Consider the following 72089-nt stretch of genomic DNA (forward strand, 5'->3'; position numbering starts at 1 on the left):
TGTGTGCTGTTAGTATTTTTTAGTAGAAAGCTCAATTACTGCATTTCATTGAACTTAAGTCCCATGAATTGTAAGATATGCCATTATTTTGTTTAGCATAATGAAAGAAAAATAACCTGCCAGTTAAGCAATGAATATGTATTATCAATTGTAAGAAGTATCCGAATCACAGAGGTGTTATAATGTAAAAAAATGTTCATTTTAGAACCAATGAAACAGGGTTAGAGGAGACTTACTTTGGATTTAAAATTTTTTTTTTCTTTTTTCTTTTGTCTTTTGTTGTTTTGTTTGTTTTTATTTTATTTTATTTTATCATTTGAAATGGAGTCTTGCTCTGTTGCCCAGGCTAGAATGCAGTGGTGCCATCTTGGCTCACTGCAACCTCCGCCTCCCAGATTCAAGCAATTTTCTCTGCCTCAGCCTCCTGAGTAGCTGGGATTACAGGTGCTCACCACCACGCCTGACTAATTTTTGTAGTTTTTTAGTAGAGACGGGGTTCTGCCATGTTGGCCAGGTTGGTCTTGAACTCCTGACCTCAGGTGATCTGCCAGCCTTGGCCTCCCAAAGTGCTGGGATTACAGGCATAAGCCACCATGCCCAGCCTCTCTTATTTCTAATTAGAACTAGTTCAGTCTTGTAACAAAGGCCAATAATAATTTATGAATAGTAGCTAATATCAGATGCTCAGTATGGACATGACCTTGGGCTAACTGCTTTTTACCCATTACTTAATTTAATTATTTCTTAATCCATTGAGTAAAGGTGTTAGTATCTCCGTTTTACTGATGGGTAAACAGATTTAAAGAGGGTAAGCAATTTGCCTGAGGTCACACAGTGGCTGAGTGTTCCAGCAGAGATTGAAATGCAGGTCTGTCTATCTCCCAGGTTTATGCTTTTAACCACTGGGCCAGTAGGTGATCTGATAAAGACCTGATTTCCTGCAAAGGGAAAAAAAATTAAGATATTTCATTTCAGTCAGCATTTACCTGTACCATTTTTTTCTGAGGGAGCTTTTAGATAGCAAAACATTGTTTTGCCAACTAGTAAGAAGACTATCTTGAGACTAATGCATGACCTATCTTAAACTATGACTATATTTCTGATGTTACTATTGCATAACTAGACTTTATACAGCCTTTTCGAATTATACTGCTGGATAATGGATTTTAAATTGCATGTTTAAGTAGAATAAGAACTCTGTAGTTAGTGGGTTATACTTAAGTGACCACAGAATAGATAAGGTACCCAATTAAAGAGTACATTTCTTCCAAACCCATAATTTGTGTTAGGATATTTAATTACCATCCTCTATGTGCAGGCATGAATTTTGATGCAGTAGCAATGAAGTCTGGCCCAGAAGTTTGCAGACTCAGAATTATTTATCAGCAAGTATCACTTAACTCGCATTCAACAACAACTGTTTACATTCACAGACAATTTTGGGTTGTCTGAATTTAGGAGTGGTTGGCTAATCCTTGATTAACTTGAGGTAATGGATAGAATTCTAAGATAAAAATATCAGTTTGCTAGCATCTTAATAGGCTTAGTCTGATCACCCTATAAACTGAACCAGGAGTTTTTAAACTTTTTGGTTTCAGAATCCCTATACACACAGAGGACCTTAAAGAGATTTTCCTTATGTGGGCTGTAACTATTGTTATTTACCATATTAGAAATGTAAATGGATACAGCCATAAAAAAGAACGAGATCATGTCTTTTGCAGGAACATGGATGGAGCTGGAGGCTATTATCCTTAGCAAACTAACGCAGGAACAGACAACCAACTACCGCATGTTCTCACTTACAAGGAGCTAAATTATAAGAACTTATGAATACAAAGAAGGAAAACACAGTGGGGTCTTCTTGAGAAGGGTGGATGGGAAGAGGGAAAAGAGCAGAAAAGGTAAGTATTGGGTACTGGGCTTGATACCTGGGTGAGGAAATAATATGTACAACAAACCCCATGACACGTGTTTACCTATTTAACAAAACTTCACATGTACCACCAACCTAAAGTGAAAGTTTTTAAAAAAGTATAATAGCGTTAGCAGTGGAAGTTATTCAACTCACACAGCACCAAAATATGTTATCAGTGGCGAATCCCTATGGGTCTGCAGCAACTTTAATTCCTGCCTCCTCAGAAAAAGAATTAGACTGAGGGGCATAAGGCAGAAGAAGAGACTGAGGCAAGTTTTAGAGCAGGAGTGAAAAAGTTTATTATAAAGCTTTAGAGGCCGGGTGCGGTGGCTCACACCTGTAATCCCAGCACTTTGGGACGCCAAGGCGAGCAGATCACCTGAGGTCAGCAGTTTGAGACTAGCCTGGGCAACATGGTGAAACCCTGTCTCTACTAAAAATACAAAATTATCCAGGTGTGGTAGCTGGTGCCTGTAATCCCAGATACTCAGGAGGCTAAGGCAGGACAATCACTTGAACCCGGGGGGCCGAGGTTGCAGTGAGCTGAGACCGCGCCATTGCTCTCCAGCCTAGGCAAAAAGAATCGGGGAAAAAAAAAAAAGCTTTAGAGCAGGAATGAAAAGAAAGTAAAGTACACTTGGAAGAGGGCCAAGCGGGCAACTTGAAAGACAAGTGCGCAGTTTGACCTTTTGACTTAGGGCTTTATATGTTGGCATACTTCTGGGGTCTTGCGTCCTTTTGAGAGGTGACAGCATGCTGGCAGCCCTCACAGCCATCGCTCGCTCTAGGCGCCTCCTCTGCCTGGGCTCCCACTTTGGTGGCACTTGAGGAGCCCTTCAGCTTGTGGCTGCACTGTGGGAGCCCCTTCCTGGGCTGGCCGAGGCCGGAGCCGGCTCCCTCAGCTTGCGGGGAGGTGTGGAGGGAGAGGTGCTGGTGGGAACCGGGGCTGCACGTGGTGCTTGTGGGCCAGCACGAGTTCCCGGTGGGTGTGGGCTCGGCGGGCCCTGCACTCGGAGCGACCGGCCGGCCCTGCCATCCCTGAGCAATGAGGGGCTTAGCACCCGGGCCAGCAGCTGCAGAGGGTGTGCTGGGTCCCCCAGCAGTGCGGGCCCACCGGCGCTGCACTGGATTTCTCACTGGGCCTTAGCTGCCTCCCCGTGGGGCCTGGCTCAGAACCTGCAGCCCGCCATGCCTGAGCCTCCCCCACCCTCCGTGGGCTCCTGTGCCGCCGGAGCCTCCCCGACGAGGGCTGCCCCCTGCTCCACGGCACCCAGTCCCATCGACCACCCAAGGGCTGAGGAGTGCAGGCACACCGCGTGGGACTGGCAGGTAGCTCCACCTGTAGCCCCGGTGCCGGATCCACAGGGTGAAGCCTGCTGGGCTCCTGACTGGTGGGGACTTGGAGAACATTTATGCCTAGCCAAGGGATTGTAAATACACCAATCAGCACTCTGTATCTAGCTCAAGGTTTGTAAACACACCAATCAGCACCCTGTGTCTAGCCCAGGGTTTGTGAATGCACCAATCCACACTCTGTATCTAGCTACTCTGGTGGGGACTCTGAGAACCTTTGTGTCAACACTCCCTATCTAGCTAATCTAGAGGGGAGGTGGAGAACCTTTGTGTCTAGCTCAGGGATTGTAAACGCACCAATCAGCACCTTGTCAAAACAGACCACTCTGCTCTCTGTAAAATGGACCAATCAGCAGGATGTGGGTGGGGCCAGATAAGAGAATAAAAACAGGCTGCCTGAACCAGCAGTGGCAACCTGTTTGGGTCCCCTTCCACACTGTGGAAGCTTTGTTCTTTGGCTCTTTGCAATAAACCTTGCTGCTGCTCACTGTTTGGGTCCACACTGCTTTATGAGCTGTAACACTCACCGCGAATGTCTGCAGCTTCACTCCTGAGCCAGGGAGACCACGAACCCACTGGGAGGAAGGAACAAACTCCGGATAGGCTGCCTTTAAGAACTGTTAACACTCACAGCAAGGGTCCGTGGCTTCATTCTTGAAGTCAGTGAGACCAAGAACCCACCAATTCCAGACACACTTTCTCCCCTTCTTCCCTTGGGGTTGGCTGTCTGCATGCGCAGTGGTTTGCTAGCACTTGGGAGGTGAGCATGTGCAGCGTGTTTACTGGAATTGTACGCACGCTCACTTGAGGTGTTCTTCCCTTAGGAGCCGCATGTCCCTAGGAGGTCATATACCAGTTAAACTCTGCCATTTTGCTTCTTAGTGCGCATGTCTGAGCCCACTCCACCAACTCTTGAGAAGCTACTGATCACCAGTTTCAGGTTTTTCCTATCTGGAGGGATACTGCCTTTCCCTGGCCCTGGCCGCAACCAATGATTTTAGATAGACAGTTAACCGCCTGACCATTACCTGATGGTTCCCTGACATTCCTGGTTGGGGGTATGGTGCCGGGAGCCCGCTCCTGCCCTGTTCATGTCTGTCTACCTACCTACGGTAACAATAGTAGGAGCGGTAATAGCAAATTACATTGTTCATTTCTTTTCTTTTGGAATCTTTTAACTCAATCATGTTGAAAGAGCCTCAAATCAGCCTTATGTTGATGAGGTACTTTTGCTATAGTACCTCATCAACACAATAATGTGAGCCAGCAAAATTTAAATCAATATTCTTTTTATACCCATCTAAGCAATGCTTGGCTACATAAACCACATTTTCCCTATGCTATTGTATTAAAGAATCCAGAAAATTGTATAAGGCAGTGCTCTAAGTATGTTACCCAGCCTGCTCTTTGGAACTTCTAAATCCTATAAAAAGAGAAAAGTTAAAAAAAAATTTAAATCGAGAAACTTAAAAACTATGTATTAATTCATTTAAAATAATAATATCTCATTACATGTTAATACAAATAACATGTTTTATGAAAAATAACTACATTTCCCCAAACAAAAAGATTTCATGAGAAGAGTGGCATTGTTTCACATTTTTGCAAATCTCTTTCATGCTTGGCTTAATAGAAGACAGCTGAATTCTCTTAGCTGTATTCGCATTCTGTCTTTTGTGATGTCACATGTCACGTGACCTCAGCAAAACTCTAATGTTCATTTGAGAGAATCAAGGTTTAAAAAAAGGGAAATAACATAGTATTATATTATAGTATTATGTTATAATGAAGTTAGTTTTACTTTAAAGGCTTCCTGAAAAGGTATTGGAGACTTTTGGGAGTTGAGATGGGGGGCGGTCCCTGGACCACCCATTGAGAACCACTGAACACAAGCAAATGGATTATTCATAGTTCAAAGATACAAATGAAGAGGTAAAATAATATTAGATAAAATACTTTCTACTGGCCAATATTCTTTAAAGGTTTATTTCTTTCTTAAAAGAAATTGTGGTAAAATATATATAGCATAAAAGTTTACTATTTTATTCTAAGTGTATAATTCAGTGATATTAAGTACATTCACATTGTCATGTAACAATTACCACCATCCATCTCCAGAAAATTTTCATCTTCCAAAACTGAAACTTCACACTCATTAAATGATAACTCCCCATTCTCCCTATCCCCCAACCTCTGGCAAACACCATTCTGCTTTTTTATTTTTTTATTTTCAGAGACAGGGTCCCTCTCTGTTGCTCAGGCTGGGGCTGGAGTGAAGTGGTGGGAATTATAGCTCACTGCAGCCTCAAGATCATGGGCTCAAGGGATCCTCCTGCCTCAGCCTCCTGAGTAGCTGGGGCTATAGGTGTGCGCCATCACACCTGGCTATTTTCTTATTTTATTTTTTTAGTGAAGGTTCTTGCTATGTTGTCCAGGCTGGTCTCAAACTTCTGGGCTCCAGAGATCCTACCCCCTCCACCTCCCAAAGTGTTGGGATTACAGGTGAAGCCACAGTGCCCAGCTGTACTTTTTGTCTATGAATTTGACTACTTTAGGTACCTCACATGAGTGGAATCATATAATATTTTTCCTTTTGTCTGGCTTATTTCACTTAACAAAATGTCTTCAAGGTTCATCCATATTGTTGCATATGTTAGAATTTCATGTCTTTTTAAAGCTTAATAATATTCCATTGTATGTATATATCACATTATTTATCCATTCATCTGTTGATGGTGACTTGGTTTGCTTCCACCTTTTGGCTATTGTGAATAATGCTGCTATAAACATTGATGTGCAAATATGTTTGTGTCCCTGCTTTTAATTCTTTTTTAATTTTTCAGTCAATAACCATTTTGCCAAACTTGCCAACAGTTCTTTTGGGTAAATACTCAGAAGTGGAATTACTAGGTTATATGGTAATTCTATGTTTAATTTTTTTAGTAACCACCATATGGTTTTCCTGTGTCCACATTTTAAACACTTTGTTTCTTGTCAAAACTTTAAAAATACATCATTCAGAATACTAAAATTATTTTTATTTTTATTTTTTGGATTTTGTCCAATAACTAACAAATGTCCACTGAGTAGCTCATGGATTTGGTATATAATATAAAATATTATGAATTCTCTGGAAGATAGCTTTCTCATAGCCTGGCCTTTAAGGAGCCCTCAAACTAGACTAGAACATGAAAGTAAATTCCTCTAATAAAGGAATAAAGATAAGAGAGTAGTTCTGAAATGGTGACCCTCAGATCATGAGTAATCAAATACAGCTTCAGGTGGTCTGGGAGCTGTCAGAAAAATCCACAGTTCACAGCCGAGCACAGTGGGCTCACGCCTGTAATCCCAGCACTTTGAGAGGCCGAGGCTGGTGGATCACTTGAGGTCAGGAGTTTGAGACCAGCCTGGCCAACATGGTGAAACACCATCTTTACTAAAAATACAAAAATTAGCTAGGCGTGGTTGTGCACGCCTGTAATCCCAGCTACTTGGGAGGCTGAGACAGGAGAATCACTCGAACCTGGGAGGCGGAGCTTGCAGTGAGCCGGGATCATGCCACTGCACTCCAGCCAGGGCAAGAGTGAGACTCTGTCTCAAAAACAAACAAACAAACAAACAAACAAAAAAACAAAACAAAAATCAGCAGTTCATCATTATGCCAGTGTCTATCCTTTGTCGATGGTACAACTTTGAGAGACAGTCCCAGTAGCATGAATCCCTGCCCACTTGCGAATTTAGAGAGAAGGACCCATAAAATGCTGCATACTTATGCTTGCCAACACCCATAACTCTAAGGGCCAGAGACGTTTCTAGAAGTTCTTTCTAGAAAGAACAGAGGAACAGGAAAGGACAAGGAAGAGAAAGCTTGCCAGAAGAAAGGAGTGGGCAGTGGTTTTAGGTGTGTTTGTGTTCTCTTTACCCTGAGGCTGTAAGGTTGGTGGTGCTTAGGTAATCTGGGTTGTAACTCTACCCTCCAAGGCCTTGGGGCAAAGAGGGCAGGCTCACTTGGCTGCCTGCCTATGCTTCAAGGAGCTCTGCAGCTAGGTAGTAAAGCAGTTCACAGCAGAACTGGTGTCTTTATCTGGTAATACTGGTGGGAGAAGTTGTTTAAACTATTTATGTATTTCTTTCTCTTTTCTTCCCTAACCCTCATTTTCTTCTCTTACTAGCTTTACTTTTCGCTTCAAATTTTCACTTGCTAATATGCAACTGCATGTTTGAGTGTGATGACTTTTTGGTGCAAATATTCTGCTGTCAAGATATCCAGTTTAAAACAGCTTTGCCATAGAAGAACTTTAAGGTAAAAAAAATTAATAAAATTGATTTACATCTGTTTCTTTCAAGTACGATGCCTATAGGATCTGTATGAATTCCAAGAATTACTTAGATTTCACTGGTAAAAGAACAATCAAATATGAAAATTATGATTTCCGTTTTGGTATTCTTCTGAACTGTTGAGAAAGCAGATCCCAACACTCAATAGATTCCGTACTAGGAAAAGTTTTTAGCATGAAACAATAAAGCTTTCCCTTAACTCTAATGGTTTATATACTCCAATGAAGTTAAGTTTTGAGCCTGAACACAAGGAATGATGTCAAAAACTCCCAAGGCTTAAAAATACCCCCTCCGCCCCCCACACACACTCCTAAAAGAAACCGTTGCCTGCTTACTGATTGGGAAGACACATACGTTACACAGAATAAGAAGGAGATGTCATTTAGATAGTAATAAATGGTGCAAATCACATTGTAGGAAAAAAAGAGAATAGTTTTGTATTAGAATAATGGCAAAAAACACAGAACAATTTTTTTTTAGACAGGGTCTTGCTCTGTCTCCCAGGCTGGAGTGCAATGGCGCAATTTCAGCTCACTGCAACCTCCGCCTCCTGAGTTCAAGCGACTCTCCTGCCTCAGCCTCCTGAGTAGCTGGGATTACAGGCACCTGCCACCATGCCCAGCTAATTTTGTATTTTTAGTAGAGATGGGATTTTGCGATGTTGGCCAGGCTGGTCTTGAACTGTTGACCTCAGGTGATCCACCCGCCTCAGCCTCCAAAGTGCTGGGACTACAGGTGTGAGCCACCATGCCAGGCCAGAACAATTTTTGAAATATATTCCAAGGTATCAATAAGATTAATCACTGACAATGTAGAATGTTACATTTGCTGAGCACTTCATAGTTTATTTTCAGAGACCACATATTTTACTTTTTTCTGTATCTCCATTGATAACAGAGATTGATTCTAAGTTTCTGATATCCTATATGGCCTATTTTGGCTATTCAGGGCCAGGTCATAACTATGGCTATTCTGCTAGCTATTGTGTCCACCAGCATGACAGGAGAGGCCACTGTCAAAGAAAACAGTGAAAAGAAGTTCAAACAATTTAGTGTTAGAATCAAGTGTGCCTTAACAAAAGCTGTGTGAGTTGGATCACTTGTAGCAGTGATCTTCCTTCCTTCTTTCCTTTCTTTCTTCCTCTCTTGTCGTTAGATCTGTTTTTTTTTTGTGTGTGTTGCTTTTTTTGTTTTGATTTTTGCTGTTCCAGATTTGTTTATTAATTCTGTAATAGCATTGTTTTGGTCCTTTGACCAGTTATTAAATATAATCTCTCAGTGCCACATCCACCCTTTCCTAATGTTGTTTTATGATGCTGGAGCTGGGACTATGCAAACCGCATTTCTGCTTTGCCAGTTGCTCTCTGAGGTGTTTCCAATAGGGAATATCAGAGAGAGAGAGTGAAAGGCTGGAGGAGGGAGGATGGACTTCCTTCTTTCCTGTTGGATTCCTCCTCTTTATAGCAGTACCTCAGCCTCATTTTAACTCTGGCTGAGTAAGTTTGATCCAGTAACAGCACAGCAGCTATACAGTCCAGGTTACAGTCACAGTTTGCTTAACACTTGCAGAACTAACCTCACCACACCCCCTCAAATACCTAATATCAGCTAGTCAGCACCACTTCCTTAGAGATTTCAGTCCTAATTCCATGGAGGCCCTTCTCTGAGCAAAAAGACCACAGCACCAGCTAAGCAAGGCATTCTTTTCAGAGATCTGGTACTCAGTTTTTTGGGGCTTCTCTTCCAAGCTTCTAAGTTTTAATTATTCTAGCCTTTTCCCTTTATTCCTCAAGCCCCAGGGATAGAAGCTCCTTTTTACAATCTGTCTATAATCTGTATATCTATCTATAATCTTAGTGTTTTATTTTTCCCTTGTCAGTTCTTGATTACCTAGTTAGCAGTTCTTGAACTCTTTCTGTTAAAGTAAGTAGTATGGTTTCTGGCTCCTAATTAATACAGTTTTGTTTCCTAGAGTCTGCAGTCTCTTATTTTATTATTTTTATTTTTAATTTTTTTGAGACAGAGTTTCGCTCTTGTTGCCCAGGCTGGAGTGCAATGGCGCAATCTCGGCTCACCGCAACCTCCGCCTCCCGGGTTCAAGTGATTCTCCTGCCTCAGCCTCCCCAGTAGCTGGGATTACAGGCATGTGCCACCACGCCTGACTAATCTTGTGTTTTTAGTAGAGACAGGGTTTCTCCATGTTGGTCAGGCTGGTCTCAAACTCCCGACCTCAGGTGATCCGCCCGCCTTGGCCTCCCAAAGTGCTGGGATTACAGGCATGAGCCACCATGCCCGGCCATGCAATCTCTCTTTTACACCTTTTATTATGTTATTTTATCATTTTGTAATAAGTTCTTATTTTATTACAAACATGCTAACACAAACAGCTCTTATATTTTTCTATTCTCTGCGTTATGTTTAGATAATATTTGGTGTGCCATCCTCCTTTCCTTACTGCTGCTTTCTTTGCTTAGTTTATTTGCATAGTTGCTGTGTTTTCTTTTATCTTGTTAATGCTTATGTTTTTCATAAAGTTTCATTTTACATTGTTCATACATAACATGGGCAAGTCTTTTCTAGACATGTTTTTTCTGATAAAAACATGTATGAGTAAATCTCTTGGCACTTTCTCTGCCTATTTGATAAGTATTTATGTTTTTCTACAGCTACAGTTTTAGGAAAAAATAACAGGAACAGATTTATTAAGGTGCAGGAAATGAGAAATGAATGCACTATATTTTCTTATCATAGGATCTCAGAAATGGTTACATAATGAAGTATCTCTTTGCTGGGCAATGACCTTTCCTAATTTTAGAAATCTGTCTGCAAATATGAATCATACTGAACAGAGTATGGTCATGTTTTTATCAAAAGAATGGACAATTAAGGACAACTTGTATTAAGTGTGTAACTAAGTAATATTCATTTTAAAAACCTTTTATTTTATCTTTCAGATTGCAAAAATCAGGTAATCTGAAGACTGAAAAAAATGTGCTGTGTCACCTTACTATCCTTGGTACTGCTAATTGGATCAGGGCTGTGGACATTGGACCGTGGTCAGAGATCTATAATAGTCTCGTGGGCAAGCTCTGCCCAGCAAAGACCCCTCAATATTGCATAGTAAATGCCCCAAATAATCAGATACTCTTTTTGAAGACATTTCAACTTGAGACATAAGGGAAATAGTTTGGTAGTAGTAGGAATAGTGGAAGCAGAGTTAAAGAATATCCAAGTCTCTTTAAAAGCAGAGTACCTGAAGAGGGATTGAGAAGTTAATATTACTTTGATGATGACAATGCAACAAAATGTCTTATACCTTAAGAGATTCTAGTTCTGAAACTATGTGTCAGTCTTCATAATCCATTTTATCTCTCAATAAGCCACCATTAGTTAAGGTAATTGAAAACTTAAAAGATTGTAACTTACAAAGACATTTAACTTGTTTCTGATTTTTCAGTTTTGCATATGAATAACTTCATGTACATAGTTTTAATCTTCTGTTGAATTAGTTCTATAGCATAAACTCCTAGAAGTGGTCTCATGGTTTCAAGAAAAACATTGTGGTTTTTACCACCTATGTTGCCATATTATTTTCCAAAAGGATTGTAACAATTTATCAGCAGGATTTGAGTATGGATTTCACTGTAATCTCACGTGTTGATTTTTTTCCTAATTTTAAGGATATATAATTATGCCCTCAAAGCTTTCTTAGTTTACATGTTTTTGATTCATATCAAATATTGTTGAGGCCGGGTGCGGTGGCTCACGCCTGTAATCTGAGCACTTTGGGAGGCCAAGGCAGGCTGATCACTTGAGGCCAGGAGTTAGAGACCAGCCTGGCCAACATGGTGAAACCCTCTCTCTACTAAAAAAAAATACAAAAATTAGCCAGGTGTGGTGGCACATGCCTGTAATCCTAGCTACTCAGGAGACTGAGGTAGGAGAATCACTTGAATCCGGGAGGTGGAGGTTGCAGTGAGCTGAAATCGCACCATTGCACTCCAGCCTGGGTGACAGAGTGAGACCCTGTCTCAATCAATCAATAAATGAATAAATAAATAAACAAAAAACCACAAATATTGTTGAGAAAATTTTGATGAACTTTATGCAGACCTAAAAGTCCTCACACCCTATGGACCAGCAGATGCAACTTTAAACATGTAAACTGATGACGTTAGAGTTAGCAATGTGTAAATCTTAGATTGAATTTCTAGTGTTTGTGAACTTGAAAACAAAGGCCTGATTAAATGTAGACCACAATATGAGATTGACAGGCTTCTGCTTGGACTAGACGTGACCTCATCAGTGCTTCAACAAAAGGCCATTATTCATTGCATTAATTTCAATGTGAGGATTAGCTTTTATTCCAAATGATCTCAGAAAGTTTTGTTCTTTAGATCAATTTTCTACTTGAACCCAATCTATAATAAATGCCAAGCTAATGCTTCTACTATGATATAGCTGTCACTTTTGATAGGATGTCTTTAGATTTTATTGTGTCCTAAAGTTACCTGTTCTGAATAAAGAAAAAATTTTCCAGTTTTGTTTTGATGGCTCTAATTGCTAAGAACTTCCCAGTATGGAAAGACAAACAGATAGAAGGCCACAGTTAACATTTGTTATTGGATCTACTCTCTGCTTTCTTAAGATCATCTATATCAAAGTAACAAAAACAAAAACAAAAACAGAAGGTAATGTGAAAGGATCTAGTCCAAATGGCTAAGTAGAATCCTTTTTACCCCACTGTACATACAGAATGTTGGACTAAAAGTAATAATAATAATTTAAGAAATATGTACCCAAGCTCAAAAATCAAGAAAAAAAAAATTCTCCAGAAATGCATAGATATAAAAGGGAGAAGGAGTTGAAGCTTTGCTGCCCATAGGAGGAACCAAATTGATCTGTGTCTTTGGGGTAGGGCAAATCTAGGGCTGGGAGCTGGGCTGCTGCCCTTGCCTGGTGCCTGCGGGGAGCGGCAAAATTACACTGTCTAAGAATGGGGACCAGGAAAACCCAAAGGCCAAGAATTGCTGCAAACGTGAGCCAACTCTACATAGATGAAAACAGGATGACCTGCAAGCAATAGAGGTCTTAGGGAACCACCTCTGAGTGGGGGTTATCCTAAATATCGGCTGTCTAAAACCAAGAAACAAACATAAAGATTTGCAAAAACCCACAGGGCTCAGGCATAAGTAACAACGAAACCATCCCATAGGGAGGCTTCTATTACCCAGATATTCATTGAACACCATAGAATTTATAACTCTAGCTGAAGAGAAACTCTCAGGCAAAAAATATAAAATACATAAAGAGCACATTTGTGTTCGAGCTGGATTAAAAAACTAAATTAACGTCTAGATACTTTTAATGAAATGGGAGAACAACGGAAAAGGAAAAAATATTCTAAAACTAACAGAAGGTTAACCAGAGAGGAAAGACAATTGGATTTCTCATTAGCAAAAATAAATGCCACAAAACAGTAGAATAATATCTTCAATGTGCTGATGTTTCATTATCAGTATGTGAATGTATAATTCCATTTTTAATAGCTGTCAAAATAAAAGTCTATATTGTGATTATCACTGAAGAGTAAAGGTAAAATACCTTTGCAGATATACAGACAGTTTATTATCCATAGATACTTGAAAGAACTACCAAAGAATGTACTTCAACAAGAAGGAAAAGAAATCTAGATGGAGGAGTGGACACAGAGAAGAATTGAGCTTGGGAACAATAACAGCTGAATTTTGTAAAGTATGTACAATTTTGCCTTGGGAAATACATTTCTATTCTATGTCAAATATAATGTTGAAAGACAAATTCTTGCCTTTGCAAATTTTTCCAGTAGACACTGAGGTTATAACTGTCATAAAAGATATCCAAAACAGTTGGTTTTCTTAATGTAATGCCCAGACTTGTACCACAAGTATTACAAACTTTTTAAAATGAAAATTATACATTCACACAGTCATAATGAAGCCTATAGTTAGAGGCTGAGTAAAAAGAAAGGTCAGCTTTTAATTTGGAATTAACTGTTTTAAATTCTGATAAGTGTTAATACTTAAAGTGAGTTGGAATTCCCAGTATTAATCAGGAATAAATGACTTCAATCTCTAAACATCCTGCGCTTGGTCTGAGGTGAGTTGGTCTCATTACCTTTGACTTTTTATAACCTTTCAACTTCTTTCTTGAATTAAAGGGTTTGAAGAAGACTACAATACTTATTACTGCAAACCTATATTTCTGTGGTTGTAATGGGCATATTAGCAGTTCTGAGGTTGACCTCAACTTTTAAATACCTTATCATTTGATATCTCATTTTGAACATGTTATTTTCTACTTGCTTCTGTCATTGGTATTTTTCTTTGTATGAGGTCAGGTGAGTTACTTCAAGGTGAAAACTGTTGCTCAAATAAATTTTAGCCATTTCATGCTAAGCACAGAGCATTTTACTCAAGTAATTTAGAAAATTTTAAACGATGACATCTCTCAAGATGTCGATGAAGAAGTACTAATGTTAGACATGATACCTATCTGTGTAGAATGTATAGTTTGTTGGGAAAATGAGACACACAAACCTGGATGGGGCCAGTTTATGGATGTCTCCACTGACAGATCTGAGCAGTTTGGATATGATAGGGAATGGAGACTGCATGACTTTCCAGAGTATGCAAGTGATATTCGAAAAAGCATGTTTCAGAATAATATAAGTAGAAATCTAAACATTCTCTTATGATCTTTGCAATTACTGCCAGCTCTTTCTTATCTACATCAAGGTTATTTATTTATTGTGAAAACTAATCTCAGCGAATATTTAGACTAGAAACTGGAGTCAGCCTGTCACTCAGCATGCTTGTGGCCTGTCTTCCTTACCATCTGTTAATGTGCTCTTTGGAATGCAAATTTTAACATTTGCCTAACCAAAACATAATTAGAAAGATAACATTGCTGTCAAAAATAATAAAATCCAGCATAAATGATTTTTCCCTATCGTCGTCTTTTTTGGCTAAAATCTGCATTTTTTGACCTTATAAACCACTTTCTTCTATGGCACACCATCCTGTTTTTCTCTTTTTTAATTATAAAAATAATACAAGGACAATTTTGTGATCTAGCTGTGGGGAAGAACTTATTAAACAAGATGCACAAAATACAATCCACCAGGCAAAAATCAGGGCTATGTATGGCTGCATATGTTATTCACTGCCCAACTTCAGGGGGCCATTTACATAGATATTGTTGTTGTCTAATGTGGTGGCCTGGTGAGAAATGGATAGATTTGATGAGACACCATATACAAACTTAAGATGGAGGACAGAGCCAGAGAAGATATTGTCAATATCTAAAACTAACTAAGGATATCTAGAACAGCATCTCCAATAGAAATATAATTTGTGGCTTGCACAAATACAAGCCAGCCATGTATGTTATTTTGAATTTTCTAGTTGCCACAATATAATAAAAAGCAAAAATAAATAGGTAAGATGTATTCTAAAAATACATTTTAACATATCTAAAATATTATAATTTCAATTTATTATAAAGGTTATTGAGATATTTTGCATTCTTTGTTTTGTACTGAGTTTTTAAAATCTGGTGTGTATGTTATACTAACATTATATCTCAGTTTGGACTAGCCATATTTCAAGTACTTGAGCGCTCTTGGCTTACTGGTTAATGGCTAGTGGCTACTGTACTGGACCGCACAGCTCTAGGACATAAATGATACTAATGGAAATCATAAGTAAAAGGAAACAACAGAAAAATGGAGAAAGACTACAATCAAGCAGTATATTGAAAGCAAAACTTGCGGACTTCAGGGGTATTCCATCTCACTAGAAGGAAAAAACTTTAAACAACTAGGCACAATTTTATATTCATCAAATTGGCAAAATCAAGATATTACTGAGTGTTGGTGAAAATGTTAGAATTGAGAACTCTCATGACCTGCTGGTGGAAATGTAAACTGTTGCATCATTTCTAAGCAGCAACTTGGCTTTCTTGTTCTTATAGCAACATGATGTGTTGAGTGAAAAAATAACAAAATGAGGTCTGCAACATAATGTCACATATTTAAATACGTATTTAAATTTAAACACAAACTCCAAAAAACTCCACGTTTTTTACAGGGATATATGTGTATGCATGTATATATATCCCTTAAAATATGTGTGTATATATATATGTGTGTGTTTATATATATATATGGACATAAAATTAGAGTGGGTATCTGGGGTAGAGGGAGAAAAATAGGATAAGAATAAAAATGGAAAAAATCATACTGCTTATAGTTAAAAGTTTATAGTACAGAAGTTCTCATTTTAAGTTCCCAAAACTTCCACTACTAACTCCTTTTTTGGGGGGATACTCTTTTTTTCTTACAATTTGGAGGGAAGTTTTCAACCATTTCTGCATATCATTTTATATATTCTGTAAGACAGCCAGGTCTGACTTTTATTGCAATCTTTATGCCAAATCCTCCTAAGTCTATATCTCCAAACAAGTCCTCATAGACTATTTAGTCCTAGTTCCTAATGAGCATTTTCCCCATCAGCTAAACTCAACATGGTAAGCATCATTTTCACCTCCATCCTAGATGTTGCTCTCTTTCTAAGCTGTCTTACTTCTACCACCATCACTCCTTCAGTCTTTAAGGAGAGCATTTATAGTAATTTTTGACTCTTTCCTTTTCCTTAACCTTTAGGCAGTTATCAAGGCTTACTGTTTTTACTTTGAACATCATTGCCATCCTATTACCACTGCCACACCATATACCTGGAAAACTCACTATCTGCCTTTAGATTTCCATTCCTTCAGTCCATTTGCAAATTGCCAGATCTTCATATAGCACTATTTTCAACACATTGACTCCTTGCTCAAAACCTCTAACAGTGCCAATAGTGAACTTTCGTTGTCTATTGGCTGCTCAGTATTTATTTCTCCTTCACACCTCAATTTCCTTTTGGGGATTATCTCTTCTATTGGATTTAAAAAACCCAACTATTAATCTCTTTTTCAGCTAAGAGAAGGACATATAACTCAAACTAGGGCTTTGGAATGCTCATTCCTCTAATTTGAATCCTTAGCAATGTAATAAAGAGATTAAACATGGTTGCATATTCATTCATGCTCGCATGGAGCCTTGGTCTGCTTCAAGACCACTTTTCTAGTTCCTACTTTTTAGCCTTAGAGTCCACTTTGCTTTCTAATGCTTCCAGGCCTGGTTCTCTAGTCTTTGCATTTGTTCTGGGAGCTCCTCATATTTTTCCAATAAATTCCTCTCTTGAATTTTCCAGAATTTGTTTCAGATGCATGCAAGCAGAGCCTGACTGATCCTTTCTCCACTGTACAAAGTATAAACTTCTTTACTGGTCCCAGATCTTCCATAATCTGGCCCCAGCCTTGTTTTCCTTTACTCACCAAAACCACAGCCAGCTCAGTCACTTTGTGACTGGAAAACACCACGTTAATCTTGCTTCTGGAATGACCTCCTCTCTTTCATGCATCTATACTATTTACTGATTCTTCAAGGTCCTGCTCAGTGTTTGTTTTCATTAGGAAAACAAATTTTATGCCCTATATTAATTTCTGCTATCTTTGAAATCTGTTAGCATTTAGTGTCTATTATTAATTTTTCAGTCGGAATCAACTAGTTTTTGTATTTGTAGAAACATTTGATGGGCCAATCTCCAATCCCCTCCCCCAATAATTACCTATTCCATTGTTAGACAACTATAGTTAAAAGTTCTTTCTTGCATGAAACTGAAATTTCTCATCCTACCACCCATTAGGTCCATCACTGGTTTCAGCTTGGCATTCCAGTAAATTAATAATATCTTGAACATAGATCCTGTGCTTTAGCTAGTGGTTATTCCTTTCATCTTTGTGTCATTCGAGAAACTGGTAAGGTTGCCTTCAATGTCTGTGTCTAGGTTATTGATAAAAAATATGAAAGAAGGCTGGGCATGGTGGCTCACGCTTGTAATACCAGCACTTTGGGAGGCTGAGGTGGGTGGATCATGAGGTCAGGAGATCGAGACCATCCTGGCCAACATGGTGAAACCCTGTCTCTATTAAAAATACAAAAAATTAGCTGGGTGTGGTGGCACGCACCTGTAATCCCAGCTACTCGGGAGGCTGAGGCAGGAGAATTGCTTGAACCCAGGAGGTGGAGGTTGCAGTGAGCTAAGATCATGCCACTGCACTCCATCCTGGACAACAAAGCGAGACTCTGTCTCCAAAAAAAAAAAAAATAAAAAAAAAAAATAAAGAGAAGTGGGCCAAAGACAGGCACTTATTGTATTGGATACATCTATCTAGATATAGTCATTGAATATGATTTTATAAACCGCTGTGAATCCTTTAATAATTTGCATTGTGTGTATTTTCCAAAATGATGTTGCAGGAGACTTTGTGAATGAACAGCTTTGCTGAAATCAACATATACTAAGTCTATGATACTCCTTGGAGCTACTGATCTAGTTACCCTAACAAAAAATAATAGGTTAGTTTGTCGTGGTTCGTTCTTAGTGAATCTGTGTCATCTGCTGATGACCACCACGTGCCTTTTTAAATGTTCACAAACCAAATATTTAATAATAATTCATTCTAGACTTTTCCTGGTGATAAACCTCAAGCCTTGTAGTTCACAATTCCTGATTTTTTAAAATCAGAACCCTCAACCATTTTGAGCTTTCTGTCACCTCTAATCTTCTCTGTGAATTCTCAAAGGTTGTTGATAATGGATTTTGAGAGCTGTATGCTTCCCTTATAGCATGCTTTGCCTGGGTCCAGGCACTGGAACAACTTTAGGGCAATTACACTCTGTGACTCTTTATTTATTTATTATCTACTTATTTATTTTTTGAGACAGAGTCTCGCTCTGTGGTCCAGGCTGGAGTGTAGTGGTGTGATCACAGTTCACTGCAGCCTCAATCTCCTGGGGTCAAAAGATCCTCCTGCCTCAGCTTCCCAAGTAGCTGGGACTACAGGTGTACACCACCATGCCTGACCAATTTTAAATTTTTTCATAGAGACAGGGTCTCACTATTTTGCCCAGGCTGGTCTCGAACTCCTGGTCTCAAGCGATCTTCCTGCCTCAGCCTCCCAAAATGTTGGGATTATGGGTATGAGCCTCTGTGCCTGGACCACTCTCTGACTCTTTACTAATCCTAGGCTGTAATACTCTCACCATCTGTTTTCCCTCAATTTACATTTTAGTATATATTTTTAAATTATGAAAATGATATGTGCTCATTATAAAACTATTTCAATATTACAGAAATTTACAAAGTAAAAATAAAAAGTCCTTCCCTCAATCAATCCTAATGCCCAGTGGGAACAGATTGGAAAGTATCCTTCTAGACATTTTTTATGCATTACCAAACATTTTTATGTAATTTTAAGACGAGATTATACCCTGTGTACTGTGCTGCAATTTAGTTTTTTTCACCTAACAATATATCATTAACATCGTTTTGTATGGGTTGTTTAGCGCTATCTCTCTTTTTTTTTTTTTTTGAGACAGAGTCTCGCTCTTTTGCCCAGGCTGGAGTGCAATGGCATCATCTTAGCTCACTGCAACCTCTGCCTCCCAGGTTCAAGCGAGTCTCCTGCCTCAGCTTCCCAAGTAGCTGGGATTACAGGCACCTGCCACCATGCCTGGCTAATTTTTGTATTTTTAGTAGAGATGGGGTTTCACCATGTTGGCCAGGCTGGTCTTGAACTCCTGACCTCAGGCGATCCGCCTGCCTCGGCCTCCCAATGTGCTGGGATTACAGACGTGAGCCACCGCGCCCAGCCACTGTCTCATTTTTTAAATGGGCACATGGTATTCTTTTGTAAGCACTGCAAAAATACATTCTTATACATATACCTGTCTTCCTTCATCTATTTTTCTACGAGGGCACATACTTTCCCTTGAGAATAGAGGGGAAACTGCAGGTGCATAGGGGACTACCTAGAGAAAATAAGGAGAAGAATGAGTCTGCTCTATCCTGGAGGCTCTTAAGTCCATAGTCATATTGTTATCTTGACATGGCAATTTATAGCTTATAATTGCTTTCATGTTTCATTTGAAGCATGAAATGAAGCCTATGAAGTGGCTAGACCAGACAGTAAAATCGTTGCTATTTTACAGTCTCAGAGGTATTGAGTGATCAGCCTCATGCCTCACAGCTAGTTAGGGACAGTATGCAGTTAGAGTCCATGTCTTCTATCTTTCAGTCCACTGCTATTGCACAATGGACAGCTGCTCCCTGCACCCGCATGTGGGAGGAGAATTGGGCGAACTGAAAAAAAACTGTGTAGTGATTCACAGGGAACTTGGGATAATGGTCGTCAAGAATGTGCTATGTCAGCCAGTTGGTGTCATGCTGAGCAGTGTTGGTTTGGGTTTTTTTTTATATGGTGAGAAAGAGAATGAATGTCTCTCCATGTGTTTCTAGGTATATCAGTGATTTCTGCTTTCACAGTAGAGACAGTCATAATATGCATATGCACTTGTATCCTAAAAAGTAAGGCAGGGCATTATTCTAAGTGAAGTAACTCAGGAATGGAAAACCAAGTGTCGTATGTTCTCACTTATAAGTGGGAGCCAAGCTATGAGGGCGCAAAAACATACAGAGTGATATAATGGACTTTGGGGACTCAGGGGGAGGCTGGAAAGGGGACGAGGGATAAAGGACAATATATTGGGTACAGTGGACACTGCTCAAGTGCCAGGTGCACACAGATCTCAGAATTCACCACTAAAGTACTCATCCATGTAACCAAAAACCACCTGTACCCCAAAAACTATTGAAATAAAATTTAAAAATAAACATTTCCAAGGGAAATAAGCAATTCAGTGTCAAACATTGAAACACTGAAAAAAAATCTGTTTAAACAGGCTTACTATAGTTTCTCCTGAAATTGGAGTAATGAAACCTGAATAAAAATAACTATGTTTAAAGAAAAAAAAATGTAAGGCAGAGGTTTTTTTTTTTTTTTTTTTTTGGAGACAGAGTCTCCCACTGTTGGCCGGGCTGGAGTGCAGTGGTGTCATCTCGGCTCACTGCAACCTCTGCCTCCCGGGTTCAAGCAATTCTCCCTCCTCAGCCTCCCAAGTAGCTGGGATTACAGGTGCCCGCCACCATGCCCGACTAATTTTTTTTTTTTTTGTATTTTTAGTAGAGATGGGGTTTTACTATGTTGGCCAGGCTGGTCTTGAACTCCTGACCTCAGGTGATCCGCCTGCCTCAGCCTCCCAAAGTGCTGGGATTACAGGCGTGAGTCACTGTGCCTGGCCAAGGCGGAGGTTCTTAACCTTGTTTGCATGTTAGAATCACCTGGAGAGCTTTTAAAAAGCACCACTCTGTGTGGTGGCTCATGCCTGTAATCCCAGCACTTTGGGAAGCTGAGGCAGGCAGATCACAGGGTCAAGAGAGTGAGACAATCCTCGTCAACAGAGTGAAACCCCGTCTCTGCTAAAAATACAAAAATTAGCTGGGCTTGTTGGCGCGCGCGCCTGTAGTCGCAGCTACTCGGGAGACTGAGGCAGGAGAATCGCTTGAACCTGGAAAGCAGAGGTTGCAGTGAGCTGAGATGGCGCCACTGCACTCCAGCCTGGGCGACAGAGTGAGACTCCATCTCAAAAAAAAAAAAAAAAAAAAAAAAGACAATTTAACAGAGCTTTCAAAGTGAAGTACAAAATCTCTACAGTAAACTTTCTCCCACCTACAGGGTTAGCAGTAACCAAATTTACCCTGGACAAGAATGTGTCAAATAATCTAAAAATTCTCAGTCATATTTTACAGACAAGTATGTAATAAATAGATATTTGTTGAGTGAATGAATGATTAAATGAATGACCAAACAGAAACCATTTAAGAATCTATTTACTAACAGAAAAAAGAATCTATTCATTTACAGTCATTTATTCCAGTTCATCAGGGTATTTCTTTGAGAGCCTGCCCCGTATCAGTAGTAGTAGCTTCCTATGTCTGCCAAAACAAATAATCACAAACTGGGTGGCTTAAAACAATAGAAATTTATTTTCTCGCCATTTTGGAAGCCGGAAATCCAAAATCAAGGTATTGCTGGGGTTGGCTCCTTCTGGGAGCTATAAGGGAGAATCTGTTACGTGCATTTCTCCTATCTTCTTTTTTTTTTTTTTTTCTTGAGATGGAGTTTGGCTCTGTCACCGAGGCTGGAGTCCAGTGGCGTGATCTTGGCTCACTGCAACCTCTGCCTCCTAGGTTCAAGGGATTGTCCAGCCTCAGCCCGAGTAGCTAGGATTACAGATGCCCGCCACCACACCGGGCTAATTTTTGTATTTTAGTAGAGACAGGGTTTCACCATGTTGGCCAGGCTGGTCTTGAACTCCCGACCTCAGGTGATCAGTCCGCCTCGGCTTCCCAAAGTGCTGAGATTACAGGTGTGATTCACTGCACCCGGCGCATTTCTCCTATCTTCTGACATTCCTTGGCTTGCAGATGCATAATTCCAATCTCTGCCTTCATCTTCACGTGGCTTTTCCCCTATGTCTCTCTTGTGTCTCAAATCTCCCTCTCTTTTCTCTTATAAGGACACAGACCACCCTAAATGAAGGATGATCTCATCCTGAGATTTTCAATTACATCTGCGAAGGCCTTTTCTTTCTTTTTCTTTTTTCTTTTTTTTTTTGAGATGGAGTTTCACCCTTGTTGCCCAGGCTGAAGTGCAACCTCCACCTCCCAGGTTCAAGCGATTCTCCCACCTCAGCCTTCCTGAGTAGCTGGGATTACAAGACATGTGTCACCATGCCCGGCTAATTTTGTATTTTTAGTAGAGACGGGGTTTCTTCATGTTGGTCAGGCTGGTCTCATACTCCCAAGCTCAGATGATCTGCCTGCCTCGGCCTCCCAAAGTGCTGGGATTACAGGCATGAGTCACCACGCCTGGCCGCGAAGGCCTTATTTTCAATAAGGTGATATTCATAGGTACCGGGAGTTAGGACTTGGACACATCTTTTTGGCAGCCACCATTCAACCTACTACACCAGTAAAAGTCACTCATACTGTGGTCCACACTTGTGTCCTACAAGTGAATGATTTTTTATTTCCGGAGCTGCTTTCCAGCAGACAGTAGGATTCTATTTGGCTAGTGCAAGTATGGCTTTAACTTTCCATTAATGTCACCACGAATCATGAGGAACACACCCATCTCTGCAGCCAACACTAATGAGGTCATGTTAGGTGTCTGGACCTTGCATGATAACAATCTAAGGAAAATCACAAATAGAAAATAATCTTTTCCTAATTTTTTGAGAGGTACAGTCATCAAATACATTGAGATGTGAAAAATGACAGTCTCTTTAAAAATACAGAAAAACAAGTCACATCAAGCACATTAGAGGATTCCTTCCTCATTAGCTCAACAGTTTTCCCTGAATTAAAGTTTTTCAGAGTATTCAAATTTCTCAAAAGCCTGTATTACAAAAATGAAATGAAAAAGTTATTGTTCTTCAGCAGATATGTATAACTATAACTTCTAAGTTAGAATGAACCCACCAAAATACATTTTTTTCACATACAGTGTCTTTTGGAGTGCATGAAGGGCTTGTTTCATCTCAGTGAATTGTGATTCAAAGTGCCTGGCTGACTTGCAGCTTTTCACGCTGAGGATTTGAGCACCAGCTGCTTACCCTGTTCACTCAGGTCTGAATAGAGGGGTCTCACTATCCAATATGATTCTTCTATGAATAACAATCATTTCTTCTTACCTATTTCTTTTTCCTTCTGGATTAAACTATGTATTTCTAAAGAATATTTAAATAAAAAATTTTATCAAACATACACAAAAATACAGGGACTCTCACAAAGTCATCACCAAGATTCTAGAATTATCAATATTTTTCCATACTTACATATTATTTTTTGCTGAAACATTTTATTTTATTTTATTTTTGCGATAGAGTCTCGCTGTGTTGCCCAGGCTGGAGTGCAGTGGCATGATCTTGGCTTACTGCAACCTCCACCTCCTGGGTTCAAGAGATTCTCCTGCCTCAGCCTCCTGAGTAGCTGGGACTACAGGCACGTGCCACCACGCCTGGCTAATTTTTGTATTTTTAGTAGAGATGGGGTTTCACCATATTGGCCAGGCTGGTTTCAAACTCCTGACCTCAGGTAATCCACTCGCCTCGGCCTCCCAAAGTGCTAGGATTACAGTTATAAGCCACTGTGCCCAGCCTGCTGAAATATTTTAAAGAAAATCCTAGACATTATACCATTTAATTCCTACATCCTTTAGTATGCATCTCTAAAAACTATAGACATTTTCTTACCATACGTAATATTGGTATCCTATCCAATGATAATTCTTCAGTATCATTTAATATCCAGACTATATTCAAATTTCCCTGATTGTCTCAAAAATGTCTTCTTGGGTTTTTTGGTTTGTTTAAATAAGGATCAAAATAAGATCTACATATTAAATTAGATTGCTAAGTATTTTCAATCTCCTTTAATCTAGTAGGGAATTTTTCACAGTGGCACTGTTGACATTTGGGACTAGATAATTGTTGTGGGGAAAGTTGTCAAAAAATTTGGATGATTTTTTGATAATGTCCTCTGAGGATAAAATCACCCTTGGTTGAAATCACTGATTTAGTATACTAGTATAGTCCCCCCACTTCATATATATATATATATATATATATATGACATTAACAGGCCAGGTGTGGTGGCTCACACCTGTAATCCCAGCACTTTGGGAGCTGAGGTGGTGGATAACCTGAGGTTGGGAGTTTGAGACCAGCCTGGCCAACAGGGTGAAACCCCATCCCTACTAAAAATACAAAAATTAGCTGGGCACGATGGCTTGTACCTATAGTCCCAGCTATTCAGGAGACTGAGGCAGGAGAATTGCTTGAACCCAGGAGGCGGAGTTTGCAGTGACCGAGATTGTGCCACTGCACTCTAGCCTGGGCTACAGAGTGAGGGAAAAAAAAAAGAAACAAACAACAAAAAAAGGACATTAACTTATAGAAGAAATTAGATGAGTTTAGATGAGTTGTTTTGTAGAATGTCCCACATTCTGAATTTGTCTGCTCCCTCATAGTATCATCCAACATATCCCTCTAAGACCTATACCCAGTAAGTGGAAACTAGGTTAACTGAGTCTCAGAATATTGGTAGCTTCAATATTTTTGACAAAAATAGTTCACAGTTGGTGCCATATATTGTATTTTATATTGTATCGTCTCAAGAGGTCTAGCATGTCTGTGTCATTATAAGTGATGCTAAGATTGATCAGAAGGTTCAAGTGGTAATGTCTGATCCTTTTATCGTAAAGATCTCAATCTTTAATTTAGTAGTTTTAGCCATTGATGAGCTTTGCCTGTTGTATCAACTATTTCATTATGTTGTAAAATAGAAAATTTATAATGTATTTTTCCTTTAATTTATTAACTGGAGTTCTTTTATAAAGAACTTTCCCTCATTAAGTATTTGGTTACTCTGAAGTATACTTCACTCAGGAAAGGCAGGATTAATTCTCAATTATTTTTAATTGCCAGTTTTTCAAAGTAAGTATTGTACCCTAGGTTTTAATAGTGTCCAGTGTTTGCATGGGTGTGTATTTGCTTTTTCTTGTTTACTTTTACTTTTTGATTCTGTAACACTGTGAACTCATGGATTTTTATATATTCAGTATGTTTAAATCAAATGCAGTCAATATCCTTTTTGTTGTTGTTGTTGTTTTGAGACAAGGTCTCACTCTGTCTCCCAGGCTGCAGTGGAGTGGCATGATCATGGCTCACTATAGCCTCCGTTTCCTGGGCTCAAGTGATCCTTCCACCTCAGCCTTCCGAGTAGCTGGGACTACAGGCACGTGCCACCACACCTGGCTAACTTTTGTGTTTTTTTGTAGAGATGGAGTTTCACCATGTTGCCTAGGCCAGTTTCGAACTCCTGGGCTCAAGTGATCAGTCTGCTTCAGCCTCCCAGAGTGCTGGGATTACAGACGTGAGCCACTGTGCCCAGGCCCAATATTCCTTTTGATGTTCACTTTTTTCCTATATTTGGCCAATGGAAGCTTCTCTTATGTTTTTATTTTTCCCAAATAAGAAAGTTTAGTCATTTTTTTAATGAGTAACTGAGACAGTAAACTGCCTGCTTTAAATGTCTGAAGAAGTCTTTATTTTGACTTCATTATTGAGAGATAGATAGATAGATAGATAGATAGATAGATAGATAGATAGATAACTGTTATAATCTTACCATTGTTTTTCTGCAGTACTTCAAAGATATTAATCCATGGCTGGGCATGGGGGCTCAGTCTTGTAATCTCAGCACTTTGGGAGGCTAAGGCAGGTGGATCACCAGAAGTCAGGAATTTGAGACCAGCTTAGCCAACATGGTGAAACCTGGTCTATACTGAAAATACAAAAATTAGCCAGGCGTCCTGGTAGGCACCTGTAATCCCAGTTACTTGGGAGGCTGAGGCAGGAGTATCGCTTGAACCTGGGAAGTGGAGGTTGCAGTGAGCCGAGATTGCACCATTGTACTCCAGCTTAGGCAACAAGAGTGAGACTCCGTCTCAAAAAAAAAAAAGGTATTAATCTGCTACCAATTCCCATACCTGTATAACCTTACCCATTATGGACATCCCACACCGCAGGAGTACATTTGTTGCAATCAGTGAACCTGCACTGACACATCATTTTCACCCTAAGTCCTTAGTTTACATTAGGATTCATTCTTGGTGTTGTACCTTCCATGGGTTTTGATGAATGTATAATGACAGGTATCCACAATTGTAGTATCATACAGAAGAGTTTCACTACCCTAAAAATCTTTTGTGCTCTGCCTATTATCCTTCCCGCCCTGCAACCCCTGATCTTTTTACTGTCTCCAAAGTTTTACCTTTTTCAGAATGTCACATAGTTGGAATTATACAGTATATATCCTTTTCAGACTGGCTTTTTTTTCCTTAGTATTAAGTTGGTGCAAAAGTAATTGTGGTCTGGGACCGTGAATTTTGAATCATTACACCTAGGCTGAAACATATCTTTATTAATCAAAATGGGAACGATTACAATCAATACATTTTTGCCAATGAGAAATAATTTTGTTTATTCCTGTAGTGTAAAATCCGTGCTTTGGGAGTGAACAAACTCTTGGAAAGCATTTTCTGCATCCTGCTGGCTGTGGAAGCATTTTCCCTGCAAAAAGTTGTCCAGATGCTTGAAGAAGTGGTAGTCGGTTGGTGAGAGGTTAGGTGAATATGGAAGACTAGGCAAAACTTTGTAGCCCAATTTGTTCAACTTTTGAAGCATTGGTTGTGCAATGTACGGTGGGCATTGTCATGGAGAAGATTTGGGTCCTTTCTGTTGTCCAATGCCAGCTGCAAGCGTTGCAGTTTTCGATGCATCTCATTGATTTGCTGAGCATACATACCTCTCAGATGTAATGGTTTCACCAGGAATTTGAAAGCTGTAGTGGATTAGACCGGTAGCAGACCACCAAACAGTGACCATGACCTTTTTATGGTGCAAGTTTGGCTTAGGAGGTGCTTTGGGACTTTTTCTCAGTCCAGCCACTGAGCTGGTCATCACTGGTTGTTGTATAAAATCCACTTTTCAATGCATGTCACAATCCGATCAAGAAATGGTTCGTTGTTGCATAGGATAAGAGAAGATGACACTTTAAAATGATTTTTTTTGATTTTCGCTCAGCTCATGAGGTACCCACTTATCAAGCTTTCTCACCTTTCCAATTTGCATCAAATGCCGAACAACCATGGAATGGTCAATGTTGAGTTCTTCGGCAACTTCTCTTGTAGGTGTAAGAGGATCAGCTTTGATGATTGCTCTCCATTGGTAGTTGTGAACTTCCAATGGCCAGTGACGACGCTCCTCATGTTCAAAGTTCTCCCTTGCAAAACTTCTTGATTCACCACTGCACTGTATGTTCGTTAGCAGTTCCTGGGCCAAATGCATTGTTGATGTTGAGAGTTTTCTTCCCTGCTATATGACCCATTTCGAACTCAAAAAAGAAAATCACTTGAATTTGCTTTTTGTCTAACATCATTTCCATAGTTTAAAATAAACATAAAGAGCACATAATAAGTCATTAGCAAAAAACAAAAACAAAAACATAAAGCAAGAAATTCCCATTAAAATGATGTATAACATAACCACATTTATTTAAGAATGTATTCCAATATGAAACGGCAAATTCGAACAATGCAAACACCGCAATTACTTTTGCACTCACCTAATAATATGCATTTAAGTTTCCTCCATGTCTTTTAGTGGCTTGATAGCTCACTTCTTAAAGTGCTGAAAAATTCATTGTTTGGATTTACAACAATTTATCCATTACCCACTGAAGGACAGCTTGGTTGCTTCCAAATTTTGGCAGTTATGAATAAAGCTGTTATAAACATCCGCATACAGGTTTTTGTGTGAACATAAGCTTTCACTTCCTTTGGGTAAATACCATGGAGCATGATTGCTGAATTGTACAGTTAAGAGTACATTTAGTTTTGTAAGAAACTGCTAAATTCTCTTCCAAAGTGGCTATACCATTTTGCATTCCCACCAGCAATGAAGGAGAGTTCCTGTTGCTCCACATCCAGAGTTTGGTTTTGTGTTTTGGCCATTTTAATAGGTGTATAATGGTATATATTTGTTGTTTTAATTCATAATTTCCTAAGGATATATAATGTTGAATACCTTTTCATATGCTTCCTTGTCATCTGTGTATCTTCTTTGGTGAGGAATCTGTTTAAATCTTTTACTCATTTTTAAATTGGGTTGTTTTCTTATTGTTGAGCTTTAAAAGTTCTTTATATATGTGTCTTTTGCAAATATTTTCTCCTGGTTTGTGCCTTCTCATTTTCTTGACACTTTTTCACGTAGCAGAATTTTTTTAATTTTAATAAAGTCGAGATTATCAAGATTATCAATTGTTTCTTTTTTATTTTAATTTTATTTATTTATTTATTTATTTATTTATTTATTTAGAGACAGAGTCTTGCTCTGTTGCCCCAGCTGGAGTGCAGTGGCACGATCTCAGCTCACCGCAACCTCTGCCTCTCAAGTTCAAGCAATTCTCATCCCTCAGCCTCCCGAGTGGCTGGGATTATAGGCATATGCCACCATGTTCCGCTAATTTTTTGTATTTTTAGTAGAGACAGGGTTTCACCATGTTGCTCAGGCTGGTCTCTGACTCCTGAGCTCAGGCAATCCCTCCATCTCAGCCTCCCAAAGTGTTAGGATTACAGGCGTGAGCCACCACACCTGGCCTCAATTGTTTCTTTCATGGATCACGACTTTGGCATTATATCTAGAAGGTAATCACCAGTCCCAAGTTTATCTAGAGTTTCTCCTATGTTCTCTTCTATGAGTTTTGTAGTTTTGCATTTTACATTTGGGCCTATGATCCATTTTGAGATAGTTTTTGAGAAGGATGTTAGATCTTTCTCTAGATTCTTTTTTTTTTTTTTTTCTGTGTGGATGTCCAGTTGTTCCAGCACCATTTATTGAAAAGATTATTTTTGCACCATGGTATTTATTGCCTTTGCTCCTTTGTCAAAGATCAGTTGACTGTGTTTATGTGGGTCTTTTTTGGGGCTCTCTTCTGTTCCATTCATTTACTCGTCTATTCTTTTGCCAATACCACACTGTTTCAATTATTGCTGCTTTATAGGAAGTCTATTTTTTTGAGACGGAGTCTCACTCTGTTGACCAGGATGGAGTGCGGTGGCACGATCTCAGCTCACTGCAACCTCTGCCTCTTGGGTTCAAGTGATTCTCCTGCCTCAGCCTCTCAAGAAGCTGGGATTACAGGCGTGTGCCACCATGCCCAGCTAATTTTTGTATTTTTAGTAGAGATGGGGTTTCACCATGTTGGCCAGGGTGGTCTCAAACTCCTGACCTCAGGTGATCCGCCCCTCTCGGCCTCCCAAAATGCTGGGATTACAGGCATGAGCCACCGCGCCCAGCCAGAAGTCTTGAATTTGGGTAGTATTAGTCCTCTGACTTTGTTATCCTTCAATACTGAGTTGTCTGTACTGGGTCTTTTGCCTCTCTTTTTTAGAAAAAGTTTATTGATATGTATCAACAAATTGATTGAAAAATAACTTGCTGGGATTTTGACTGGGATTGCATTTAATCTACAGATTAAGTTAGGAAGAAGTGACTTCTTGATAATGTTAAGTCTTCCTAGCCATGAACATGGAATATCCCACCATTTATTTTGTTCTTTGATATCTTTCATTAGGTATATAGATTTCTTCATATAGATCTTGTACATAGTTTTTAGATTTATACCTACCTTAGTTTTGGCTGCTATAACAAAATACCACAGATTGGATGGCTTAAATGAGAGAAATTTATTTCTCACAGTCCTGGGGGCTGGGAATTCCAATATCAAAGTGCCAGCAAATCCATTTTCTGGCGAGGGCACTCTTCCTGGTTTGTAGACGGCTGTCTCGCTGTTGCATTCTCACATGGTGGGAAGAGAGAGAGAGAGTGAGATCACGCTTCCATGTCTTTTCTTATAAGGGTATTAATGCCATTCATGAGGGCTCCACCCTCATGACCTAATTACCTCCCAAAGATCCCTACCTCTTAATACAATCACACTGGAGGTTAGAATTTCAACATATGAATTTGTCGGGACACAACAATTCGGTCTATAGCATTCTGCCACTGGACCCCCAAAACTCCTGCCCATCTCATATGCAAAATACATTCATTCCAACTCAACAGCCTCAAAAGTCTTAACTTATTGCAGCCTGAACTCTAAAGTTTAAAGTCCAAAGTCTCATCTAAATGAGATATGAATAAGAATAGAGGTAAGATTCATTGTGAGGCAAAATTCCTCTCCAGCTGTGAACTTGTGAAACCAAATTAGTTGCGTGTTTCCAAAATAAAATTGTGGGAAAGGGATAGGATAAATATTCCCATCCCAAGAAGGAGAAATGGGAAAGAAGAAAGGGATGATGGAGTCCCAAGAAAGTCCCAAACCTATCAAGGCAAAATTCGTAAGATGTTAAGGCTTGATGAACATCTTTGGCTCAATGCTCTGCCTTCTGGGACCCACTGGGGTAGCAGTCCTGCCTGTGTGGCTCTGTCTGGTGGGGGCCACACAGCCATGGCTCTGCCAGGCTGGAGTTGTATCTCAGTGGCTCTGCAGAATAGTGCTGTGCCTCTACTGCTACAGGTGGCACTGTACCCATGGCTCCATTGGGCATTGGTCCTGCTCTTTGAAACTGAGGCGGAGGCAGCCCTGTTCCTCAAGTTAGGCACTCTGGTCCTATGGTGGGAGTGGTGGCCTGATGATCTTCAAATCATTTTTGGGTTCTTTCTTCTCTTGTTTTGAGGAATAGTGCATGTTCACAGCTCTATGATCCAGTCCTGTAGGATCTAAGAAGGCTGACAGTCTCCCTCCGTTTAGTCCCAGCTGGCAGTGTTTCTGCTGCTATAATCTTTTCTTTTCTGTTTTTTTTTTTTTTTTTAGACGGAGTTTTGCTCTGTCGCCCAGGCTGGAGTGCAGTGGCCCGATCTCGATTCACTGCAAGCTCTGCCTCCTGGGTTCACGCCATTCTCCTGCCTCAGCATCCTGAGTAGCTGGGACTACAGATGCCTGCCACCACGCCTGGCTAATTTTTTAAAAATATTTCTTTAGTAGAGACGGGTTTCACCGTGTTAGCCAGGATGGTCTCTATCTCCTGACCTCGTGATCCGCCCGCCTCAGCCTCCCAAAGTGCTGGGATTACAGGTGTGAGCCACCGCGCCGGGCCTCTGCTGCTATAATCTTATCTGTATTCCTGGCTTCTGTTGAGATACATGGCTGAGATACATGATACATGGTTCATAGTTCACACCCATGCTAATCTTTTTTATCAAATTGTTGGTCTGACATGCCCTTTGTGCTCTCCTTTGAACATACCTTCTTATTTTTAAAATAATATGAACAGACTTAGAATTTTCCAAATCTTTATGTTCTGATTCCTTTTTGCTTAACAATGCCATTTTCAATTTATTTCTTCCTCTTGCATTTTACTATAAGCAGTAAGGAGGGACCAAGCTGCTTCTTTAACACTTGCTTAGAAATCTCCTCAGCTAAGGCCAGGAGTGGTGGCTCACTGTAAAGTGCTGTAATCCCAGCACTTTGGGAGGCCGAGGTGGGCAGACTGCCTGAGCTCAGGAGTTGGAGACCAGCCTGGGCAACATGGTGAAACCCTGTTTCTACAAAAAATACAAAAATTAGCAGGGCAATGCGGCAGGTGCCTGTAGTTCCAGCTACTCAGGAGGCTGAGGGAGGAGAGTCACTTGAACCCAGGAGGTGGAGGCTGCAGTGAGCTGAGATCGCACCACTGCACTCCAGCCTGGGCAACAGTGAGACTCTGTCTCAAAAAAAAAAGAAATCTCTTCAGCTAAATGTCCAATTTCTCCCTTCCCTTCCCCTCCCCCTCCCCCTCCCTTCCCTTCCCTCCTTTCTTTTCTTTTTCTTTTCTTTTCTCTCTTCTCTTTTCTTTTCTTTCTTGAGATGGAGTCTCACTCTGTTGCCCAGGCTGGAGTGCAGTGGTGCAATCTTGACCCACTACAACCTCGACCTCCCAGGTTCAAGCGATTCTCCCACCTCAGTCTCCCAAGTAGCTGGGATTACAGGCGCCCACCACCACGCTCAGCAAATTTTTCTATTTTTAGTAGATATGGGGTTTCATCATGTTGGCCAGGCCGGTCTTGAACTCCTGACCTCAGGTGATCTGCCCACCTTGGCCTCCCAAAGTGCTGGGATTATAGTCATGAGCCACCAGGGGCGCCTGGCCTAAATGTCCAATTTCATTGCTCATACATTATACCTTTTACCAAACATTAGAACATGAACAGTATTCAGCCAACTTCTTTGCTACTTTATGATGAGGATAGCCTCCAGGAAGAAATAGAAACTCTGAACAGACTAATAACAAGCAGCAAGACAGAATCAGGAAAAAAAAAAAAAAAGCCAATATAAAAAGTCCCAGGACTAGATGGATTCACAGCTGAATTCTATCAGACATTCACAGAATTGATGCCAATCCTACTAAAACTATTCCAAAACATAGAGAAAGAGGGAATCCTCCCTAAATCATTCTATGAAGCCAGTATCACCCTAATATCCAAAAAGGATATAACAAAAAAAGAAAGCTACAGGCCAATATCCCTGATGAAGATAGATGCAAAAATCCTCAACAAAATGCTAGCTAACTGAATCCAACAGCATATCAAAAAGATAACACACCATGATCAAGTTAGTTACATTCCAGGGATGCAGGGGTGGTTTAACATACACAAGTCAATAATTGTGACACCCCACATAAGCAGAATTAAAAACAAAAATCAGGCCGGGTGTGGCCTGTAATCCCAGCACTTTGGGAGGCTGAGGTGGGCAGATCACCCGAGGTCAGGAGTTCGAGACCAGCCTGGCCAACATGGGGAAACCCCATCTCTACTAAAAATACAAAAATTAGCTGGGTATAGTGGCAGGTGCCTGTAATCTCAGCTACTTGGGAGGCTAAGGCAGGAGAATTGCTTGAACCCGGGAGGCAGAAGTTGTAGTGAGCTGAGATCACATCACTGCACTCCAGCCTGGGTGACAGAGTGAGACTCCACCTCAAAAAAAGAAAAAAAAAATCATATGATCATCTCAATAGATGCAGAAAAAGCATTTGACAAAATCCGGCATCCCTTTTTAACAAAAACCCTCAACAAAATTGGCATAGAAGGGACATACCTCAAAGTAATAAAAACCATCTATGACAAACCCACAGCGAACATCACCATACTGAATGGCAAACATTGAAAGCATTATTATATATAACTGAGAACTGGAACAAGGCAAGGATGACCACTTTCACCGCTTCTATTCAACATAGTATTGGAAGTCCTAGCCAGAGCAATCAGACAAGAGAAATAAAAAGCATCCAAATTGGAAAAGAGGAAGTCAAACTGTTGCTGTTCACCAATGATATGATTATATACCTAGAAAACTCTCAAGACGCATCCAAAACACTCCTAAATCTGATAAATAAATTCAGTAAAGTGTCGGGATACAAAATCAATGTACATAAAACAGTAGCACTGCTATACACCAACAACAACCAAGCTGACGATCAAATCAAGAACTCAATCCCTTTTACAAGAACTGCAAAAAGAAAATTTATAAATAAAATACTTAGGCCTGGCCAACATGGTGAAACTCTGCCTCTACTAAAAATACAAAAAAAATTAGCTGGGCATGGTGGCAGTAGCCTGTAATCCCAGCTACTCAGGAGGCTGAGGCAGGAGAATCACTTGAACCTGGGAGGCGGAAGTTGCAGTGAGCCAAAATGGTACAACTGCACTCCAGCCTGGGTGACAGAGTGAGACTCTATCTAAAAACAAAACAAAACAAAACAGAACAAACAAACAAAAATCAAAATGCACACACACACAAAACAAAAAAACTTTAAGAATATACTTAACCAAAGTGGTAAAAGATCTCTACAAGGAAAACTACAATATCCTGCTGAAATAACCCATAGGGCTGGGTGTGGTGGCTCACTCCCATAATCCCAGCACTTTGGGAGGCTGAGGCAAGTGGATCATGAGGTCAGGAGTTCAAGACCAGCCTGGCCAACATGGTGAAACCTTGTCTCTACTAAAAATACAAAAATTAGCTGGGCATGGTGGTGGGCACCTGTAATCCCAGCTACCTGGGAGGCTAATGCAGGAGAATTGCTTCAACCTGGGAGGCGGAGGTTGCAGTGAGCCAAGGTTGCACCACTGCACTCCAGCCTGGGCAAAAAAAAAAATCTGAAAGAACTCATAGACAACACAAACAACTGGAAACACATCTCATGCACATGGATGGGTAGAACCAATATTGTGAAAATGACCATAAGCAATTTACAGATTCACTGCCAAAAGCAATCTACAGATTCAATGCAATTCCCATCAAAATACCATCATCATTCTTCACAGAACTAGTAAAAAGAATCCTAAAATTCATACGGAACCAAAAAAGAGCCTGCATAACCAAAACAGTACTAAGCAAAAAGAACAAATCTGGAGGCATCACATAACCTGATTTCAAACTATACTATAAGGCTATAGTTACCAAAACAGCATGGTACTGGTATAACAGTAGGCATGTAGACTAATGGAACAGAATAGAGAACCCAGAAATAAAACCGAATACTTATAGCCAACGAATCTTCAACAAAGCATACAAAAACATTAAGTGGGAAAAGGACACCCTATTCAATAAATGGTGCTGGAATAACGGGCAAGCCACATGTGGAAGAATGAAACTGGATCCTCATCTCTTACCTTATTTGAAAATCAACTCAAGATGGACCAAAGACTTAAATCTAAATAAAAAACCTGAAATCATAAAAATCCTAGAAGATAACATTGGAAAAACTCTTCTAGACATTGGCTTAGGCAAAAAATTCATGACTAAGAACCCACAAGCAAAAGCAGCAAAAACAAAAATAAACAAATGGGACCTAATGAAACTAAAAAGCTTTTGCCAGCAAAAGAAATAATCAGCAGAATAAACAAACAACCACAGAGTAGAAGAAAATATTTGTAAACTATGCATCTGACAAAGGACTGATATCCAGAATCTACAAGGAACTCAAGCAAATCAGCAAGAAAAAAACAAATAATCCCATCAAAAAGTGGGCAAAGGACATGAATAGACAGTTCTCAAAAGAAGATATATACAAATGACCAACAGACATGAAAACATGCTCAACATCACTAGTTATCAGGGAAATACAAATTAAAACCACAATGAAATACCACCTTACTCCTGCAAGAATGGCCAGAATTTAAAAATAATTTTTAAAAAGGTGTTGGTGTGGATGTGGTAAAAAGAGAACACTTCTACATGGCTGATGGGAATGTAAGCTAGTGCAACCACTATTGAAAATGGTATGGAGAATCCTTAAAGAACTAAAAGTAGAACTACCATTCAATCCAGCCATCCCAGTACTGGCTATCTACTCAAAGGAAAATAAGTCATTATATGAAAAAGATGCATGCACTCACATATTTATAGCAGCACAATTAACAATTGCAAAAATGTGGAACCAACCTAAATGCCCATCAACCAACAAATGAATAAAGAAAATGTGGTACATATACACTATGGAATACTACTTAGCCATAGAATGGAATGAAATAATGGCCTTTGCAGCAACTTGGATGGAGCTGGAGGCCATTATTCTGAGTGAAGTAATTCAGAAATGGAAAACCAAATATCATATGTTCTTGCTTATAAGTGGGAGCTAAGCTATGAGGATACAAAGGTATAAGAATGATAGAGTGGACTTTGGGGACTTGGAGGGATGGGTCAGGGGGTAAGGGATAAAAGACTACATATTGGGTACAGTGTATACTGCTTGGGTGATGGGTGCACTAAAATCTCAGAAATCACCATTAAATAACTTATCCATGTAACAAAAGAACACCTGTTCCCCCAAAACTATTGAAATAAAATTAAAAAAAGATAGCCTCTTCTCCATTGTCCAATAATATGTGCCTCATTTCCATCTGAGATCTCATCAGAGTGGTCTTACTATCTATATATTTGCCAACTTTCTGTATGTAATTACTTTTATATTTTCTAAGAAGATGGAAGCTTTCTCTCCAGAAATCGTCTTTTCTTTCTGAGCCTTTACCAGAATCATCTTCAAAAATTTCTTCATGGCATCACTGGCTTTATCTAGCATGCACCTCAAAACTCTTCCAACTTCTACCCATTACCTAGTTCCAAAGATGCTTCCACATTTTAAGGCATTTGTTACAGCAGCACCTCACTTCTTGGTACCAATTTCTGTATTAGTCAGAACATATACATGTAGATATTTATTAGAAAGTATTAGCTCATGTGATTATAGAAGCTGAAAAGTCCCATGATTTGCCATCTAAAGCTGGAAACTCAAGAAAACTGATGGTGTAGTTCAAAGGCCTGAGAGCTGGATAGCTGATGGTGTAGATTCCAGTTTGAATCTGTAGGCCTGAGAACCAGGAGCACTGTGAGCAGAAGATTGATGTTGCAGCCCAAGCAGTTAAGCAAAGAACAAATTCAATTTTCCTTCACCTTTTTGACTATTCAGTCCCTCGACAGATTGGGTGATGCCCACCTACAGGGGGAAAGGCCATCTTTATTCAAACCACCAATTCAAATGCTAATTTCTCCAGAAACACTCACAGACACACCTAGAAATAATGTCTAGGAGTTCAAGAGTTCAAGACCAGCCTGGCCAACATGGTGAAACTCCATCTCTACTAAAAATACAAAAATTAGCTGGACGTGGTGGCAGGCACCTGTAATCCCAGGTACTTGGGAGGCTGAGGCAGGAGAATCGCTTGAACCCAAGAGGCGGAGGTTGCAGTGAGCCAAGATCATGCCATTGCACTCCAGCCTGGGATACAAGAGTGAAACTCTGTGTCCAAAAATAAAAAATAAAAATAAAATTAAAAAAAATTCACCATCATAATACCTAAGCTTTCATTTTTGGAAATGCTAATGTAAATGTTAATGTGTTTTTAATTTCAAATTCCCTTTGCTCATTGCCAGTATATAGGAAAGTGATTGACTTTCATATATTAACCTGTGTCCTACAATCTGGCTAATTGCAGGATACAATTAGCTTATTAGTTTCAGGAGCTTCTTGGTTGAATCTTTTGGATTTTCTACATAGATTATCACATCATCTGTAAACAAAGACTGTTTATTTTCTTCCTTTACAACCTATATACTGGTTATTTTCTTTTAAAAATCTTATTGCAGTAGCTAGGACTTCCAGATGTCAAAAAGCGGTGGTAAGATAAAATATCCTAGCCTTGTTCCTGATCTTAGTGGGAAAGCTTCGTTTCTCACCATTTAAGTACAATTTTAGCTGTAGGTTTTTTATAGTCCTTCTTTATCAAATTGAGGAAATTCCCCCTCTATTCCTCATCTGCTGTGAGTTTTTACCATGAATGGGTGTTGGATTTTTTTAAATGCCTTTTCTGCATCCATTGATATGATCATGTGACTTTCTTTAGTCTATCAATAAGGATTTCATTAATATATTTTCATATATTGAACCTGCCTTGTATACTTGGGATAAATTTCACTTAGTTGTAGTGTATAATTCTTTTTATACATCATCGGATTCAATTTGTTAATATTTTGGGGGGGATTTTTGCAGCTACATTCATGATATTGGTCTGTTATGTCTTTTCTTGTTATGTCTTTTTCTGATTTTGGTGTTAGGGCAATGCTGGCCTCATAGAATGAGTTGGAAGGTATTCTCTGTGCTTCTATCTTTTGGAGAAGATTATAGAAAATTGATGTACTTTCTTCCTTAAATGGCTGGTAGAATGGTGAACACATCTGAGCCTGGTGTTTTCTGATTTGGAAGGTTATTAATTATTGTCAATTTTTAAAATAGATATAGGTCTATTTCTTCTTGTGTAAGTTTTGGCAGATTGTTTCTTTGAAGGAATTGCTCCATTACATCTAGGTTATTATATATGTGGACATTGAGTTATTCACAGTATTCTTATATTATTCTCTTAATGTCCATGGGATCTGCAGTAACACCTACTCTTTCATTTCTGGTATCAGTAATTTTTTTTCTTAGTTAGCAGGGCCAGAGGCTTATTGATTTTATTGATCTTTTCAAGGAACCAGGTTTTTGCTTTATTGATTTTCTTTGTTATGTCCTGTTTTCAATTTCATTGATTTCTCTGGGAGGTTTTTTGCTTGTTTTTGTTTTGGGTACAAAGATTATCCTGAATCTCTGGTAGTTTCTTCAGATTTTTTTTTTCTTGACATTTTTCAGTTTCACCATGGAGTGTGTAGGAGTATTTTTTCTTGTTGTGTAAACAGTATAATGCTTCGACAGTGGTGTGCTGGTAAACATAGGAGTGGGGGCTGATTTGTAGCAGTTTGCCAATTTCTGTGACATAAACATTCCCTCAATAACCTATTTCAAGCTACCAATGTAACATCTTTAAGTAAGGATTTGAGAAGGGACGCAGAGTAGCATACCATTTTATTTTAGCCATGCAAACATGATAGACATAAATAACTTCAAGAGCATTAATAATAGTAAAATGTAGTAAAATAATTAGGAATTGACAAGCTTTAAATATTTATTACTTCTGCTTTTAATATAATTATTTAATCATAAGTTTATGCAATTTAATTTTAATAATGGTTAACACTTGGCTTGCACATTTTCTGAATAATTAATAAGCAGCTCTCATAAGCTGGCTCCAGCATATTTCTTCAGTGTGAGCATTTATCTCTCTTTAATTCCTGAAAATTCTTGGCTATTATCTCTTCAAATATTATCTCACTCTCCCATTCTTTTTGCTTTCTCCTATTTTAATAAGCTCCTATTAAATACATGAAAACTCTGCTCATTGTAGTTTTTTCTTTTTCTTCTATATTTTCCATCTTTTTTTTTTTTTTTTGAGACAAGGTCTCACTGTTGCCCAGGCTGGAGTGCAGTGGCACGATCATGGCTCACTGCAGCCTCGACTTCCGGGGCTCAAGTGACCTCAGTCTTCCAGGTGGCTGGGACTACAGGTGTGTATCACCACACCCAGCTAACTTTTTTTGTTTTTTGTTTTTTTGCAGAGATGGGGATTTTGTCTTGTTTTCCAGGCTGGTCCAGAACTCCTGGGCTCAAGTGGTCTGCCCCCTTCCACCTTCCAAAGTGCTGAGATTACAGGTGTGAGCCACCACACCTGGCCTCTATTCTTGTTTTTATTTTATTTAAACATTTTTGGCTGGGTGTGGTGGCTAACACCTGTAATCCTAGCACTTTGGGACGACGAGGCGGGCAGATCACCTGAGGTCGGGAGTTCGAGACCAGCCTGACCAACATGGTGAAACTCTGTCTCTACTAAAAATACAAAATTAGCTGGGCGTGGTGGTGCATGGCTGTAATCCTATCTACTTGGGAGGCAGGAGGCTGAGGCAGGAGAATTGCTTAAACCCGGAAGGTGGAGGTTGCAGTGAGCTGAGATTGGACCATTGCACTCCAGCCTGGGGAACAAGAGCGAAATGCCATCTCAAAAAACAAAAATTTATTTATTTACTTTTTTTATTTTTAAAATTTTTATTATTTTTTATGGGTTTGAATCTACTCTTTCTAAAGTCACTGTTTATTTTTAAAATTTTTAGTTCTTAAATTTCAAATTCCCCCATTGCCTGTTTATGATTATTTCATCAGATTCCTAACAGGAAATAGATGATATACTAAAATTTGTATAATTCCAAGGTGGTTTATTTACAAAGGGACCATTTACAGAGCTGTGAGCAGGGTGTAGTGTGGCCACAAAGGATAGTGCAATAACCTGGAAATGGTTGCAGTGGAGCCATTATTACTCCTTGGCCTGAAGAGACGAGGATAGGGAGAAGTGTCTAGAATTTGAAAGAAACTCATGAAGAAAAGATCACCTTGAGAGGTGCAATGACCTTCTGTTGAGAGACACAGCCAACAGCTGAGAGAGAGTCAACTGGAGAATAAAACCGATCCCACTTTCCAATATTCTGCTAGGGTTTCCCATTGGCTGAATCTAACAAGAGGCCAGAAGACATGAGAACTCACTGATGTAGTCCATGTAGGTCGGCCTCCGGCAATAGAAGACAGATGTAGAATAGTGGAGAGTGGGTCTACAGGAGCAAATGGAAGACATGTGATGTACTTTTTCTCCATCCCAGCGAGGTGTTTCTGCATATGATTTGTAAGTTTTGACTGTGAGTTCATCTTTGGCTGGTTGTTTTATATGGGAGTCCCTTGCGCCCTGGGTTGAGAGGGGTCTCAGTTAGGAAGTTTTATGTTTCCCTGTCTCTGGCCCTACAAGAAACACTGTATTTGGATATCTTTTCATGTGCGTTTTTCTACTTAGAGTCCCTAAACCTTGCAAGTAGTGTGAATTCAGATCTTTTGTCCATGAGTGACACAGGTCTGTGTTTCTGATTTTTTTGGATTCATTTGATTCATGGCCCTAGGCTTTCAGCAGGATTCCTTGCTACTTCCCTTGCTAAGGACCACAGTTTACTTACTGGTTTACTTCAAGAGCACCCTTTGTGGCTCCTGGCATTATATACGGACTTTGGTTCCAGCTCCTTATCTTTTACAAAAATTATGGTCTCATTAAAAATTATTTATTTATGACTTTTTTAATTTTTAAAAATTGTGGCCGCCGGGCGCAGTGGCTCACGCCTGTAAACCCAGCACTTTGGGAGGTCGAGGCAGGCAGATCATGAGGTGAGGAGTTCGAGACCTGCCTGGCCAATATGGTGCAATCCCGTCTCTACTAAAAATACAATCAGCCAGGCATGGTAGAGCGCGCCTGTAGTCCTAGCTACTCTGGAGGCTGAGGTAGGAGAATTGCTTGAACCGGGGAGGCAGAGGTTACAGTGAGCCGAAATCGCGCCACTACACTCCAGCCTAAGAGACAGAGCAAAACTCCGTCTCAGAAAAAAAAAAAAAAAAAAAAAAAAAAAAAAAAATCCTGTGGCAAAATACATAAAATTTGACATCTTCACCTTTTTTTCAATGTAAAGTTCAGTGGCATTAAGTATATTCACATTGTTGCGCTACCATTACCACCGTCTATCTCCAAGGTTTTCATCTTCCCAACCTGAAATCCCATCCCCATTAAACAATAACTCCTCATTTCTCCCTCCTCCATTGGCACTGGCATTCACCATTCTACTTTCTGTCTCAAAGAATCTGACTACTGTAAATACCTCATAGCAGTGGAATCATATAGTGTTTGTGTGTGTGTGACTGGCTTATTTCGTTTAGCATAATATCCTCAAGGTTCATCCATGTTGTAGCATATATCAGAATTTCCTTCCTTTTTATGACTGAAAAGCATTCCATTGTATGTATACATCGCATTTTATTCAACTGTGCCTTCATTTATGGACATTTAGGCTACTTCCACCTTTTGGCTGTTACAAATAATGCTGCTATAAGTATGGGTGTACAATCAGTTCTCTGTCTTTTGTGGACTTAAGATTTAGTATCCTTTCTGCATATATGCATTTAAACTTTCTCATTCAGCACCAAAGGCCTACTTCCAATTTCAAAACCCGTCTGAGTGACGTAGCTTCTGCCCCCGTTTATCAGGAATGCTGGGCACAGGTAAGCAGGTTATACCCTACATAAAGAAACCTGGGCAAGGTGGTGCATGGGGGTAATATCAAGCTTGAACTCCAAATTGAACTCACCAATTCCTGAAACCATGAGAGTGAATTTGTTCGGGGAGTAGGTCTATTTTTGATTCATGCAAAGGCATGGTTTGGCTGCCTTGCCACTCATTCACTTACATCTTTTTATGGCTTTTAGTTTCTGCTTCACTTTTGGCATCTAGAGATTTACCTTTCTTGTTTTTGAATTCATCCATGTATTTAATTCTTTGTTGTTATATTTTCTATTTTGTTGTTGTATTTTGCTATTTTGTTGTTATATTTTCTATTGTTTGTATATGTTTGGAATAGGAGTGTCTTAGTCAGTTTGGGCTACTGTAACAAATATACCATAGACTAGGTGGCTTAAAAAACCAATGTTTATTTCTCACAGTTCTGGAGGCTGGGAAGTCCAAAATCAAGGTGCCAGTGTCTGATGAGGGTCTGCTTCTTGGTTTGCAGATTGCCATCTTCTCATTTTATCCTCACATAGTGGAAAGCAAAGAGAGACAAAGAAAGCAAGCTCTATAGAGTTTCTTCTTATAAGGTACTAATTGCATTAATGAGGGCTCCCCCCTCATGACCTAATTATCTCCCAGAGGCCCCTCTGGGAGGGGGATTAGATACCATTACATTGGGGATTAGGTTTCAACATATAAATCTGAGGTATAGGGTGGGGACATACAAAGATTAACTTCATAGCAAAAAGAAAAAGTATTTTCATTGATTGGAAGTCATAACCATTACTGTTATTGGAGTGCAATGGCGTGATCTCGGCTCACCACAACTTCCGCCTCCTGGGTTCAAGCAATTCTCCTGCCTCAGCCTCCCGAGTAGCTGGGATTACAGGCATGTGCCACCACGCCCAGCTAATTTTGTATTTTTAGTAGAGATGGGGTTTCTCCATATTGGTCAGGTTGGTCTCAAACTCCTGACCTCAGGTGATCCACCCGCCTTGGCCTCCCAAAGTGCTGGGATTACAGGCATGAGCCACCATGCCTGGCCCTCATTATTGTTATTTTTAAATAATGCATTTAGGCAGAGCACAAAAATTAGCTAGGTGTGGTGGCATGCACCTGTAATCCCAGCTACTTGGGGGGCTGAAGCAGAAGAAATGCTTAAATCTGGGAGGCAGAGGTTGCACTGAGCTGAGATCGTGCCACTGCAGTCCAGCCTGGGCAACAGCAAGACTACATCTCAAAAAAATAAGATAAAATAAAACAATAAAATAGGCTGGGCGTGGTGGCTGGCACCTGTAATCCCAGCACTTTAGGAGGCAGAGGTGGGTGGATCACCTGAGGTCAGGGGTTCAAGACCAGCCTGGGCAACATAGTGAAACTCCATCTCTACTAAAAACACAAAAAAGTAGCTGGGCGTGGTGGCATGTGCCTGTAATCCCAGCTACTTGCAAGGCTGAGGCAGGAAAATCGCTTGAACCTGGGAGGCGGAGGTTGCAGTGAGCCAAGATTGCGTCATTGCACTCCAGCCTGGGCGACAGAGCAAGACTCCATCTAAATAAATAAATAAATAAAATAATGCATTTCTTCTGTATGCTCTTTATTCTTCCAAATTAGATGAGGGATAGATACAATAAGAGAAACAGGAACTTTAAATTACAAACCTATTAAATCAAGAGCAAAGAGACAAGAGTCAAGTAATGAAGCATGGATATAATGTTAGGAGTACATTTACACTATGGGCAGCTACTGAAAGTGAGAATAAAACCTAGCTACTTATTTTTTTAAAATCTCATCAAAATCTGGTTTTCTTGGTTACAGTTTTAACTAAAGAATTTTCACAATTGTTGCAGGTAAACAATTTAATAATATGTGGGGTTTTTCCCCCCATTTTTTAGGGGTCTAGCTATATTGCTCAGGCTGGATTTGAACTCCTGGGCTCAAGTGATCCTCCCACCTCATCCTCCCAAGTAGCTGGGGATACAGACATGCACCACCATGCCCAGCAACCTCACTGCCTCTTTGGAAAACCAAGACAAAAAGAGAAATATGATGGACTGTTTTTAGGGTATTGTATTTTGTAATTGATAAGTGCATAAAACGTATTTGGAATTTTCCCACACAAGCAGATAGATAAACCCCTTTTGCCCTATAACATAAAAGGCACTGTGTACCAGTTTTTCCAAAGTTGAGTGTTTATAAGTGCAAGACTGGCTCTCCTACATTTGCTTTCTTTTTTTTTTTTTTCAGATGGAGTCTCACTGTGTAGCCCAGGCTATAGTGCTATAGTGCCATCTTGGCTCACTGCAACTTCCCCCTCCCTGGTTCAAGCGATTCTCGTGCCTCAGCCTCCCGAGTAGCTGGGACTACAGGCTGGTGCCACTATGCCCAGCTAATTTTTTTGTATTTTTAGTAGAGTCGGGGTTTTACCATGTTGGCCAGGCTGGTCTGGAACTTCTGACCTCAGGTGACCCGCCCGCCTCAGCCTCCCAAAGTGCTGGGATTACAGGCGTGAGCCACCGTGCCCGGCCTGCTTTCTTGTTTTAAAACCAGAACAGTCCTGATTTAGACAAAGAATCTATCCCTGACTTCTGTTATAACACTCAGCAAGTAGTTATGAAAGATGTTTTCTTGCTCAGTCTCATTGGGTGTATTCAAAGTGGAAGTTGAAGAGTTTTTCCCTCAGGGCAAAAGGTTTTCATTTTCTCTGCGTGCTTTCCCTTACACAATGACTTCAGAGACTGGCAACATAAATGTTGCTTAACTTGTTCAGATAAACATGAAGGTAGAAGCTACCACCTTAGGATTCTGAACCTGCAGGTGAGGTCAGACCTCAGAAGTCATCAAGTCCTAGTTTTGAGGCCCATGGGATGGCCTGGAATTTTTGTTTGTTTTTCCTTCTGTTGGCCATTGAGCACAAGCAGAGAACTGACGGCTGTGAAAGCTGCCTAGAGGCCTGGCAGCAAGGGTTTTACCTGAACTATTTGGGAGAGAAAGTCCAGTCTTTCCCAGCTAACAGAAGAGGGCCTCTCTTCACTAAACCTTGCCTAACCTTTAAATAAGTCACCTACATTCAATTTTGCATAAAGTGGTTGATTTCAGAGCAGCCAAAGCAGAAGTGAAATCAACTTGGTGTATCTCAAGACAACACTACATGGAAAGACCTTTCCTGGTGCTCACAGTGGGGTAACAGAGATTAGGTTCGCCTGAGATGAGATGGATGTGATATGAAAGAGAAGGAACACTCAAGAAAAAAGAAAAGGATGAGTCATGGAATACTTTTGGAATATGAAAACAGAAATAGTTTACCTCCTCTATGGTTTTATCTGAGGAGCTTGAAGATGTAGAATATTTAGCTCCCAACTTTAGCTCACTATCCTGGTTTCTACCCCAATGCTAGATTCTGAAACAGTCTTGTGAGAGTAAAAGTCCAGGATGTAATATGGTCTGCTCTGCCCTTATCCAGGCTCAAAGAAAGACATCTTATATGTGTGTGTCAGAAGATTGAGGATTGGTTGGTAATCTTTACACAGGAGCCAAGTGGGCTCATGTGGCTCTCTTTAATTACAAAGTAGACTAGGTATTAGCAATTACCCTACTCAAGAAATTCCACTAAAGAGTCTTGTCCTTAACAGGATTGCTGTTCCGTGTAGGCCACACTTCCTTCTGTGAATCCCAGCCCAAGTCTTGGTGGTGATTCCTCCTCCGGCCCCTTCATCCTTTGAATTCCCACACCTGGTATCTACCAAAAACCCACTTCTGAGCTTTTGCAGAGTGCCACTTTATTCCATGGAGGCGGGAAGCTTGTAGATGGGAATGTGTGTTGCTCTAAATTAATTTCCTACACATGTTCCCTCATGTGCACAGAGCATTTGCATTTTAAGTAAATCTTTTATATATATATATATATTTTTTTTTTTCTTTTTTTTTTTTGAGACAGAGTCTCGCTCTGTCGCCCAGGCTGGAGTGCAGTGGCACAATCTCAGTGCACTGCAAGCTCTGCCTCCTGGGTTCACACCATTCTCCTGCCTCAGCCTCCCGAGTAGCTGGGACTACAGGCACCCACCACCACGCTCGGCGAATGTTTTGTATTTTTAGTAGAGACAGGGTTTCACTGTGTTAGCCAGGATGGTCTTGATCTCCTGACCTCAGCCTCCCAAAGTACTGGGATTACAGGCGTGAGCCACCGCGCCCGGCCTATCTTTTCTATATTTTATTGGTCACAGTATAATTTTACCTGCAATACAAATATAACAGTGATTACATTTTCTTTCTAGTAATTGGCTGTATGGATCACATACTCTTATTAAACTCTTCCTGTCAGTTTATACTGCATAATAACTTTAGTTTATCACAGTGCCTACATGCAATGCTAACCTGATACCCGCTCCTGGAAAAGAATTTTGTTCTGTTGTGCTTACTTTGCTCTTTTGTGTACAAACTCCCTTTTATGTACTTTTATGATTTACTGGCATTATGCAGCCCTCTATCCTCCTTTCCCGACCGGGCTCAGACACTTGGGAGTGATGTGCGTTCTCTCCCTTTCTAGTTGACTCTTCCCTGGCTCCTTTACTCTTCCTTCTCCCCATCTCCTGCTTTCCTGTCACTGGCTTCTCCAATCTGCTTTCTCCTCTTGCTCCCCCTTTGCCCAGTCTTATAGCACCCTCTAAGAAATGTGTTTTGCAGAAGGAAGGTCTCTGTACACGGTTATTACTTTCTTCTTTGGCTGTGTTTTTAGTTTTTGTGTCATTTCTGGGAACTCTGCTACAATAAAATTCCATGAAGGAAAGCTGAACACTAGGGAAATGAGAGAGGAAGCTGGGGAAAGAAAGAGCAGAGGGAAGATGGAGAGGGGCTCAGGCAGGACCCCAAACAAGTTAACATGAGGCATCTTGGAGTGAACTCTACAAATAAACACACTTTTTACAATGTTTTACTGTTTACAAAGTAGTTTTCATATGTTACCTGATTATCTGGTAACAAATATAGGCATGTTTCTTAACATTTTGCAGATGAAGAGACTGGAGCTATAAATTAAGAATAATATAAACTGTGATGATGCAGCTTATAAAAGCAGAGTTGGGATTTGAGGCTTCTGACTTCAGCTCTCTTTCTCTTCCCACTATTCCACAATGCCAGGAAGATGAAGGAGTTGAGCTCAGGGAGAATTCAAGTCACCTTTCACAAGGCTATGTTTTCCATAGGTTCAAAAAACCAAAAAATCCAGACTTATGCCCTAGTTTATCATGATTAATTTTTCTTGTGGTAAGAAAATAATTTAACCATTAGGTTTGTTTGTTGTAGCAACAAGAAATGAATTACTTTCCAAACTGGGAATATCCCTTTGTAGCCAATGAAAGAATGAGTACAAGTGTGGAGGAGTAAATCTACATAAAGATAAATATAAGATAACTTTAGAAAATTCTTGAGACATTGACAGAGTTTTGGACCTAATTTCTAAATAGGCAGAAAGCTCTCTTTTAGAACAGCTTCTCTGCAGTCCTGGGTAGAAGTGGGAAGATGAACATGGAGATTACTCAAGGCAGGGATGGTGGACTTAGCGAGTCATTTTCACTTTTTTGAGTTTCAAAATCTTGCAAATTATATTATTTTTGGCTCTTTCTGTGTCTTTGAGAACTGCTCTTTCTACCTTAAATCACCTCCAGAATCACCAGGGCAAACAAGAAGCTTATTTGAACTTCAGGTCTCTAGAAAACAGACTGCTGTGTCATTGCACTTGGAAAGCAATCATTTAAGGATAGTTTTCAGGCAGGTGAAAGACCAGCACAACAAACTGATAAAACTGCTTCTGTCATTTGATCTCCTGCAGCCATTCTGGAGAGAAGACATTCCTGTTAGGAACCTGAGCAAAAAGCTCTGGTCAAGAGACTTCTATTTTATTAGGATCCTGCCCCAAGTTAGAGGTCAAGTTACAACTCCCCTCAAAATTACTCTGTAATAGGCTGCATCACATAGAAAATTCCAACAAAGCACTGGAATGTCTGAGTTAAGAGAGCTCTTTGTAAATTAAGAAGAAAAATAAAGTTCAGCAGCATAATCCTATTTCTAAGCCAAATCTGGATAATATTAAAGGACTTCCAAATAACACCATTTAACTCTTTATTTGCAAGAATTATAAGAGTTTGCACTCTGAGTAATGTCCCGTCCCCTGCCCTCCAAACCCCAATAGAAGCAAAGCAGCTAGCAACACTCTACCTCATAAGCTTACTATTTAAACTGCACAAAGGTGAATAAAAAAAGTGAGAATAAAGAAGGTGATGTGGGAAGATGGCAAGGAAATATCCCATTCTTAAACACCTTTTAAAAAAAGAATTGTAATCCCAGCACTTTGGGAGGCCAAGGCGGGCGGATCACAAGTTCAAGAGATAAGACCATCCTGGCCAACATGGTGAAACTCTGTCTCTAGTAAAAATACAAAAATTAGCTGGGCATGGTGGTATGCACCTGTAGTCCCAGCTACTTGGGAGGCTGATGCAGGAGAATCACTTGAACCTGGGAGGCAGAGGTTGTAGTGAGCCGAGATCACACCACTGCACTCCAGCTTGGCAACAGAGTGAGACTCTATCAAAAAAAAAAAAAAAAAAAAAAGAAGTGTAATGCCAAGATTTGCTCAAAGAATTTCCTGAATTCCATGGGGACCTAGAGCCCATTGACCCTGACACCTTCCACTGCCCCTCATGGCCATTGTGTCCTCAATGCCCCTCCTTAGCCAGCTTCCATTTGCAGTCCTTGCATACACCAACGTATTTGCCTCTCTCTCCTTTTAGAGTACAGTATGTGCCTGGCAATATCCTAGGTATGGTTAAAACCAACTCTCTGCCTAGTTCGTGCTTAAAAGTGTTGGGGCAAAACATGCAACCATGCTGACCAGACACACTTTAAATTCATGATCATTCATGATTATGGACATCTTGTGGCCCTCCATGCTGTCTGGCTGTTCTTTTTTTTTTTTGAGGAAGAGTCTCACTCTGTTGCCCAGGCTGGAGTGCCCTGGCATGATCTCTCTTGGCTCACTGCTACCTCCTCCTCCCGGGTTCAAGCAGTTCTCCTGTCTCAGCCTCCCAAGTAGCTGGGACTTTACAGGCACTCGCCACCATGCCTGGCTAATTTTTCTATTTTTAGTAAAGATGGGGTTTGCCATGTTGGTCAGGCTGGTCTCCAACTTCTGACCTCAGGTGATCCATCTGCCTTGGCCTCCCAAAGTGCTGGTATTACAGGCATGAGTCACTATGCCCGGCCACACTGCTTGGCTGTTCTGGATTCAGAGTCCAGAGTGCTCACCATTACACCATGGAACCTCATAATTGCTTGGCTGTTCTATCACATTGCCCACGCCCCAGATGGCTCGTCATACCTGTTCCCCCTTTTACTCTCAGTGGATCACCTTGCTTAACTGTTTTCTTAAAAATTTCTATGTACTCCTATTATCCCAATTCCCACAGGACTTACATCAGTTTAGACCTTGGAAGATGGCACCAAGCACTGGCTACATGCTCCTACTCTAGTTGTCATTTACCTCAAGGGCAGCATATTTACTGAAGATTAAAACAATAAGATAGAACTGTCCTAGGCATGTTCCCTGGCAGCAGTGTCCCTCTGCCTCGTGTTGCTGTGCCTCTATTGCTTGAAACGTCAATAAGTGAATGCAAGCCTGTTTAACCCAGGGACCTGAGCATGTGTCCCCCGCCCACACTTCTGCTGAACTACAGTTCACATGTCTCACTGGGACAGTCTGGGAGGATGCTAGCTGTACAGACTGCTTTTGCTTCTCACTGCTGTTATCCTAACGAGCTGTCACCCAGAGACCTGCCCAAAGTTTGCAGGTGCATGTCCAGGGGTAAGGTGGGACCACACAGGTCAGCACCTCGGTAGGACTGTCCCCCACTGAGTCCTGCCCTGCTTTCTGCCACCTCCCCTGATGTCTGCCAGAAGAAAAGGCCATGCAAGAACTTAGGAAAAAAACAGTGGGCACATTCATAATGGCTACCATTTACCAAGTATCTGTTGTGTGCCAGGCGCCTTACACGCATTCACTCACCTAATTCTAACAACCGTATTCAAAGATGTCATTATTCTCATTTTATAAATGAGAAAACTGAGGCTTAGATTATGTAATATGCAGAAGCCTCACTGCTAATAAAGGGTAGAGTCTGCATCCGGACCCAAGTCTGCCTGAGTTCAAAGCCTATGTTCTTTTCACGACACTACTGCCTATTCATTTATGTCAAAATGAGAGCTTAGAGTTCACTGGAGACCATCAGTATGGGTCTCCAGGTTTCTTAGAATGCTGTGTGCTACCCAAATATTTTATTTTCTTCTGTTAAGTGCAACAATTTTTATTAATACATGCAATTATATAAAATCAGAGCATGAACATGACCTGATAAACTTTGTATTTATTTTCATTTTGACTTGGACATCTAATAGGCATCTGAAACTTAACACATACAAAACTAAATTCCTGAAGACCAACTCCCCACTAAATGTAGCTCATGTAGTCTTCCCCAGCTTAATAAATGGCAACTCCATTATTCTAATTGCCCTGGCAAAAAAACCTTGGTGCCATCTTTAATTCTCTTTCTGTCATAGAACATCAGAAAATCTTGAGGACTCCACCTTTAAAATATATTAGAATATATTTTCTATTGCTGTTACTACCCTGCTCCAAGCTTTATTTTCTATCGGCCTGGATGATGGCAATAACTTGTTTACTACCTCTTTGTCTCCTGACAGCCTTCACTCAACATTATGATCCAGAGTAAGCCTTTAAGACAGAAGTCAGCCTTCCCCACTCCCATGGCTTCACACGACTAGCCTCAAAAAGGAAGATAGAAGTCAGGTCGTATCATCCTTCTGCTCAGTACCATGGACTGGCTTCTCGTATCACTCCAAATAAAATTTCAAGTCCTTAAAAAGCTTATAAGGCTATATATCATCTAACCTCTCCTTCCCTATCTGAATGACTTCTACTTCTCTCCACTAATCTCACTCTGTCCACACTGGTCTCCTTGTTTTCAGAAACATATTATGACTACTTCTGCCTCAGGACATTGTGTTTGCTGTTCACCCTGCTAGGAGATCTCTTCTAGATACCCACATGGCTTCTCCCTGGCTTCCCTTCTATCTCCGCTCAAATATCACTTTATCAGTGAGGCCATCCCTTTAATAACTGTGGTAGCTAGTGTCCAAAAATGGCCCCCTATTGAGCCACATCTTCCAATATTCGTAGCCTCATTGAGTCCTCTCCCCTTGAATCTAGTGATCCCTGTGACTTGTTTTGACCAATAGAATGTAGTGGAGGTGATGCTTGCCTGACCTCCAAGGCTACATCATAAGAAGCCTTGCAGTTTGCACCTGGAGTTTTTGGAATATTTGCTTCAGGAGAAGCCACCAGCATGGGAGAAGCCTGACTACTCAATCCCACCATGCTGTGAGAAAGCCCAGGATAGCCACATAGAAAGGTCATGTGCATACAGAGTGGTGCCTGGCCAGACCCCAGTTGTTCCAGCCTTCCCAGCTGAGGGGCCAGCCACATGAATGAAAAAGCCGTTTGGAATGTCCAGCCCATTCAATTATTCAGATAACCCTGGCCCCATTTGCCATATGACTGCAACTGTTTAAAGACCCCAGGGAACCTACAAGATCATACATTTTTTTCTTAAATTTTTTTTTTTTTTAATTTTAGAGACAGGGTCTCACTCTGTCACGCAGGCTGGAGTGCAGTGGCACAGTCATAGCTCACTGTAAACTCAAACTCCTGGGCTCGAGCAATCTTCCTGCCTCAGCCTTCTGACTAGCTGAGACTATAGGTGCATGCCACCACATCCAGCTAATATTTTTTAACCAATAGGATTTAGGGTGTTTTGTTGTGTGGCAACGGATATCTGAAACAGAAATCAATATGTTACACCCCTTCCCACAAATATAATGACACTCCATATCCTCCTTAACTTGCTGTATTTTTCTCTTGTTGTATTTACCACCTGGCTTACCATGTATCTACCTATTTGTTATTGTCTCCCTATCCCCGCTGGAACGCAAACTCTGGGAAGGCAGAGACTTTGTCGTATTCATTACTGTATCTTGAGTGCCTGGAATAGTGTCTAAGATAGGCCCTCAATACATATTTGTTAAATGAAGGCCTATATTTAATTTAATTTAATTTAATAAGTTTGCTTTTTGTAGACATAGCAAGTCCATAAAAAGAAAAGACAAATTAATTTAAATTGCCCATGGCGACAGCCTTCCCTCTTATGGACACAATATCTGGAGATGTCTAAAATACTGCAATCTTTGCCTTTCCACTGAAGCATACCTTCCAAGGGGAAAGGAGTAAGATTCTGCTCCTTTAATACATACTGATCTCAGGAGAAAGGGACTAGAAATGTATGGACTGAATGTCTGTGTGCCTTGCAAATTCATATGGTGAAATCCTAACCCCCAATATGATGGTATTAAGAAGTGAGACCTTTGGAGATGATTAGGTCATGAGGGTGAAGCCTTCAGGAATGGGATTAGTGCCCTTATAAAAGAGACTTCAGAGAATTCTCTAGCCCTCTTTATGCCATGTAAGGACACAGTGAGAAGATGGCCATCTATGAACCAGGAAGCAGGCCCTCACCAGACATCATATCTTCCAGCACTTTGATCTTAGACTTCCTAGCCTCCAGAACTGCAAGAAATAAATGTTTGCTGTTTAAGCCATCCAGTCTATGATATTCTGATATAGTAGCCTGAACTAAGACAAGAAAAAAAACACGTGTCAGGCAGATTCCAGGAGAACATCCCTTAAACATAACCCAAATGGAGATGACTATCACAATCATCAAACCCTGTTGAGGAGCTCTTGTCAGTAGATCTGTGCTACACAGTGTCACCTCTCCCTTCACTCACTTCTGGAAGGACTCAATAATTCCTCCTCATTCCACAAGCACTTCTTGAATGCCTACTCACTCTCTTATGATAAAATATCCATTCCCTCCTTTCACAAAATTAGTCAGAATAAAGAAAAACCATTGGGTTGAAAAACTTTGAATAGAATGTTTAAAGTGATTTAGAAGTCTGGACACAAGAATTTTGTTTGCGTCAGGCCGGGTGCGGTGGCTCACGCCTGTAATCCCAGCACTTTGGGAGGGCAAGGCGGGTAGATCACGAGGTCAGGAGATCGAGACCATCCTGGCTAACACGATGAAACCTCGTCTCTACTAAAAATACCAAAAAAAATTAGCAGGGCGTGGTGGCGACTGCCTGTAGTCCCAGCTACTCGGGAGGCTGAGACAGGAGAATGGCCTCAACCCAGGAGGTGGAGCTTGCAGTGAACCGAGGTCACGCCACTGCACTCCAGCCTGGGTGACAGAGCAAGACTCCGTCTCAGAAAAAAAAAAAAAAAAAAAAAGAATTTTGTTTGCGTTAAAATAGTTCAAGATCTCATCTCAACCACTTCGTGGGAAAATTGCTAGCATAGAGATGCTTCAGCTGTTAGCTTTGTTGACCTTTTTGTTTTGGCACTTCTGGAAAATGGAGGAAGGGGCTGAAGCTCATATATTCTTGGAGAAATAAGGCGAACAGCACAGCTCAGGGATGGGCTGGTGATGTGGCATTCTGTGTCAAGTAAGGAACACCCTGCCATCTCCTGGGCCTCAGCTTCAGATTTCTGGACAGCACCTTCTCAGGCAAGAATACATATTTTCCCATGCACAAGCAATAAGGCTGCCCAATCCATTTAGATTCATATGGAAAGAAAAGAGACACTGCCTCAAACTCAAAAGCAACAAAGCAGGCAGAGATGAAGTACAAGCTCAGAAACTCACAATAATTGCTTTACTAACCAGAATATCTAGTTAGCTTCTCTGCTGGAAATATCTGCAGTTAGGTTTTCTCAAAGTGCTCTTCATGACCCAGATTAGCTACAAGTTTTACTTTCTGTAAAGGGCCCAGTTGGGTATTTTTTCCAGAACAAAGGGTGAATGCAATGAATAGTCAAGTTTTTACCTTTCTCTAGACTGAAAAATACTAGCTTTAAAATAATAGCTTTTCTAGATTATTTCAATACCCTGCCCTCCCCCTTCCTTTAAAAAATAAATCTTGTAGGTTAAGTTTGGGCATCTGGTTGAAAAAACCCCATTTAAAAGATTAGAAAATTGAGAGTTAGAGATGCTTAAGATCAGCCAGTACATGAGCCAAATCTTCAGATACAAAATCCATGTGTTCTCCATAGTGGAACACTGTAAAATTAAACTACCACACACTCACAAAGCTTTTTTTTTTTTTTTTTTTTTGTGAGCAGAGTCCCGCTCTTTCGCCCAGGCTAGATAGCGGCACGATCTTGTCTCACTGCAACCTCTGCCTCCTGAGTTCAAGCGATTTTCCTGCCTCAGCCTCCCAAGTAGCTGGGATTACAGGCGCACGCCACCACTCCCAGCTAATTTTTGTATTTTTAGTAGAGACAGGGTTTCTCCATGTTGCCCAGGCTGGTCTTGAACCCCTGACCTCAGGTGATCCACCTGCCTCGACCTCCCAAAGTGCTGGGATTACAGGCGTGAGCCACTGCGCCTTGCCTCACAAAGCTTCGAAAAACATTCCTTAATAAGGCCTCAAGGATGAACATGTCCTTGTGTATTTTTTTTCTGTGAAAATGAAACTAGTCTCAAATCTCCATGCAACTGTAGCTGGAAAAATAAATATTGATCTAGTTTCCTCCTATAATTCTGAATTTTAGTTCATAGGAGCTTAGAGTTAGAGGCAAACTTTAGACATTATTTAGTCCTAATCCATCACAAATTGTAAGAAAAACTCAAAATAGCTTTATTTAAAACAAAAGTATCTTTAGATATAATGCTATTTTCACACGATTGATAAATTTATTAGGATGAAAATCATATTAGAATAAAATATCTTTGAGGCTACAACTGGTCATTTTTATGTGAATAGTAAAATTAAAGGTTTAAAATATATGCTAGGATGAAGATGAAAAATGTTATTTTCGGAAGACTGGAAAGTACAATGAAGGTTTGGCTTTCATACAAGGTTTGGATTTGTTTTTTAGATTCTTCCCAGTAATTAGATTTAGGGTTTAGAGTATCTCATGTGACTCTTTTATAAAAACAGACATTTTAACCAAGCACTGACATGCAAAATAAAAACAAAAACCTTTTTCCTTCAGGGACTAGCCCAGCTACAGTTGGAAGTTCAGTAATGCATCTAAACATACATAGTAATTAAATCTAGCTTCCAACAAACTTAAAGTTAAATTTTAATTACTTTTTATGGCTGGGTAATAAATTGTATGTAAATGAGTCATGGATGGAGACCTTAGTATATATAAAATGTCAAAAACCAGTACTGATTGATATACTGAAAAGAAAAGAGGCCTTGAAAATTTGTATTCTAGATCTAACTCAGCCACAATAGCTCCTTAACCAAATCATTCAGCTTTTCTGGGCCTCGGTTTCCTCATTTGTAAAATATGATAGTTACATTTGGTAATTATAATTAATGTTTGTGTGGTGTTTATGCCTCTAAAGCTCTTTCCTGTGTATGATCTGACTTCATTCTTATAATTCTTGGAAGTAAGAAGGACAGATACTGTTACTTTTAGTATACAGATGAAGAAACAGCCTCATAAAGGCTAAAATATATGATCAAAGGCACACAGTTTGTAAATGGATTCACACTCAGATGTTCCGACACAATTTTGTGTAGGTAGACACTATACCAACCACCTCTAAAAGTCTGAAATAATAGAGCTGTGTTTAGTCATTACTCAATTATAACCAGACTTTTAAAGTACCTTAAACACTATTCAACAGGTACACCATGTTCTTTTAGCCTGCAGGACTGAATGCTCTTATGGTTTCCCTGCAGGAGGATCCAATTAAGTGCTAAGTTAATAGCCAACTTTATAGCCAAGCTAATAGAAAAGCCACATTACACTGGCTCCGTCTTGTCAAACCAATCACTTGTAAGACTTTGTGCTGATTTATGTCCCTGATATTCACTGTAATCTCTGGGTTACTGTAAAAATGCATTCTTCCATTGCTCAGTTACTAAGATGTGTTAAGAGTCACAACAGTAGCCAGAACACCAATAAGTAAATAATGTAAAGAGTATTCAAGTAGTTTAAGAAATGATGTTAGTTATGTGTCTCCATGCTCTCCCCCCAGATATTTAACCCCAGGCATTTGGTAAATCATAACAAGCCATTATTTTCGCAGTTCTTGATTTCCACTTGAAGTCAAGCCAAATATTATGTTCATTTACATTTGCATGGCACACTTTTGTATCTTTCAAAGTGCCTTCACATTCATTATTTCATTTTATCTCTATATAATGCTAACATGTAGTTGAAATTGTTCTCTGTGGTTGCCAAAATAGCTATTTCTTTATTTATGTTTTGCTTTTCTGTCTGTTTTTATCCCATCCAGGCATTTAAAATGCTAAAGAACGAACACAACTGGAGGGTCACAGAATTTCCATGAAGACAACAGAAGGATGAATAGTAAAGTGTGCTAATCCCACCTAAAATTAGTAGGGCCCAAAACCAAGAGAAGCAATGATAATAAAATAAAGTAACATGTTTCAAAAGTGATAAATCAACCTAAAAAATATAACCTAGGTTCAATCTTCAAATGTGTAATTTCAAAGAATGAGAGAAAATTGGTAGGAATTGGTGAGAATACTTTTGTAGCAGAAATGCCAATAACACTTAAGGATTTAGAAGGAGGTCTAAATAAATTTAATTATTTTTAAAAGATAAAAAGAAATAATTGAACACAACTTTACTAAAGGCCATGAATATTCATAGTAAGAGAAGAAGATGCCGAGTGAGATTTGTTGACTTTTTGTTGACGAAGAGTCAAACTCTGTAAAATACTTGAAGAAATTTATTCTGAGCCAAATATAAGTGACCATGGCCTGTGACGCAGCCCTCAGGAGGTCCTGGGAACATGTGCCCAAGGTGGTTGGGGTACAGCTTGGTTTTATATATTTTAGGGAGGCATGAGACATCAATCAAATACATTTAAGGGCTGGGCACGGTGGTTCACGCCTGTAATCCCAGCAATTTGGGAGGCTGAGGTGGGCGGACCACTTGAGGTCAAGAGTTTGAGACCAGCCTGACCAACATGGTAAAACCCCATCTCTACTAAAATACAAAAATTAGCTGGGCATGGTGGTGCGCACCTGAAATCCCAGCTACTTGGGAGGCTGAGGCAGGAGAATCACTTGAATCCGGGAGGTGGAGGCTGCAGTGAGCCGAGATCGTGCCACTGCACTCCAGCCTGGGTGACAGTGTGAGACTTCATCTCAAACCAACAAACAACCCAGATACATTTAAGAAATACATTGGTTTGGTTCAGAAAGGTGGGATAACTCAAAGCGGGGGTTTCCAGGCTATAGGTAAATTTAAACATTTTCTGGTTGACAATTGGTTGAGTTTATCTGAAGACCTAGGATCAGTGGAAAGGAATGTTCAGGTTAAGATAAAGGATTGTGGAGACTAAGTTTTATTATGCAGAGGAATCTCTCAGAGAGCAGAGTTCAGAGAGAAAGCAGGTTGTAAAATGTTTCTTATTGGACCTAAAAGGGTGCCTGGCTCTTAGTTGATTATCTCCTGGATCTGGAAAGGAAGGAAGGAAAACAAAAGGGCAACGGGATTCTCTATAGAATGTGGATTTTTTCCACAAGACACTTTGTAGGGCAATTTCAAGGTATGGCAAGGAAATATATTTTGGGATTAAGTATTTTTTCCTTGTCTCATAATGTTATGCCAGAGTCAGATTGAAAAGTAAGTCGTGATATACAGGGTCAGATAAAACCCATCTGATGAGAATTTATGGTTTGTAGGGCATGACTCCCTGGACCCCTTAGGTAGGAATTTGGGCGAAATAAAAAACAGAGCTTAGTCCTCCATCCCCCTTCTTGGCCAAAAAGCATTCCACAAAATGCATATGCAGGCCAACAAACAGCAACAGGTCCAACAATGCTAGGAACACTCATTCCTAGAGTAGTCTGGTTGGGTGGTAATAATTTTAAGTATTTGCAATTTGGATCATGGGGGGAGGAAATGGTCTGACCTGGTGTAATAACCAGTAGTTTAAGGGGTGAGATGGAGTCAGACCTAGGGTTTAGTATAAAAAAATCCCAGATCATATCTATTTTGTGAGCTATCATGATCTGGGTCTTTAATTGTGCCTTGTTCATTTTGCTGTAACTCGCATAACATTTACAAGAGATATATAATGCTAATACAGTGACAAATACCAAGATAAATACCGAGACAAACACTAAAATACCCAAGATAGCAAAAATTAGGCATCCGAGAAGGTTACAGGTAGAGTCAGAGGGCAGTAAACAACCTAACCAGCCAAAAAAACCACTGCATGCATCATCATATTCTTTGATCAGACTCACAATGTGTTTACCCTCCTTATCAAGGGTCATTTGAACCTTATGATAAATCTTATCTGAGGATTGTAGGACTGACACTAAATCAGAATCCAATAAATTTAGTCTCTCTTCTGGCCAATTTATCTCCATGGGTATAACATCCTGAGGAGGTATAAATCAAATGCAAGGAATGCCTGGCCCTCAATGTCTAAATTGTTATAGGACTTATTAACAGTGGACAAATCTATTTTTCCCACAACTTTTGTATTGCACCATATACAGGTATTTGGGAGAGAAAAGGAGGTTTTGTTACAGGAGAAGTCATATAATTCTACAGTGTCATTTTGTTGTCCCTCCCAACAGAAATGGCCCTTCCTTACATACCAGATGCTATGTTCCATGGGGGTGGATATTAGAGGCCAAGTTTAGGAAAAATCAGGGTTCCAAGTGGTTTGAGGGCATAGCCATTCTCCTTTTCTCTTTTCATAATCTGAAAGGGAGATGGAATACCATGTGTTATTATCAGCTAAAATAGCCCACCTATTTCCCAGGAGTAGTACCTTTGAGCCTCATTTAACTTCGGTGCCTGTGCTCTGAGAATACAATGTTTAAGGTCACATTTCACGTCCACAAATCTCCATAAGTTTGGAGGACCACATATTTTCCACAGGTGTTTGGACTGTGCCTCAGTACTGAGGATTGTAGACCATTGCTTCATATCCACCTCTGATTCCATTTGTAATAAAATAGACATGAGACCCTATCAGGTAAGAGTACATGCTTGTTCCCATCTTTGGATTTGGGAGTATGTTTTCATGGTTTGTCTGGTTTCTTCTATCCATTGGATGAGTGCTGCATTATCTTTTAAAGCAGCTTCCCATCCTTTTCCCTCTTCCTGGAATAGCATCCCTTCAATGTGGCCTATTTTTGATAGGGATTTTTTTTTCTAAAGAATGTCTCTCTTCATTAGCCATGAACTCAGCTTGCCCCAGTATGCCTTGCCCAGCTCTGACTCCTCCAGTGAGGTCATGCTTTAGTTTTTTGGGTGGCCAATTTTCGTGTATCCATCAGGAATGCTGTTGCCATTGTATACTGATGCCATCTGTACAATTTGGATAAATGGAGTCAACGCAGAACCGCTGGGTATCCCAAACAATTGTTAGGTGAGTGGAGGTTACACCTAAGTATGCTCTTGTCTGGGTATTCCATAAGGCTTCCCAGTGGCGCCCTGGTTTTAGGGTGGAATTTGTGTTGTCAGGGACTTCTGTCCACCAATTGACTTCCATAAATAGTTATTTAAGGGCAGTGTCAGTGTGGTTGGTACTGGATAGGAGCATCCAGCCACAAGCACAGGGCTGGTGGTTATTTGGGCAGGCCATGCTATGGCAGTTTACACAGGAGACATTGTAACAAGCCAGTTGTCTCAAATGATCATCCCCAATATCTATTGTTGTGCAACGTTCTACCTGGTTAGACCCCCTCAGTGATCATCCTGAGGCATTGTTAGGCAAGTATTCCTGTAGGGCGTCATATTTGGTTGCAGCCCTATAATAGAGGTACCTAAAAAGTGGGGACCTTGGAGAATGTTTAGAATGGTGCTGTTCCATATAACAGTCTTCATTTCCTCCTGGTCTGTATCATACCAAATGATGTGGGCTCTGCCTGCAGGAAGACTGCTGAGGTTTACAGGGGACTGGGAGAAATTTTCAGGTTTGAAAAGAGGAGTGTGGGGTAGGTAGACAGAGGAGATTGTGGGAATGAGAATGAACAAGTAAAATATTTTCCTGGCTTTAGCAAGGGAATGTATAGCCGCATCCATTTAGAAAGTTATACCAAAGAAGATTGTATAGATTCCAAACAGCTTCTTAGGGGTCTCAGTTAAAACATTAGGGTTTTAGCAATATTCTACAGCAAGGAAAGTAAGAATGATGGTTATTTTAGGGTTCATGAGGACTAGCCTGGTCCAGCATCTCTGGAAGTATGTTGACTTTGTTGTAGCCCTAGAGACTGGCTGAGCCTCCAGTGTTCTCTTGATTTGCAGGTGGGTGTCAGAGACTGCTGCAGAAGTTCAGGGGCGGTCAGGAATGTGGTCAGGTGCTCATTTTAGGTGTAAAATGTGAATCCAAGAAGCGACTCTCTTTAACTTTGCAGAGCAAGAGTTGGTTAAAAGCACCTGAAAAGGTCCTTTCTGGAGGGCTTATAAGGAATCCTTCAGTTGGTGTCTAGTTAATGCTACTAATTCAGCCATCTGGGCTGATTTGACTCCTTGGAGTTGGGCACTTTCGATTATGTCTGTTATGGAAGTGATGGTGTATCCTGCCTGGTAATATCCCTTAAATAAGAACCATCTGTGAACCAAATTAATTCAGCATTCTCAATGGGAGTTTTCCTATAAATCTTCCTTAGGGGAGAGTAAGATATTAGTTAGTAGAGTGCAGTCATGTTCCTCTTCCTTTTGTTGTCCACCTGGAAGAGGGACCAGGGTAGCAGGGTTAAGAGTGTTACAGCACTTCAAAGTGATGTTGAAGGCAGAAAGCAGGAGTACCTCATAAGAGGCGAGGTGGCTAACAGAATATTGTTGAGTGTAGTGACAGCTTAGAAGAGATTTCACGAGTAGGGGACATAGATGGTCAGAGGGGACCCTAGGACAAATTCTTCAATGTTTTTGCATAATGTGGCTGCAGCTGATATAGTCCTCATGCAAGGAGGGTGCCCCCTTGCAACTCGATCTAACTGTTGACTGAAATAATCAATTGGTCTGTGATTGTCACCATGTTTTTGAGTTAATACTCCTAGAGCATTCCCATTTATTTCATGTACAAAGAGGGAAAAAGGAAGACTGTAATTGGGGTGGCCTATAGCAAGTGCTTGGGTGAGAGCCTGTTTTAGATCTTCTATGTGTTGTTTTTTCCCTCTCTTCCCAGTGGATTGGGTCTGGCTGGGTCTGTTTTAGTTTTTTATATAGCGGTTGAACAATTAAGGAGTAGTATGGAATCCAACTCCTGTAATAGCCTGTTAACTGTGAGAAGCCTCTTAATTGCTTTTTAGTTTTGGGCAGGGGAAATGTCATAACAGCAGAGATTCTCTCAGGGTTTATTAAAAGCCCCCTTGGGGAAATCATATGTCCCAAATATTTAACTTGGGGGAGGCAAAATTGTAATTTATCTTTTGGCACTTTGTGTCCCTTAGAAGCAAGCTGTTTAAGGACTGTATCTTCTCTGCATTTTGGTAGGGAGGATGAACAATAAATCATCCACATACTGAGTTAGAGTACATTCATTTGGAAATTCAATGTCATCTAAATCTGCCTTTAGTATTTGAGAAAAATAAGTAGGACTTTCAGAGTAGCCCTGGGGTAAGACTGTCTATGTGTATTGGCGGTTTTCCCAAGTGGAAGTGAAAAGATACTGGCTATTTTACTCTACAGGTATGCTGAAAAATGCACTACATTAATCAGTAACAGAGAGGTGGCTGCAGTGATAGGAACATTGGACAGTAAGGTGTGGGGGTTAGGAACAACAGCGTGTCTAGGAACTATTATTTTATTTATAGCTCTTAGGTCTTGAACAAATCTCCAGCCTTTCTCATTTGGCTTTTTAACTGGGAGGACTGGTGTATTGCAAGGGCTGCTGCAGGGTATTATGAGTCCTTTGTCTAAATAGTCCTGAATGATTGGTTTGATTCCTAGGAAGCCTTCAGGTCTAAGGAGATACTGCCTTACATTTGGCAGAGGTTTGGATTTATTTATGGTTATCTCTATAGGGACTGCTGACTTAATTCTCCCAATATTTGTGGAAGAGCTTGCCCATAAGGACTCTGGTACTTTAGATAAGAAAGGCTCTAATTCTTCCTGTCCAGAATCTTGATTAACTTTCCCAAGCACAATACTACATGTGGGTTTTTGTAAGTCCCCCAAGTTGAGAATAATTTCTCCCTTTTGTGAAAATGAGATATGAGCATTATGGGTCTCTAGGAAATCCCATTCCAGCAGGTGTGTGTGGGACACTATCTACTATAAGAAAAATGTGATCTCCCACTAGTTCTCCTAATTGAAATTGAAGGGGATTTGATTTAAAGGCTATAATAGAAGAGTTTGAAACCCCTATCATGTGTACTTTTTCTTTACTCCAAGGGAGAGGGTTTTTAATCAAGGTAGGGTTGAAGACTGACAGTGTAGTGCTGGTGTCGACAAGGGCTTTGATATTTTCCCCAATTATGGATATTTCTACTTCTCCTAAAGCATTAGTTAGAAGTAGGGGGAAAACCCCTCTATTCCCTCAGAGCATCCTTATTCTGATTTTTGAGTTGTTCTGGTGCCTTCCTTTGGGGTCCTTTGCCCACTTTGTGCAAGCACCCATTTAAGTTCTTTACATTATTTTTAAAAATGTCCTTTATTTTTGCAATAGTGGCAAATTGCTTCCTCTTGGGGTTGCTTAGATCTCTGGGGACCATGGGACCCTTGCAAACTCCCAACTTGGTTACTAAGTTGTTTTAGTTGTAAACTTATAATTTTAGAGACTATTTCCTTTTCTTTCTTAATGATTGCTTGTGACAACTGGTCAGCTAGGGTGACTAGGTGGCTAATGGAGAAGGAAGCCCAAGTCACTTTATTCCTCTTTATTAGGGTTGCTAACTCTTTATCTAAACCTTGAATAAACTCAGAATTAAGTAAGGTGTCACTTTTACCATGCTCAAAGTTTTCAGGAGGTATTCCTGAAAACTCTTTGAATATCTTTTCAAACCTGATATAAAAGTCAGGCATGATCTCATTTGGGTGTATTTTACCTTGTTGCACATTTGCTCAATCTATCAATCCATAACCTTGGGGAGTATCTGTGGTACAGTGTCATAGAGGCGATTGCAGAGCTCTCTGCATTTCTCTCTTCCAGTTGCATCTATTTTGTCAAAATCTTCTAAAGGCTGTTTCCAATCTGCTACTCTACACCATTCTTCAGCTTTGTTTTTGGAGACCAGTAACTGAATCAGCTGATATAGGTCAGAGAACCCTGGGTCATAAATCTTAAGACTTAACTGGAATTCCTAAGCAAACCCAAAGGGATCTTCAATCGGATTGGGGAATCCAGATACCAGGGCCTTAACTGTGACTTGGTCCAGGGGGCATATATTATGTTAGAATCCCCTCTGCTTATGGGTTTTACTCTAAAAGGAGCAACTACTATATTATTTTCTGCAGCTATTTCTGGTCCCGCTGTGGTTTGAGGCAAGGGAGGAGGGAAAGGAGGAGGAAAAACGAAATTGTCCGGATAAGGAAGTTCAGAGAGTAGAGGGTCAGGAGGAGCAGAAGGGGAGTCAGTTTCTGGAGCCTTTCTGATTTCAGAAGTGACTTTTACTGGTTTTTTAAATTCTGAAACAGTTTCAAAAATTTTTAAATTAACTTCCTGGAGGGAGGCAAGCTTATCTTTCCCTCTTTTTGATGATTCTAGATGCCAGCTAAAGTACGATTGCCATTCATTTTCTTTGATTTGGGAGCCTAATTTGTCTAATCTAGCATGCAGGAAAGCCAATTTAGGAATATCAAAGTTCCCCATTTTGGAAACCTTAGACCTAGGTCATCTTTAGTAAGAGCTTTCCATTTACATAAATACTTGCAAGTAAAGGCGCCACAATTATTAAACATAAACTCAGTTGGAGTGCCCACAGGGGGCCACTCTCCTTGCCTTTCCTCTTTTTTGGAGGGTTTATTTCCTATCTTTTTTTTTTTTTTTTAGGGAACTGACCTGTGGCCTAAGGTTCTTGTGTGGTGGATCGATATGTGCTGCCTGTCAGTAGCACTCCACAGTGTGTCACCACTGAGTTATTTCTACACTCTTATGTGTCTCAATTTCTCTCTTCAGAGGTCTATCATCTCTGAGAGGGCTCAAGACGCTGGGTGATCAGCCCTTATGTGCACTTCCTGGATGAGCCTTTTTAAATTAATATTTGTTGGGGAGTCTCCTATAGGGCCGCTGCACATTACAGGGGATCAAAGCCCCCCCCAGACACTCCCACGAGGCTCCCGGTCACCCAGAGGTGCCTTTCAGCTGGGAGGAGCAAAATGCCCTTTCACTTCAGAGCTGAGGAACTCAGTCGCTCACTTACTTATGAAAAACGATAGTTCAGTTCCTCACGCAAAGTGTGCACAGACAAGACAATTGAGATTAATTTTGAGAGAAAAGGCAATGGAGAAAGATCCTTTTGAATGCACTTCTGAAACTAAAATTAAGATTTTAACCAACTTCCTAGGAGAAAAGACAGAGAGGAAAAAATCAGCTTAGAATAAATCAAGGACCGTCAACCAAAACAGGAGGTTGGGGCTCAGGAGAACTTACCAGTTCCACCGAAGGAGAAGCTTGAATTCAATGAGGCTTCAATGGGCTCCTGCTGGTACCTTAGCTCCAGTTTTGGGCAACTCCTTCAGGGTCCTGAGTCTTCTCTGAGGCCCAATGTTGGGCACCAGATTATTGTCGATGAAAAGAGTCAAACTCTGTAAAATATTTGAAGAGATTTATTCTGAGCCAAATATAAGTTACCATGGCCTATAAGACAGCCCTTAGGAGGTCCTGAGAACATGTGACCCAGGTGGTTGGGGTACAGCTTGGTTTTAAATATTTTAGGGAGGCATGAGACATCAATCAAATACATTTAAGAAATACATTGGTTTGGTTCCGAAAGGTGGGACACCTGAAAGTGGGGGTTTCCAGGCTATAGGTAAATTTAAACATTTTCTGGTTGACAATTGGTTGAGTTTACCTGAAGACCTGGGGTTAATGCAAAGGAATGTTCAAGTTAAGAAAAAGGATCATAGAGGCCGTGGCGTGGTGGCTCGCACCTGTAATCCCAGCACTTTGGGAGGCTGAGGTGGGCGGATCACCTGAGGTCGGGAGTTTGCGACCAGCCTGACCAACATGGAGAAACCCCATCTCTACTAAAAATACAAAATTAGCGAGGTGTGGTGGCACATGCCTGTAATCCCAGCTACTCGGGAGGCTGAGGCAGGAGAATCGCTTGAACCCGGGAGGCGGAGGTTGCGGTGAGCTGAGATCGCACCATTGCACTCCAGCCTGGGCAACAAGAGTGAAACTCTGTCTCAAAAAAAAAAAAAAAAAAAGAAAAAGGATCATAGAGACCAGGTTTTATTATGCAGAGGAATCTCTCAGATAGCAGAGTTCAGAGAGAAAGCAGGTTGTAAAATGTTTCTTATCAGATCTAAAAGGGTGCCTGGCTCTTAGTTGATTATCTCCTGGATCTGGAAAGAAAAGAAGGAAAACAAAAGGGAAATGTGGATTTTTCCCACAAGATACCTTGCAGGGCAATTTCAAGGTATGGCAAGGAAATATATTTTGGGGTTAAATATTTTTTCCTTGTCTCATAATGTTATGCCAGAGTCAAAACGAAAAGTGTGTCACGATATATAGGGTCAAAGAAAACCCATTTGATGAGAATTTATGGTTTGTAGGGCATGACTCCCTAGATCCCTTAGGTATGAATTTGGGCAAAATAAAAAAATCAGAGCTCAGTCTTCAGTTTGATCAATAGTTCTTTTTATAATAAAATTGTAAATATTATTTCTAAATGCTAGTTTTTATTTTTATAAAGAAACATATGCTACTATGTACTTTGAAAAAAACACCTGGACTGGGTGTGGTGGCTCAATCCTGTAATCCCAGCACTTTGGAACGCCGAGGCAGGTGGATCACAAGGTCAAGAGATCAAGACCATCCTGGTCAACATGGTAAAACCCTGTCTCTACTAAAAATACAAAAATTAGCCGGGCGTGGTGGCGTGTGCCTGTAGTCTCAGCTACTCGGGAGGCTGAGGCAGGAGAATCACTTAAACCTGGGTGGCAGAGGTTGCAGTGAGCCAAGATCGCATCACTGCACTCCAGCCTGGGCGACACTGTCTCCAAAAAAAAAAAAAAAAAAAGAAGAAAAAAGAAAAAAACATCTGGAGTCATATACACATAATGTTACAGCAATTATCAAGGAAAGAATACCTGTTTGTATGGATTTTTATCTGATCTGATACAGAAGTTTCCAAATGTTCTTGAAACTTGTGAGAGTGTTTTCTTTCATAAAACCGTAAACTTGGTCTCCTTTAAAAATTCCAGCTGGAGAGCTACTGATTAACTTGTAAACTTACTGTCCCTTGATACATTTTAAGTGTGTTTCAGTAATGGGATCATAAAAAATTTGCCCTTAGGCCCGGCGCGGTGGTTCACGCCTGTAATCATAGCACTTTGGGAGGTTGAGGCGGGTGGATCACTTCACGTCAGGAGTTCGAGGCCAAGCTGACTAACATGGTGAAAGCACTTCTCTACTAAAAATACAAAAATTAGCCCGGCATGGTGGCACACGCCTGTAATCCCAGCTACTCGGGAGACTGAGACATGAGAATAGCTTGAACCTGGGAAGCAGAGGCTGATCGCGCCATTGCACTCCAACCTGGGCGACAGAGCAAGACTTCGTCTCAAAAAAAAAAAAAAGGAAATTTGCCCTTGTGCCTCTTCTTATGAATTCTGATGGATGAGGGAGAACGAAGAGAGGAAAGAGTAAGATAAAAAAAAAAAAGCCACAAGATGGAGGATAAAAATATTACGGTTATTTTTTTAACTTATCCAGGAACAGAATGAGTAGCATTTTCAGTGTAATGCCCTCACGGTGTATTTCAGAATACTCAGCACCTCCTAACCATTTCATATCTAGAAAGGCTCCCCAAAAAAGGCTAATTTGGTTTACTGCCACTTTGGGACGATTCTGGTTCTGGGTGGATTCTGGTTCTGGGACGGAGTTGTTTTCCTTGTCTATCCCGTCTGGATGCAGTTACGTAGCCATCTAGTGACTGAGTTGGGAATTGCAGCTTCCTTTCAGATTGGGGAAGCCTGCCAATTCACCCTGCCTCATCGCAGATGTGGAAGGAAAGAAATTCGGTTGGCAGACCTCCTACTAACGGAGAATACCTTAGTGATCCACTTTGCAAGTCTGTCTCCTATATCCTTGTGCAGGCATCTCTTGTGCAGAGCCTTACATTCTTACATTACCTCACAGGGATACCAAGAGGATAAGATGAAGTTACATAAACTAGAACACATAAATGTATTTTTAAAAATTACTGTTGTTTTTGTTAGAAACCCCTTTGGAATAGGTCATTAAAGAGCCTTGTTAAGTGCAAGCCTGTCACAAAATCAGAGATGTTAAAGAAGGCAAGACTTGAGAAATCAATAGTCCAAGCCCTTTATATGAAGAATGAGGAAATTGAGGCTCAGAGAGGTACAATGAAAGGAAATTCATGGGGTTGTTATACTTTCATTCATTTATTAACGATATTGTTCACTGAGTTTCTACCTGGAGTAGGGTGCTGGGGAAACAAAGCTGGATAACACATAAGGGGCACTCTGTCTAGAGGGGAGCCAGACTTGGAAGCAATTTTTAAAAAGCATATCAGAGCAGTGGTGACTGTGCAAAGTGCCTGCTTATGCTAGACCTGGGGACACTGAATCCCATTTAGGCAACATGCTTTAAAAAGTACACAGAATCGGATGGGCGCAGTGGCTCACGCCTGTAATCCCAGCACTTTGGGAGGCTGAGGTGGGTGTATTACTTGAGATCAGGAGTTTGAGACCAGCCTGGCCAACATGGTGAAACCCTATATGTACAAAAAATACAAAAATTAGCCAGGCATGGTGGCACGTGCCTTTAGTCCCAGCTACTTGGGAGGCTGAGGCAGAGGCAGAAGAATCGCTTGAACCTGGGAGGCAGAGGTTGCAGTGAGCCAAGATCGTACCACTGCACTCCAGCCTGGGCAACAGAGTAAGACTCTGTCTCAAAAAAAAAAAAAAGAAAAAAAAAGTACACAGAATCAAACAAAATGTGGTATATCCATATCATGGAATATTATTCAGTCTTACAAAGGGAGGAAATTCTCACATGTGCTACAACATAGAGGAAACTTGAGGACATTATGCTAAGTGAAAAATAAGCCAGCTGCAAAAGAGAAAATACCGTATGATTACATTCATATGAGGTACCTAGAATAGTCAAATTCATAGAGTCAGAAAGTAAAATGTGGTTTCCAGGGGCTCAGTGGAGAGGCAAATGGAGAGTTATTGTTTAAAGTACAGAGTTTTGCTTTGGGAAGATGAAAAAATTCTGGAGATGGATTGTGGTGATGGTAATAGAGCAATGTGAATATACTCAATACTACTGAACTGTACACTTGAAAATAGTTACGGTGGTAAACTTTATGTTATGTCTATTTTACCAGTTTTTAAAAAAGTACACAGAAAGCAATGAGAATGAATCAAGTATAGCTACACACAATATGACATGGATAACTCTTACAGTGTTGAGCAAAAGAAGCCAGATACAAAATTGTGCATACTGTGTGATTCTATTGATATAATTCACGTGTTAGAAGTCAGGATGGTGGTTACTTCTGGGGGAGGCAGAGATAAAAAAGTAGCATAAACTTCTAGGGTTCTGGTAATATTTCTGTTTCTTGACCAAGTAGTGTTCACGTGTAAAAGTTAATTGCACAGTATACTTATAATTCGTGCAGTTTTCTGTATGTATCTTAAGCTTCAGGTTTTTTTCTTTTAAATGGGACAGAGACAAAGTGAAGGGGAATCACCAGGACAGTTAAGGGACTTTAAACATTTGTAGGAGGAAAAGTCGAACAATTTCAGGGCGGTCGAAGTAGTTTGTATTCTTCAAATATCTGAAGGAGTGGCATGTGGAAGAGGAAGCAAACTTTGCTCACTATACCCAGAGGGGTAGGACTTGGAGGTGGTGGTGAGCCAGAGTTAGAGGAAGACAGAATTTAGCTCATTATAAATGACGCTTCAATTATAGGGTAAGAATTGGATCTCTTAGGAAAATCACACAGCTTCAACTTTGGGACTAAAGGTAATTGGGTATGAATCTTGGCTCTGTCACTTACTTAGATGAATTATGTCACTCAATCGAGTTTCACTTTCTACATTTGTAAAATGCGACTAGTACTAACCACTTGCTGGGTTACTTTCAGGACTAGTGATAATGTATACCACATACTTTGCCTAGGCCCTGGCCCATAGGAGGTGCTGAAGTAGTAGAAGTTATTTTCAGAAGAAAATGACATAGAAGATGGATTACACCTCAATGAGGTGTTATGTATTAAAGCATTGGTTCCTTTCAACCCCAAGAATCTATGTAACTTGCCCAAGGTCACACAGCTAATAAAGCCTTCAGTTCCTGATTGGTCCACTCCACTGGGCTGCCTTAGGTGAGAGGGTTTCTAGCATCAAGCCGTTGCCCATCAGGGCTAATCAGATAATCATGTCTGTAACAGACCATGAGGGACAGGATCTTATTCCTTTAAATTCTGACTGTACTCTACACTAGTTAAAAGGGGGAAATCTGGGAAGGTTGTTCAAGTGGTAGCCATGAACAGACAGGTTACGGCTTGAAAGTACCAGGTATTGGTTTGTGTGTGTGTGTGTGTGTGTGTGTGTGTGTGTGTGTGTGTGTGGTGTGGTGAGTGAAATTGTTTTAAAATTGTTTTTTTTTTTAATGGATTAAGGAAAAAATTTGAAGATAAGTTTAGCCAACTTCACCATTTTTCAGGGTCCAGCTCTTACTGACTGAATAAATAAATCATGAAGCAGAAACAAGAGATACTGCTTTGAAAACCAGTTTCTTCGGCTGGGCATGGTGGCTCACGCCTGTAATTCCAGCACTTTGGGAGGCTGAGGCGGGTGGATTGCCTGAGGTCAGGAGTTCGAAACCAGCCTGGCCAGCATGGTGAAACCATCTCTACTAAAAATACAAAAATTAGCCAGGCATGGTGGCAGGTGCCTGTAATCCCAGCTAATCGGGAAGCTGAGGCAGGAGAATCGCTTGAACCTGGGAGGCGGAAGTTGGCAGTGAGCTGAGATCGTGCCATTGCACTCCAGCCTGGGCAACAGAGCGAGACTTCATCTCAAAAAAAAAAAAAAAAAAAAAAGAACAGTTTATTCATTTGTAGGCAAAAGCAATGGACTCAGTCCACAAAGGTGAGAAAAACCTGAGTTAACACTTTGGCCTAAATTTTCCCAAAGCCTCTTAGCCTGACTCCAAGCTGCTTAACCCTTATATTTCCAAAGGAAATGACTTCCTGGGGCGGGGCATCTCAATTTCTACTCAGGCTTTCTTCCCAACCTCTGTTGAATATTTCTGCCTTGGATTTATTTATGCCCTGGAAACAAGAGGAGTCTCTATGACAAGAGACTTGAGGAAACAAACACCTAAAACAGTCTCTCTTTGTCTTGGGCATTATACACTAAAGTCACACTGACCCTTTGAACTTCTACAGCTGCTCAAATGTTATGTCTTGGCCCATATAACTTTCATACTGGATGAAAAATAAATGATATGAATTTAACTCACTATAGCTTTGGTCTTCGCCAAAGGAAAGAAATACCAGCAGCTTCTTTTTGCAAGTAGCAACTTATTTTAGTGCTTCCCTCTTCAGACTAAAGCCCTTGGTAGAAACCAAAATTACAGCCAAAGCCCACACAGAAACCTCAGATTTTAGTCATATGTCTTGCAAGGATGTTACATCATTTCTTAGTTTACCAAATGGAGACATTTCCTGAAACACAGAGACTCACTGTGAGCTTTGGCCTAAAAGATTTTGGGAGTGTGTAGCCCACAATGATCTTAAACTAAATCTTATTTAGGTATCTCATTGACAGACATTTTTTCTTTCACCTTGATCAGTGTGCCTGTCCTTTACGCAGGTGTAATACAAAGCAGTTACTTGTCTTATTTCTGAGATCTCAACATCAGAGTCCTGCAGGAAATGATGGTGTATTTAAAATTAATAATTTTTAGAATTCAAAGAAAGAGCCTAAAAAAATAAAGAAAAAAGAAAAAGAAAATGAGTAATTTGAGGACAGTATAATAAAAAGGACTATTTACAAAGGTAAAAGAGTTCTGGGGAAGCAGCAAGAAATTGGGCAGTATTCTAGGGTTAGTTACTGAGAGCAAATGAGAGGGAGTAATCCCTTCCAACAGCAAGCAGTTTTCAAGCTTTAGTATGCATCAGAATCACCTGGAGGACTTACTACAACACAGATTACTAGGCCCCACACTGGAGTTTCTGCTTCAGAAGGTCTGGGATAGGACTAAAATATTTGGATTTTGCATAAATTCCCTGATGATGGCAATGCTACTGGTCTGGAGAGAAAACTGTGTGGAGAAGGCAATTTGGGGCCAGAGGTGTAGCTCACGCCTGTAGTTCCAGCACTGTGGGAGGCTGAGGCAGGAGGATTGTTTGAGTTTAGGAGTTCAAGACCATCCTGGGCAACATAGCAAGACCTTGTCTCTACTTAAAGAAGCTGGGCATGGTGGTACATGCCTGTAGTCCCAGCTACTCGGGAGGCTGAGAGTGGGAGGATTGCTTGAACTCACGAGGTCAAGGCTGCAGTGAGCTACGATTGTGCCACTGCACTACAGCCTGGGTGATTGCCAAAAAAAAAAAAAAAAAAAAAAAGGCAGTTTGGCAATTTGACACAAGCTGTGCCCTCCACAGAGAGATGCAGCCAACATGGGAGATCCAGCAGGGATGTACCAAGAGAATCTAATCATCAAAATCTACCCCTATCCAATTCCTTCTGTTGCTCCTTTTTAAACTCTACCAGCAGCCGAAAGGCAAGGGAACCCACTGATGCAATTCAGACAATGCAGCCTTTAGGGTATGGATCAGAGTAGAGAGTAGAGTTGGGTGAGTAAATGGGAAATATCCAGCACTTCTATCACAAAATATCAAGTACCTTCTCCTCACTAATTTTTCATGCTATTTTATATTTTTATTTTGCTTTCCAGTATATACATGAACATTCATATACATGATATAAATGTAATCTCACAGTAACCCTATAGGGTAGGCAGGA

The 72089-nt window shown here is 40.4% G+C and overlaps 1 long non-coding RNA gene across 4 annotated transcripts; it reads left to right on the plus strand.

The window, feature by feature from the left end:
• The first annotated feature begins 4978 nt into the window (after positions 1–4978).
• Positions 4979–56392, plus strand: LOC129050109 (uncharacterized). Of its 4 annotated transcripts, none has more exons than XR_008513583.1 (4): positions 4979–5203; positions 7444–7574; positions 50528–50633; positions 56218–56380. It is a non-coding gene; the product is annotated as an uncharacterized LOC129050109 (long non-coding RNA). The 4 variants fall into 4 exon arrangements; XR_010137154.1 differs by lacking the exons at positions 4979–5203; positions 7444–7574 and adding exons at positions 42214–42363; positions 43672–43841 and having other exon boundaries at positions 56218–56339; XR_008513582.1 differs by lacking the exon at positions 50528–50633 and having other exon boundaries at positions 56218–56392.
• Positions 56393–72089: the final 15697 nt, after the last annotated feature.

Source organism: Pongo abelii, chromosome 16 (genome assembly GCF_028885655.2).
Source record: "Pongo abelii isolate AG06213 chromosome 16, NHGRI_mPonAbe1-v2.0_pri, whole genome shotgun sequence".
NCBI lineage: Eukaryota > Metazoa > Chordata > Mammalia > Primates > Hominidae > Pongo > Pongo abelii.